Source organism: Quercus lobata, chromosome 11 (genome assembly GCF_001633185.2).
Source record: "Quercus lobata isolate SW786 chromosome 11, ValleyOak3.0 Primary Assembly, whole genome shotgun sequence".
In the NCBI taxonomy this organism is placed as follows: Eukaryota; Viridiplantae; Streptophyta; class Magnoliopsida; order Fagales; family Fagaceae; genus Quercus; species Quercus lobata.
The window spans coordinates 14768103-14840191 of NC_044914.1; the positions used below are offsets into that span (position 1 = coordinate 14768103).

At 35.3% G+C, this 72089-nt stretch overlaps 2 protein-coding genes and 1 pseudogene across 4 annotated transcripts in view; 2 read left to right on the forward strand and 1 right to left on the reverse strand.

The window, feature by feature from the left end:
- Positions 1 to 5019: 5019 nt before the first annotated feature.
- LOC115967837 (ankyrin repeat-containing protein At5g02620-like) lies at positions 5020 to 23863 on the forward strand. 3 transcript variants are annotated; one of them, XM_031086989.1, is made up of 6 exons: positions 5020 to 5361; positions 9016 to 9244; positions 20239 to 20688; positions 21192 to 21341; positions 21995 to 22422; positions 23113 to 23863. In XM_031086989.1, exons 2-6 carry the CDS (start codon positions 9091 to 9093, stop codon positions 23746 to 23748), a joined length of 1818 nt encoding a protein of 605 aa, XP_030942849.1. In that variant the 5' UTR covers positions 5020 to 5361; positions 9016 to 9090; the 3' UTR covers positions 23749 to 23863. The 3 variants fall into 3 exon arrangements, with proteins under 3 accessions (XP_030942849.1, XP_030942847.1, XP_030942848.1); XM_031086987.1 differs by having other exon boundaries at positions 20191 to 20688; positions 23113 to 23862; XM_031086988.1 differs by having other exon boundaries at positions 9021 to 9244; positions 20191 to 20688; positions 23113 to 23862.
- A 9019-nt stretch (positions 23864 to 32882) lies between these two features.
- LOC115967840 lies at positions 32883 to 34331 on the reverse strand (annotated as a pseudogene).
- A 34432-nt stretch (positions 34332 to 68763) lies between these two features.
- LOC115966433 (ankyrin repeat-containing protein ITN1-like) overlaps positions 68764 to 72089 on the forward strand; it is a 5159-nt gene continuing 1833 nt past the window's right edge. The window contains exons 1-2 of the mRNA XM_031085669.1: positions 68764 to 69148; positions 69451 to 69600. Of these exons, the coding sequence (XP_030941529.1) occupies positions 68764 to 69148; positions 69451 to 69600 (535 nt within the window). The remainder of the gene's footprint in view (positions 69149 to 69450; positions 69601 to 72089) is intronic.

Genomic DNA, 72089 nt, shown 5'->3' on the forward strand with positions numbered 1-72089 from the left:
GTGACAGAGTTCACTGTGAGAGCGAGACGGTGAGTGAGAGCATGAGACGATGAGTGAGAGTCTGTCTACTCTTTGTAAGAGAGGTTGAGTGAGAGTGGAGAGTGATTTGTGTGAGAGAGGGTGAGTAAGGCCTTATTTTTTAAAAATAGCCTATTTGAAACCGAGTCTTTTCCTTGTCTGCCACGTGTGTTATTAATCACCACAATTTGAAACCAAGTTTCTGAGACTCGGTTTCACTTTTAGCAAATCGAGTCTCTGAGGCTCGAGATCCATGTTGCCAAATCCCACGTGGCGTGTCCATGTGGAACTCAAGTCTTAGAGACTCGAGTTCCATGTGGACACGCCACATAGGATTTGGCCACATTAGAATACAAAAGCCAAGCCTTAAAGACTCGATTTTGAGGCCCAAAATCGAGTCTTTGAGACTCGAGATGCTAGTAAATTATAATGTTTGCAAACCGGGTCTACTAACTATATACTTAGGATTTTATGGCCATTTGGCCATTTTGGCCACCAAAAATTAATAAATTCATGTTTGGTTTCAAAGAAGTGATTGGAAAAGGAAATAGGAAAGCGACTTAAAAACTTAAAATCAATCCAAAATGAAAATTTTCCGATACCATAGGTTGTTGGCGATGAGGGGAGATAACATTTAGAGGATTTTGAGAGGGTCAGGGAAAATGATTGGAATTCAGAGAGAAGTCAGGGAGTACAGCATAGAAAATGGTGTCATCTAGGAGCCTCGAGTTCTACTGAGAGGATATGTCAAAGAATGGGAGGTTGGATTCAGAAGCTCCAGCCATGGTCTCCAACTCACCGAGTTCTTTCTATTCAGTAAATACATTTGAGAATGGGAGATTGCTATTATCTTCTTTTGTTGCCTTAGTGAATAGCTGCTCTTCTTTTTAAAGTAAAGGTCTAGATCTGTGAATTTTCTTTCCATTTAGCGTTAATTTTCTAAGAATATCATTAGTTGTCATGTTGTAAAACTTGAGATGCAAGATCTGATGTATTCCACTTAGAACTTGAATCTTAAAACTCGAGTTCCACCATTTTCTGTTCTTTCAGTGGAACTCAAATCATATGATGTTTTTCGGTGGATTTCTTCTTCTTCCCCTGTTCTTTCAATGGATCTCAAACGATCTGATGTTCCTCTATTTTGTTTCTGATGTTCTTCAGTGGATCTAAAACTAGATTCTTCCTCTGTTTCCAGATTCTTGCTCCTAATGTGCTTCCAAATTACAAATCGAGTATATAAAACTCGAGTTGCTAGTTTACAACATCCTTTCAAATATTCGTCAACTAATTATATTGTTTTCCCTCACTATGCTAGGCCGCAAATATCCCCCTAGATCTGTCATTTATAAATTTGAAAGTTGAGTTTTAACTTTTAAGACTATAATAAGCTTGTTTCGAAGCTCAATGGTAATGCAAGTATACAACAGAATTTTTAAGGCGGTATTGCAGGATCTTTCCACTACTTTTCCTCACTAATGAACAAAGGCAAATGTGGTGGGTGCCAAACATTGGCTATAAAAGAATTGCGTTTTTGTTATTTTTTGATTGATTCGTTACAATTTGCAATGAAAACATAGAGATGATTTTCATTTGGATTGATTTCAAAGTTTTTCTCATGCTTTTTATTTCTTTCTCCTAAAGTTTCTCAGCAACCAAACTGGAATTTGTTAATTTTTGGTTGATGCGGAAGATTTGGCGGGGTTGAAGTTTTGTTTGTTCAAAATGAATCCTAATTGTTAACTTAAACTATTTTTTTTTTAAATAATAATAATAATAATAATTATTATTATTATTATTATTATTATTATTGGGTTACTGCACCACATGGATCCAGCTCACATTTTAGCTCAGCTCATTAAATGAGCTTGTTGGACAAGTTGCTGAGAAGTTAGCAAATTTAAAGGGCAAGGATCTGAAGAATGGTGGATGTGTCAACATACGAAAAAGACACTTGTCAAGTGCAAATTTAATGAAAACTTTTTTTAACCCTAACATTAACCTTCTCTCTCTCTCTCTCTCTCTCTCTCTCTCTCTCCGGCCAAAACCAAAATCAAAAAGGCAAATTGACTTGCATTTATTATGAATTGATGTCAAGCGTGAGGAAGGAAGAAAAGAAGAAGAAAATATAAAGAAATAAAAGAAGCAGAAAGTGCTCAAAAGCCATTGATATAGGAAATTTTTTTACGAAATGTTTTTGGAAAAATGTAAAAATAATTAATTTTTTTGACGGATTTTTATATTTTATATTAAAGTGGTATCAAAATTTTTTTTTAAATGGTTTATTAACAATTGCTCTAAGGACATATAATACAATCCATAAAAGAAATGTCATTTGACCATTTGGTGAAGTGAGAAGTCCCTAAGAGAGTGAGGACACTACAATTTTGAAGAATTGCGTGAGTGAGAGGAAGTAGAAGAGAAAAGAAAAACACAGAGAGTAAGAGAAATTGTGAGATATACACAATAAAGAAGAAAGCAGTGAGTGAAAAGAAAAAGAGAGTTATTTCATTACTTAAATAGTATCTCTAAGTGTTGTAATCTCTATTTAATATTGTGAAATTATTCGAAATTTGTTTCGTGGTTTTTCCCTTCAAGAATAAATGATTTTCCTCGTAAATCTTTCAATTCTTATGTAGTTGTGCTTCCATTATTCTTTCAAAAATTTATTGCCACTTATATTGAATTTTTCCTAGCAATACATGTATCATATGATGTGTTATAAAATAGTTTTTATTTTGGTCATTAGTCACATCAGTATTTTATATTCATCATTTGACCATTTTGACCAAATATCAAAATGTTAAGAACTAAATTGGCAAATTTAAAAGGGCAAACGAAACTTAAAATTAGGGATGTAGTTTACCTTAATTGCTACTTAAATTGATATGGATTGAAAATTTTAGAAGAATATAATGGAATACAACTTTTTATATTATAACTTTGATCATAATGAAAAAGTGATAGGTCTTTGTGAAAATAATAAAAAATCAATTACAATCTTTCAATTGTAACAAACAATTGGTATGCAAAACTTGTGGTCCTAGAATCAAATTCTTAGGGCGTGTTTGGATACTGCTTATTGTTGAAAACTGAAAATACTGTAGCAAAATAATTTTTAAATATGTGAATAGTGCTGTGAGATCTATTTTTAATATTTATTTTGCTGAAAAAAGAGATTTGTGGGTCCTGTGAACAATGCACGGGACCCACAAAAAAAAAAGTGCTGTTAGGAAGCGCAAAACACGCTTCCCAAAGACACACTTAAGAATTGATTAGATACCGCTTATTGTTGAAAATTGAAAACTAAAAATACTGTAGCAAAATAATTTATAAATATATAAATAGTACCGTGGAACCCATTTTTAATGAAAGTTTTGCTTAAAAAGGAGGTTTGTGGGTCCCGTGAACAGTGCACGGGACTCACACAAAATGCCAAATGCCAGCTTCAACGCAGACGCTGGCGTATCCAAATGCTCACTTAGACTCTGTTTGGATACTGTTTATTTGGCTGAAAATTGAAAACAGAAAACAAAACACTATAGTAAAATAATTTTTAAATATATGAATAGTGCCGTGAAATCCATTTTTGATGAAAAGGTTTATAAAAAAAGAGGTTTGTGGGTCCCATAAACAATGCACAGGACCCACTGATATGACACATTTTAGTACAAAATTTGAACATTCAAAAGAGGCCGTGGGTCTCGTGCATAGTAGACGAGACCCACTGGCAGGTCTATGTCCCACGTTCACGTGCTTCTCAATAAAAAGAAAAAAAGAAAAAAAGAAAAAAAAGGCAAATGCAGTGCACGGAAACGCAATCTAAATGCCACCTTAGTCGTTAGGGTAGACCAATAATTGAACCAATCCAGCCTGGTTTCCACAATCCAAATGCTCATTTAAGGTCCATTTGTATACCGCTTATTTTACTAAAAATTAAAAACAGAAAACAGAAAACAGAAAATACTGTAACAAAATAATTTTTAAATATGTAAATAGTACCATGAAACCCATTTTTAATGAAAAATTTATAAAAAAAAAAGATTTGTAGGTCTCATAAATAATGCACGAAGACCTACTAATATGACACATTTTATTACAAAATTTGAACATTCAAAAGAGGCATAGTACACGGGATTCACTAGCACGTCTGTGTCCCACGTTCATGTGCTTCTCAATTAAAAAAAAAAAAAAAAACCAACGCAAATGCAGTACACGGAAACGCAATCCAAATGCCACCTAAGTCGTTAGGGCCGACTAATAATTGAACCAATCCAGCCTGTTTTCCACTCTCATTTTGGTCCCATCAAGGCAACATCAACCCATGACAGGCATAACACGTGTTGTGAGTGTCTATTAAGAATTTAAGATGGAGTTCAACATGTTTGATCAGATCGGAGTTAACCAGTTTTCTCAAAAAAAAAAGATTGGAGTTAACCATGTTTTATAAGCTCGTACACAAGCATTCTTGCCACAATTACAATTTTTCGTATTAAAATTGTGAAAAAAAGTTACGCAAAATTTGTGGTCCTAATCAAACTCTTGGTCGTTGTGTTTGTTCTTTTCGGGATTCGGATGAAGAAAATAAAGGATAGAAAGTGAGAAATAAGATAAGGCATTTGGGTGGTTCAAAAAAACCTTAGGGCAGAACAATACTCTCATTTTGGTCCCATCAAGGCAACATCAACCCATGACAGGCACAACACGTGTTTTGAGTGTCTATTAAGAATTTAAGATGGAGTTCACCATGTTTGATCGGATTGGAGTTAACCATGTTTTATAAGCTCGTACACAAGCATTCTTTGAAGTCCAAGCGCGTCAGGGGTGGTTTAAAATTCGTTTATTTTGTTAAAATTAAAATTTTTTTGTTAAAAATATTATACGTAAAAATAAAAATTAATTAAAATCATTAAAATAGTACAATGAAATTTATTTTTTTTACCAAAAATTGAACCAATCCAGCCTGTTTTCCACTCTCATTTTGGTCCATCAAGGCAACATCAACCCATGACAGGCACAACACGTGTTGTGAGTGTCTATTAAGAATTTAAGATGGAGTTCACCATGTTTGATCGGATTGGAGTTAACCATGTTTTATAAGCTCGTACACAAGCATTCTTTGAAGTCCAAGCTTGCTCAGTGAGCCAGCAACTCAAAGTCACAACTACTCCAACAACAGCGACGACATACACTAACATTTATTTCGTAACAAAACGTTCAATCCCAATGCTATCTATTGAAACATCTAAAGGCTTTTGAGGTTAAAAGCAGATAATGTTGAGAAAGTCTGGATCTAGAATAGAGGGATTTTCTCTCAGATCTTTGTCTCCTTAGAAAGCCCACGAGGTAATTTTTCAATATTTATTGTTTGTTTCAATTTACCGCTTTGCATTGTTTGGTGACTTAGGTCGCTAAGAAAGTTTAAGAAAAGAAAGCTTGAAGCTTTTATACACAAAATGGAAGTGAATTTTTGTCTGGGGTAGGTTTATGTTCTTTCTTACGTTTACATGATTACGCAACAACCAGATGGAGCATTGAATAGAAAAGAACCATGTTTTGTAAAACTCATCTGCTTAAGTTGAGATCTTATTTTAACCCCAAATTTTGACAACTAAATCTAAGAAAATGCATAAATTTCTATAAAATTTTTCATATTTTTCTCGGAATTAGTCGGTTGTGTCTCTGAAAGCTCCGGCATAATTTCAATGATAAATTTTTGTATATTCTCAAGTGGCTCTTTCCGTCGGTGTCTGGTGGAACTGCCCAGGAGTTTGCCAAAAGAGTTGGGTTTTGGAAATTGAGAAATAAGTGGCTAGTCGTATTAAATATTTAGGGTAAATTACAGAAAACTACCTTTGGTTTGAGGAAATACCAAACACATCTACAACATGTTAAAAATGGCCAATTTAGTCCTTCCACAAAAACGGTGTTAACATCCACCGTTAATAACAAATTCTCAGAACTTGCTACACATGTTTAAACACTGAAAATTAACCACAAACCAAACACTCCCTTACTTTCTCACCTCTTTTCTTTTTCTCAGTCTCATAGTACTCTCTCTCTCTCAAAATTTTTTTTTTTTTCCAATTCTGACTTTCTTTTTCTTTTCCTTTTCACAATCTCATCTAAAACTCTCTCTCTCAACTTTCTTTGCCTTTGGTTGTCTAAATCTTACACTCTTTCGTTCGCAACTTTCTTTGCCTTTGGTTGTCTAATCTTACTGATGATGGATCCGCTTCCTTTCTTATTTCTCTATTTCGGTGTGGAGATCTTGAGGTGGTGGGACTGGATTTGGGTTTGGCTGACGTGGATTTCAACAATTTTGATGTTTGCTTGGTGGTTGATGTTTCCTTTCTCATCTCTCTATTTCGGTCTGGAGATCTTGCAGTGGTGGGACTAAATTTGGGTTTGGCTGACATGGGTATCAACAGTTTTGATTTTTTCTTGGTGGTTGATGGCAATTTTGTGGTGGATTTAGGAGCTTAGATGGTGTTATCGGATTGGGTTTTCTTGGGTTTCTTTGTGGAGGAGAAAAGGGCTTGTTTTTTAAGGAGCTTTTTCTTTTTCTTTTTGTTTTCTCGCCTTCCAAACACTGCAGGGAGGAGATGAGGCTTTTTCTGTGGATATTCCTTTGATTTTCTAAGCATTTCTCTTTGATTTTCTCGGCTACCAAACAGAAAGTAGCAAAGTAATCACCTTTTTTGTTAATTTTTTTTTTTGGGAAGACAAAAGAACAAAAAAAAAAAGAATTTCCGTGTTGTTTATTTTAAGAAGAAAAAGGGAGAAAATTTCAGAGAATGATTTGGATAAAGGAAAAGAAAGTTGAGGAAGACTGATATTAGGAAATAGAAACGAAGAGAGAGAGAGTTAGATCTGAGTTTTTTTTTTTTTTTTTTAAGAAAAGTTTGTTATTAACGGAGGATGTTTTTTTTTTTTTTTGAGAGGATGTTAATACTATTTATATTGAAGGATTAAATTGAGCATTTTTAATAAGCTGTGGATGGGTTTGATATTTCTTCATACTCTCAGAGTTTTTTGTAATTTATCCAAATATTTATCTCGCGTCTTTAATAATTAATAAGAGGAAATTGGAAAATTTTTAATGGAAAAGGAGCTGGACCCATTGTAATTAATCTAATTTTTTTTTTATTCAAAAATTGAGATTAAAAACACTTTTAATACCAATCCTTCAAAGTTGAAAGTAACATCGCTAGTGATAATTTGACAGCAATAACAGTACCGCTAATCATGAGGAACAATTCTAAAACAACAATTATCTTTATAATTTTTGCCACATGTGGTAAGTCATAAGTAGTAAAAAAAAATGATAGATTTGTATGAGTTTATATTTTTACTATTCACAACTTGCTCCCTTATAAATTGTGTCAAAAATTATGTAAATAATAGTAAACCTAGCATTTTTCAAGCATGACCAAATCAATGACGCCAACCTACAACGATTTCATAAGTGACATCAACTTGCCACAAAAGCATTACTTGTAATTTTCTTCAATTAACCATTTGTGTTGATCACCGCGTAACAGTGGACGTTGTTATAAAAATTAGCACTGATACCGGTAAAAAAAATTTTACAAAATTTTTCATAACAATTGAGTTTATAAAATTTTATTGGCTTTTACCTGAATTTATTATTTATATTATTTTTTTACCTATGACTAATAATTTGTCACATCAATTAGGTGTGAAAATATTTTGACAAATTTTTTTATCTATAGACTTTTTCTATATAAATATGAGTAATGCTATAGCTCAACATTTTTGCAAATAAATTTTAGGTAAAAATGCAAAATACATTTTTGAAATTTTACTATAATTTATTTTAAATTTTTAACTTTACTTTTGTTCAATTAAGTTCTCTATGTTTCAAAATTGTTCAATCAAGACCTCCGATTAACCTCATTACATTGTAAAATCAAATATATATATATATATATATTTATTTGACTTACTTTTAAATGTTTTGGGTCAATAATGTTCGTGCTTTTTTTAAACATTTTTATTATTGTTTTGAAATAGTAATATGGTATAGTGCAAATGATTTATTTAACTCAACCAATCAAGTAATGGGTTAAGTGAGTTATATGCATTGCACGTAATAGCATAAATGTCATCTTTAGTTTGAACCAAACCTTTTCCTTATTATATAAATCTAGTCATCTTGGTAGCCAATAGCTCCTGCAAGGTTAAGTATCTAAACTCTATTTCCATTGGCTGCTCAACAGGCTCTGAATTTTACTTTCTAATCTGCTAGAGTTCATGAAGTAAGTATTATCAAGCACCCGTAATAAATCATTAGCATAATAGTTGTTGTCGTTGCTCTTAGATTTTTTTCCCCCCGAAATCCATAAGCTTGACATTTCTGTCCTAGTAATTCATACTAATTTACTAGGGTACTTTGCATTGTCGGTAGAAGAAAAAGTTGAATAAAATTCAAATTAGAAAAGTACTGACAAATTTGTTCAATAGCCATGGTTTAGTTCAATTTGACTGTCTTATTAAAATTGGCCCTGAAATTACCGTCAATATAACATGCTACTAACCTACAACTTGGGTCTCTATAATATCAGTTTCCATCATTTAAGTTCGTGGAAGGAAACTTGTGAGGAATACCCAAAAAAAAATTGAAAATTGAAAAAGTCACACACAATGCCTTTATTCAAAATTTATTCGTCTCTCTGTTTAACGTATCTCATTCTGTTCATATGTATGTCAGTATCTCTGATATTTTGTCATTGAAAATTTCTCTCTTATTTTACTAAGTTATCTTCAGTGGGAGGTCTTTGTTATTTGAAAACAAAATCATTACCCATATATACTTTAACTATTTTGACATGGATTTTATAGATGAAAATAGGCGATACTTTTTGTTGTCAGTTACTCTTCATCTATTAATTCAATTGGTATTCCTTAGACTCGCATAATATTATATAATATACTGATTCATTTATTTTACCTCTAATTTTATTTTTTACATTGAAGAAAAGATAGAAGAGAGTGCTGTCAACTTGCCTCGACAAAGGTGAAGATTAGAAGGGCAGAGAGACATTTCTAGGAATGAGTCATTCCCAAACGGTTTCTGCTGGAGAAGATATGGTTATGGAACGAAAAGGATCCCCCAATGAGCCAGGTGAAGTAGAGGAGACAGATGAAGTAGAAGAGACAAATAGGCATTGTGCAAGTGAAACTCAAAATCAACGTCAGACTAAGAGTAAGTGCTCTCTCCTTTTCTCTCTTTGGCTGCAGTCAATACTAACACGTACCGGACTTGCAAATGAGTTTTCAAATATCTTATGTGTCCGATCATTCTAACTTGCAAATATTGCATTTGTGAAGTTAGCTAAAATGTAACACGCAGAATTCACATTTTTACTTTTCTTCTTCTTTTTATTTTATATTTTTTGTCTTTCTTTTTGTTGGTTTTCAAACTCAACTCTCTCATATTCCTCTCTATTTTTTTTTTCTTCTTATTGTTGGTTTTCAAACTCAACCCTCTCATATTCCTCACCCCACGTTTTTACTTTACTTTACCTTTTTTTTTTTTTTTTTTTCCTTTATCAATATTTTTATTTTATTTTTATTTTTATTTTTATACGTGTGTGTATCTTTATTTTATACAAGTTTACCAAAATAAGCATAGCATAAAATCAAAAGAAATAAAAAAATTAAAAAATCCCTCCAAACGTTCCTGGAGTCATTATAATTTATTCCCTTGATCTTATTTTTCTCTTCTCTTTAAGAACCCATAAATAATATATCAGCGAATTATGCTACAATAAGATCATTTTGGATATGAGTATTTGTTTTTAATTAATTAAATTAAACTAGCAAAGCCAACTTCAAGATCATGCTTCAACAAGTGTTATACTAAGGTACCTACTAACTAACGAACATCAGGTATCTCCGTATTTCAATTGACACGGTCCTGTTAGGAACATGCAAGTCTGTTTTTGGTTTATGTTCTAAAAAACTGCAAAAAAAAAGTATGAAGATGGTGGAGCATAGAGAATTAGAGATATTAGAATCTTGATGAAGTTAATGGGCATAATTTGGTAAATGGTACATTTTTCGGAAAAAATTCAGTGATTAGCATCCGTTTGAACTTATTTAGTTAGTTGGACTGTTTTTGGAACTCGAATTTGACCTAAAATCGAGTTTCCCAAACTCGATTTACTTTGGATAACACCTGACATGGATTGAAAAAAAAAACACATGGAACTCGAGTTCCATGCTTTTAATAAATTTAAAAAAAAAAAAAAAAAAAAAACTCAAATGGAACTCGAGTGTAGGAAACATGAGTTCCTTTATTTTTTAAAAATGGAACTCGAGTTCCACGTTTTTTTTATTTTTATTTTATTTTTTTAAATCCATGTCAGGTGTTATCCAAGAGTAAATCGAGTTTGGGAAACTCGATTTTGGGTTTAGAACTTGAGTTTGACAAACTCAAGTTCCAAAAAAAATCCAACTTATTAAATACTTTCAGCCACATGCTATCTATCTAATATTTTTCTTAAAAGATGTTGAGCAAATTTTGCCAAGTTAATGTATTTCCTCAGTTAATTTAAAATTAGTAAAAACTCAATAGAACTTGGTGAGGAGCTCACAAAAATCTTAATTTAAGGGGTTGATATATAATATAAGAAATTTAGTATTTGTAAGTTGCTGAGGAAAATGAGAAGAAAATGGTAAGAGGGTAAGTACTGATTTCCGAATGATGGTATCATAAATGATAAAATGCTAAAGAGAATGAGTACTGATTGTAGAGTGGTATCATAAATCATAAAATGTCGTTTTCCTCTTAGATACACCACACTACACCCTACTTGATTAATCTGAGTTGCAACAGCTTGCAAACATACATGCAGGTTGTGGACAAAGGGTCCCATAATCTCAATATTTCTCTTAGAATTTATGAAAAGTAGTTTTTAGTTATAAAAAGTAAGCTTTGCTTTCGGAAAATGTAGAAACTTCAAATGATGATAAATGAAAATTGATTATAACATTAATAGAATTGCCAAATACGAGTGATAATTATGGAATATTAGCCTCTGAATACATGCTCACACGCATACTCAAAGATTCTTCTATTTTTTTTTGAAAAGGTTCAATGGTAGCTCTAGGAATTTTTCTCAGGATGGTCGTTAAGAAGCTTAAATTAAATAAGATTAAATAAAATCTTGTTGTAGCCAAAGTGTGCATTTGAATAAGGACAAAGTTTGGCTACAAACTACAACTTCTCTCAATATTTGGTATTTATCAATGTATGATCCTAAGAGCACTTGCATCAACCCATATAAAATGGGTTAAATGCAAAATTTTGGCCAAAAAACCCAAAAAATAACCCTCAAATCATCTAAAATTTTGCATTTCTTTCCACAGTTACAATATCAGTATAAATTTACACGAATATTGTTCATGTGTAAAATTTTATTCATTTCTTAGTTTTTATCTTTTCGATTAGTATGTTGAGTGATGTGGATTTTTTTGAAAAATTGATTATGTAAAAAAGATATTAGGTCTATATACTAAAAATAAAAAAATAGAAATGTTTACATGAGCTATAAAATTAAAGTGTCCAATTTAAAGGGGAAAAAAATGATATGTCCACAATATTTTTATAATAATTATAAATGCAAGCTATAATTAGTTGGCAAAAATAACTTACCAGAAAAATTTGTTATAAAAATATTAGAAATATAGCATTACTTAAATAAATAAAGGAACACGTGGTGTTTCATCAATTCACCTTACTTCACCCAACAATGAAGAGACTACTCTCTTTTGTAATGAACTTTAAATTCAAGTTTCATGTAGCTAACTTTACTACTTTCACACAATGAAGATACTTATAGCTGTCGTCCACATTGTGTAGCTCATTTCATTTTCATCCCATTATTATCCTCACCGTCAGGCAAATCACAAGTCCAAATCCTTCTACCCAACATCTTGGCCACACTAGACTTTCTGTTACAACAATTCTTCACAATTCGTTGCAGTTTGCGGAGAAGCTGATGAGGGGTACCAAGAGTTTTAGTGTATAATTTTGTCTTTAGCCACTTGTTTGAGAGTATTTTGAGGAATTGACCGCCTAAATTGGGTTAATGAAAACATGATATTTGCCTCAAATTGGCGCCAATTTGGAGAGGGATATTATATTATATTGTTTTTTGTTAAATTGTTTGCGCTAATTTGTGTGTGTGTGTGTGTGTTTTTTTTTTTATCATTTGGACTGATTTGTATTTATTAGGGAAATTTTTTGTTTAACCTTTAACGTGCCAAGATTTTGTAGGGGTCAAATTTTACTTGTAGTGGACTCCAATATTTTTTAGGGTGGTCCACAACCCATGTAAATTTAAAATTATTTTTTTAGGGTATAGAAATACATATATTTTTTCCAATTCAAGGTGGTCATGTGACCACCCTAACCAACAAGTAGCACCGCCCCCTGAAAAGGTTAATAGTTTTTATTCATCATAATTTAGGATTATTATATTTTTCAATCACAAAAATATTTAAGGATATGATGAATTTTTATATGAAAAATTTATTTACCTATAAACACATAATACTCATCACACCCCTTAGGTATTTTTGTGATAGGAAAATGTAGTAATCTTGAATTATGATGAATGAAAATTATTAACCTGTTCAAAAAAAAAAAAAAAAAATAGAAGAGCCTCACTCAGGGACTATTATATGTATATAGGGAAAAATTTAGGTACAATATTTAGGTGTTATTTCTTAGGTTCTTCTCTTAAGATTAAGCCATGTGACAGCAGTTAACTAAAAATACAGTTTCATCCCTTGAGAACAAGGTTTTCAGAATTGGATCGGACCGGGAGGTCAGATCGTGAAAACTGGGAACCGGGATGAAAATCGGTTTTTTAAGCCTAAAGAACCATATTTTTTGTTAATTCCGTGAACTCCTAAAACCGGGGTTGGACCGCACGAACCGGTGAGAACCGTGCGGTCCAACTCCTTAGCAATCTAAAAAAAAAAACAACTTAACACAATTTTATTATACTTAATTAAATTATCCATCTCTTACAAGGAATAAAAAAAAAATTATAATTAAAATCCTTCAAATATATTCAACTTTACTTCAAAAATTAATCATAAATTTTAATGTTTTCATGGTTATTATTTTATTTTATTAACTTTCTTATTTAATTATTAAATATATGCTTGAAAATCATTAAATTTCCCTCACATATATAGATATATTGTCAATTTTGCTAGTTTTATAAATTTAATATCTATATTTAGGCTTTAATTAATTATGATGTCATCATGGTTCGACATCGGTTTGACCTCGATTCGACCTCAAAAATCTTGAACCTCTCCATTTTATGGTTCAATGAACGGTTCAGGTCTGAAAACCTTGCTTGAAAAAAAAGCCACATGGCCGAATTTTGAAAGCTATTTAAAAAATAGCACCTAAGTACTATACTTAAATTTTTTCCATGTATAAATATATGGGTTATGTCAACATTCTTGAAATTAATATGGTTTATATAACTCTTAAAGTTACACATTTTCTACACTATCATATTTAATGGTTAAGAGTCAATTTATGGTCAAGTCAACATTTTAGAAATTAATAATTTAAGAGCATTAACTTTCTCCACCTTTATTTTCTTCTTCCCATCTCTCACTCTCTCATAAATGGCTTCCCCTTACTTAGGGCATTGGTACCCAGCCTTCTATATAGTATAATATGCTATATTTTGGCATCAAAGCACAAAAAAAGCCCATTATCCAGTTTTACAATTCTAAAAAATTTTATAATTGTGCTACAACTTATGATGGTATTATAGCAACGTTCTAAAAATAAATATTTTATTTTTTTTCAAAAATGTCTGCTTTTTTTTTTTTTTTTTTCTAAGTCTCTCATCTTCTCTCTCTCTTTCATTCTCTTCGTCTCTCTTCCTTCTCTCTCTCTTGTTTTGTACTCTCCTCTCTTTAAAATCACCATGGCTAGACCACCATCACCAAGTAGGTCGGATCGTTGCTCTCTTTTTGTCGCGAGTCACGACAACCACTCACGGTGGTGGTTTGGTTGTTCTCTCAACCCCTAAACTCTCTCTCCTCCCTTTAAAGCCATCATGGCTGGACCCACAATCACCAAGCCAGGCCAGAGTCACTCATCATTCCTCGACTCAAGTCCACAAAATCTTAAACAAAATCCGCTTCCTTTGAATCAATCTTCCCAACAGCAAATTAGGTATTGAGGATGGGGTTTTGCTTAACTGGCATGCAAATTTTGGCTCCACTCTTGACAATTGCGTCATTCTTGGCTCTAGAACGGTTCTCCGCTCCGCTGTCAGTGTCACTAATTTTGGGTATTTGTTGTTTTTGTGGGTGAAGATTGCGTGGCTTCATAGTGGGCAAGGGTGGCAATTAAATCCACTAATAACCACTAAAACCATCTAAAATTTAAAATTAAATAAACCCTTAACCATCTAACATTAAACCATCTAAAATCAGAAAAAAAAAATCTTTTCATTGCCTCATTTACCCACACAAGAATTTTCACTGATAAATACAAAAATTTCAGGTTTTTAACAAAACTAACAAACCCTCAAATCAAATATTCAAATTTCCCATCAACCAAACAAAACGTAAATTATCAAAAGAAAAAAGAAAAAAGAAAACATACCATCCAAGCACAGGACCAAAAATCAATTGGCCTATAGAGATCAAATTGGGCACATTGACAAAGCTATCCAAAAACCCATCATCAACTGACTCTCTTCTCGACCCTATAGTCCAACAAAGCCAAGCCAAACTTAGTGGGAAAAGCAATGGTAGTTCTGAGCAAGTTAAGATTAAAAGCCTACACCTTACGGCGGAAAACGACAGCGTTGCCGCAGAGGTAAAGAGGAGTGGTAGATTGAGAGAGTTTCCATGGAGGAAAAGAAAGAAAAAGTGGACCACGAAATGAGGTTGTGACCCATTTTAGAAAGTGGGGTTGAAGGCAAACGAAAGAGAGGCTAAGAGAGAGGGAAGTATTGGAGTGTGATCACGGGGTGGCTTGTGGTTGTGGCGGTGAGAGAGGTGAGGAAAGACCTTGATCTTTGTGGGTTTTTGACAAGGGTTTTGAGAGACCTGAACAACACCATTATTGTTGTTGTAGTAATAACAACAATAATTATAATTATAATTTCAGAAAACTTGTATACTAGTTAATATAATTATAATTTCAGGTGTCTTACTAGGCATGGGCAATTTCATCAATCCAATGATTTTTCTAAAAGTTCAGGTTTTTCTAAAAGCTCAGATTTATCATTCTAGGGGTATTTTGGTAATTTTGGATGTCCAAGGGTATATTGGTAATTTTGAAAGTGTGGGGGGTATTTGATTCATTTTGGTTATTTAAGGGTATTTTGATAATTTTGGAAGTGGTATTCAACTAGTTTTAGAGGTATTTGGGTCATATTGGGTTAAATGGACGGGTCACTAATTAAATGGGTTGGGTGGGTAATGGATGATTAATTTATATATAAACGGATCATAAATAAATAAATAAATGGTAATTACACACCCAACCCATTTATGACCCAACTCGCCCATTTGCCACCCCTAGACTGGATTAGAGGTGGAGATCGGTGGGTTTGCAGTGGTTTAATCGGTTGTATTCTTTTTTTCCCTATGGGTTTGATTCTTGTATGTGTTTTGGTTCAGTGTGGTAGGTGTTTGGCTTAGTGACAGTGGGTTTGTGGTGGAGATTGTGGTGAGGTTGAAGATCGGTGGTGGAGATTACAGTGGGTTTGATCTGTTATAAATTTTTTTTTTCTATGGATTTGATTCTTGGATTGGTTTTGGTCTTGTGTGGTAGGGGTTGTGATTTTGCATGTGGTGGTGGGTTTTTGTCCCAATGTGGTAGGTGTTTGGCTTGGTAGCAGCGGGTGGGGTTGTGTTTGGATGGGTGATGGTGGTAGTGGGTTATGTGTGGGTAATTTGCTAGGTTGATTTGGGTGATTTTGGTATGGATTTGTTGTGAGTTTGCTGGATTTTTTTTTAATTATTTTTTTTTTCAAGTGATTTTGGTATGGGTTTGTTGTGATTTGTTGGGTTGATTTGGGTGGTGCAACAGTGGTGAGGTGGTGGGTTTGGGTGGTGGTTATATTGTTGATGATGGTGGTGGTAGGTGATGGTGGTGTTGTTGATGATTGGCAGGTGGTGGGGTGGTTGGGTTTGAAGGGTGGTTGTGTTGGGTTTTGGGTTTGTTTCAGAGAGAGAGAGAGAGAGAGAGATGGTTTTGGGTTATATATTTTATTGTGAAGATATATTATTTTAATGTGTTTTATAGGAAAATAAAAGTTGAGATATTGGGTGTATTAATTGTAAATTGGTATGGTATAACAAATAAAGTAGTTTTTTTTTTAGAAGAAAATAAATAGTTTTTGAGATGGTAAAATAAGATATTTTGTAGAAACTGGATTTACTTTTACCTTTTGCTCCCAAAAAAAAAATAATAATATTGCTTCCCTTATTTGTTATACATATTACCGCACCTACCAAGCAGCGAATTGTGAAAGCTTATTATATTTCCTAATTCCTCTCACTGTTTTTTTTTTTTTTCCCTTTTTCTTTTTTCTCATCTCTTGTTTTTGTTTTAGGTCCATTTGTAGTGATACTCTGTTATGTAATTTATTATAAGTATGTTTAAAAAACTCTATATATTAGTTTCGTGTTTGTGTGTTCTATTAAGTATTACAGTTCTTTAAAAAAAAAATCTCTTGTTTTGTCAAATGGTGAAAGATTACTTCGAAATTAAATAGGTTCAGAGTTATATTTTAAAGTATGCTAACGTGTAGAGTAATTTCAATGATTAGCAATTGTGTAAAAAAGGAAAGGACTTAAACTTGCACATTTAAAAAAAAAAAAAAAAAACTATAAATCGAATAAATAAAAACAAGGATAGATAGGTTCAGCGTGAATATATAGGACTAGAACTTAACCTCAATTTTAAAGCACATCCAATAATGCAAGTCAATTTCTCTCTTACTCAAGTCTCAGTTGATGAAGAAAGGAAAATGAAGTAAAAAAAAACTTATGTCCCCAGATCTCAAACAGATTGATCTGGGAAATGTGGTTTTAAGAAAGAAAAGGAGATAAGAGAGGGAAGGGTATCTGTGTGTGGATAAAGAAGGCTTAAGAGAGAAAATCTGAGGAATTTAGGGATAAGTGAGAGAACTTGGAATTTCGGGGAAATAAAGAAGATTTATGACATAATTGTTGCTTTCAATTTTAACATTTAGATATAATTAAATCCAATGGTGTAGAAAATATGTAATTTTTTTAGTGAAACTTTAAGTAATTTTGCACCACTTAATATTTTTTAATTAAATGCAAATTTTGACAAATACACTCTTGGATTACATTAATTTTATATATTCTCCATTCTTACAAGATTTTAAGGCAATCAAAAATTAATAGTTATACCATCAATCAATTATTTAAATTTAAGTTTTTATAGTTGAAAATAATAAATAAAATATTAGTTTATGAATTGAATGGTAAATAACATCTTTGGGTAGTTAGTGAGTGAGTTTTTAGTTTAGAAGCTTGGCTAGTACTTATAAAGATTAGATTATTTTTTAAATGCTAGTGTTGTAAGTCTTGTCTTTCCATTTTCTCATTCTCCATTCTCTGTGTTTTTTGTTTATATATATATATATATTAAAAGAATAGTAAATCACATCTAATTAACATGAAAATTGATGTGCATGTTAAGAATATATAAAACATGTAATCCAATAATGGATTTTAGACTCGGACCGTTTAAAAAACCATAAAAGGGAGAGATTCATGGTTTTTGAGGTTGGATCAAGGTTGAACTGAGGTCAAACCGTGATGACGTCATAACTAAAATAATATTTATTTTAAATATAAACAAATATATCAAATTAGTAAAATTTGACTAAAATAGTCCAAATAAATACAAAAATCTCTCTTGCAAATGTATTTTTCATATCATAAACAAAAAAAAAAAAAAAAAATTTAAACAAACATAATTAAATATTGAGTTTTTATTTAAGAAAAAAGTATGATAGTCTTAAAATTTTAACCCATTATTATATTTTGTTCTCATAGCCAAAGAGTCTCAAGTTTAAAAAATGTGTTGGCAGCATATCCTCCGCGCAAAGTGCTTCAAAGTTGACCTTTTTAAGATAAAAATAGTTCAAAACTTCTCTTCACTTTCTTTCTTTGAAAGTTTCAGATGCAATGCTTGTGAGCTTTTGTTCTTCTCTTCACTTGAGCTTCCTTCGCTGTGCTTGTGAATTTTTGTTCTTTTCTTCCTTCTTTCCTTTTTTTTCGTCAACAACTTCTTTCATGTTTTCTATCTCATTTTGCTCTCTCCTGTCTATCATTTGAAAAAAAAAAAAAAAACAAAACAAAAATCCAAACTTTACGGAGAGAGACACAAAATGGAAGATTTGAGAGTGGAAAGAGAGAGAATGTAAAGACAAAAAGAGAGATGCAAGAAAGAGGAGGTTCTGCAAATTTTTTTTTTAAGCTCTAATTTGAACTGTGAGAATCGTCCACGGTTTTATACTTTTTATGCATAGAACGATTCCTAGGGTTAAAAGAATCATATTGATGAGAGGTTCATGGTTAACTGGGTTGGATTATTTGGTCTGGTTCATGTCAGAAAACCATGAATCTAACAGTGAGATTTTCAAAATATGAATTCAATAATAAGTCATTAGGTGATGTAAATTTGTTAGAGTTATACTAGGTATAATTTGAATTCATATATTTATTTATTTATACATTGATAGTTGGGGTTGGGGGATTTTAACCTTAGATATTTTCGTTGAAAACACCATGAGATGCAATTTGAACTACGAAGCTCTTGGCAAGAGACATATTGAGAGTTTGTTTAGTTAGGGGATGAAAAAGTGAGAAAATAAAATAAGAAATGGGAGTGGAAAAGTGGGAGTATAAAAGAAATTTTAGTTTTCTCTTATGTATTTGGCGTTGTTTTCAGGCTTGAACCGTTCTATGAACTAGAAAAGGAAGATGTTTAAGGCTCTTAAAGTCAAACCGAGGTTGAACCAAGATCAAACTGTGATGATGTCATAATTAATTTAATAATTACGAGGGAGTTTGAGCCCACATGTAAGGAGGAATATTAGAATTATGTTAAATAATTAAATTTATCATTTCCTAACCACATAACTTTTTTAGGGTATGTTTGGTTGAGGTGAAAAGTGGGAGGATAGAAAATAAAGTAGAGAAGAGTGGGGAAAAAAAAAAATGATATAAGTGACTATTTGGTTGAGGAGAGAAAATGAAAGTGATTTTAGTGGGGTCCAAGAGTTTTCTCTCCCGACCTACCAAAACATAATTTGCCCAAATTTAAGAGAAAAAAAAAAGGAGAGAAAAGGAAACCAAATTTTTGAAAAAAGAAGGTCCTGTTAAACACATTTCTTTGTTCTTTTTATTTTCATCATTTTCCTGTTTTTGTCTTTTACTTATCAATCTTTTTATTTTTTTCATCCTTTTTTTTCTTATATGTTTTGGGTAAGTGTGTTCATCTCTTTTTTATTTTCTAATTTTTTTTTTTTAATGAAGTGCTCATTAATAATGTGTTTTTTTTTTAAAAAAAAAAATCTAATTAATTGAAGCATTTGAGTAAATTTATACAAAGTATATTTTCTATCCTCTCATTTTTTTCTCAATTAAACAAAAATGTTTCCATCTTTTCACTTTTCTATCCCTCCAATTAAATACAAGAGAGGCAAATTCATATCTCTTCTTTTCTCCTACTTTTTCACCCATTCTCAATTTTCTATTTTCCCACATTTCTTTTTTTTTAACCGAACGGACCTTATTTTCCTACTTTTCTATTTTTTTAACCAAACGGACTCTTAAAAAATCAGTAATTTAACACTTCGCAGGAAGAATGGTTTTGGTCTCCACGAGTTTCCTTCTTCGCTAGTTATTTCCTTTTTTCCGTATAATTAATACGTACAAAAATGTTATATGATACTGATATGTAAAGTTTATAGTTAGAAGAATTCTTATAAGACGTTTTAGTTCTTAAAGCTTCTTAGCATATAAATGGGCTCTTCTAAAAAAAAAGGGGGTATGATTTATCACCAAAACATTCTCATTAATCCATATGCTGCTTCAAAAAAATTCCAGGGCAAAAACGATTTCAATACCTTAACTCGTGTGTCCTCCTATATCAAGCTTCTTTTAAAGGTAATTGGCAAGCGGCTAAGGATCTACTTCGTCTATATCCTGGTATGGTTCGAGATCCCATAACAGAAGGGGGAGACACAGCTCTTCACATTGCAGCTGCTGCGAATCACCCCAATTTCGTAAAAGAACTGCTGAAATTGATGAAAAAGGAAGAATTAGAAATTACAAACAAATATGGACAAACAGCGCTTTACTTTGCTGCGGCATCAGGAAATGTGATAATTGCAGAGGAGATGGTGGAAAAGAATGATAAACTAACTTTGATCCGCATAAAATCAAGAGAAAAAAAATTTACACCACTTTACGTGGCAGCTTTGCTGGGACGTAGAGAAATGGTGTCGTTTCTATTCGATAAGACTCCTTTTAAAGATTTGTCTTGTGGCCGTCGTGGCGAACGCTTTGATCTCCTTGTTGCTACTATTTCCAATGATTGGTATGGTAAGCCCCATTTCTCAATGATTGTGAGTTTAAGCCAATTAATTTACAATGCCATTACATCGTTTGAAGTCCTCAGAGAAATTTTGATAGGGCATGAATATAATATAAATTTCACAAGACTGATCAATAATTTTATATTGTGGCAGAACTATAATTTAACAATTTTAGATTGGGCATGAATAATATATAGTAGAAATTTCACAAGACTGATCAATAATTTTATAATTTACTTCCAACAATAACATTGGATTTTTTTTTTGGGGGGGGGGGGGTGGGGGGTGTTGTGGGGGATTGGGCATGAATGATATATAATATAAATTTCACAAGACTGATCGATAATTTTATATTGTGGCAGAACTTTAATTTAACAATTATGGCTTTACGCAGTCAGATAAGTTGCGTAGAACTACCATCTATTTCGCAATATTAGTAATCAAATTAGGAATTTTTTTTTTTTTTTTAACCAGCCTTGACAATGATTAGATGTGCTGTTTTTATGGCAGATATAGCATTGAGAATTATGCAAAAGGATAAACGATTAGCAACCGCCAAGCATATAAATGGAAAGACTGCATTGTATGAATTGGCCAGGAAATCATTTGCAATTGGCAGCAAAAGTCAGCTATCGCTTCCAAAACGATGCTTAGACTCCTGTAAGCTTTCCAACCCTAACTTTGGTGTTTTTTTTTTTTTTTTACCTTGCTTTTTTTGCTTTTGTTTTTGGTTTTTTGGAATAGTTTTGGTGTGTTGGGACTTGGGTAGCAGTCCGGACAACACATACTGAGTCTTAAAGTACCATTATAAGACACTTTTGCTCGTTCTTTGCCAATCTAAACAATTAAACATAACAGTTATTTTTGGTTTTTTGATTTTTTGCTAAGTTTATCATTGAATTATATGGTATCTTCATACTTCAATATTTTTAAAATATAAACATGATTATATATATATATATATTGTAATTATTGTTTCTAGAAAATAATTTTAATTTCAAATTTTTATATTTTAAAACTATATACAAAACATAGGTTGTATGAATAGCATATTAAATCATTTATGATTAACAATAAATGTGACACGCTTGTTAAGAATAAGAGAAAGCGTAACTCAACCATAAGATTCCAAGATATTAATCTAAAAAAAAAAAATATTTCTTTTAAAAGTTATGTAATATTAATAAAAAGTTATACAATATTGAACTCAATTTGAAGTATAACTCTAACTATATATCCCCTCAAAAAAAAAAAAAAAAACTCTTATATATGTATTAACATTTTAAATGAATATTTTATTTTCTTAATCATAGGGTTCAAAGGGATTTATAAAAAAGATCTGATGAAGACGTTAGCTCGTCAATTAGTTGAAGACCTTTGGAGAGAGGTTCGACTATTGCATGGAAAACAATTTTCAGATCATGTTAAGACTTTTCTTTTTGAAGCTGCCAAAATGGGGAATGCTGAACTTTTAATTATTGCTATTCGCTCTTATCCTGATCTCATATGGAGAAAAGACGCAGAAGGCCGAAGTATATTTCATATTGCTGTTTTGTATCGGCAAGAGACTGTATTTAATCTAATTTATGAGATAGGCGTTATCAAGGATATGATTTTAACCTACATTGATGGCGAAAACCAGAACATCCTGCACTTAGCTGGAAAATTGGCTCCTCCAAGTCGACTAAATATGGTATCAGGAGCAGCCCTTCAAATGCAACGAGAGTTGTTGTGGTTTGAGGTTAGTGTTGGTGCTTTTATTTCAATTTGATATAACTCTATTAGCATGCGGGCCATCACGATACAGTTTAAAGCTTAAGACAATTTAAATAATTTCTTTATATTAATTAAATATATTTCTTTTAACTTTCTATATTCTTCATACTTTTTTTATATAAAAAATTAATAGTACTAATTAAGCTTTTGTATTTAGGATTGCTAATGCTAACATGTCCTTTTGAACTGAAAATCACTTATTCAGTTAATCTTCTGGTGACATTATCGATTATGAGATCTTTTTCAATATTTCTTTGGGTATTAACAATTTTAGGTTTCAATTGAGCTCAATTTCTATCAGCGCAATATTTTAGCTGCCTTCCTAGAAATGAAGGAAATAGTACCTAACTCACCTATATTTATTATCAATAAGTTTTTAGGCACAAAATTATTTACACATCTTTTCTGAAATGGCATGTTGTAAATGGCGTAAATAAAAGTGGTGTCGCGCTAAACGGCCCACATGAAAGTTATGCCACTTCAATCACCCTTCAAATGGAGGAGTTATGACTTAGAGCTTCCTTAATGCAATGTTATGTCATTTCATAACTTTTCAATGAAAGAGTATTTGGATTAATCAATTATTACATTATATTTTTTTTCTTATACTCTCTTTGCCAGCAACATTTATCAATTTACATATGTAAAATTGTAGGAGGTAGAAAAGATTGTGCTACCTTCAACTGTGGAGATGAAAGACGAAGAAGGCAAAATGCCTTGGGATTTATTTACAGAAACACATAATGATTTGAAGACACGTGGTGAAAGGTGGATGAAGGACACAGCAAACTATTGCATGGTTGTGGCAACACTGATTGCCACTGTAGTTTTCGCTGCTGCCTTCACTGTACCAGGTGGTAACAAGGGGGACACTGGAATTCCTGTTTTCTCGAAAAGTAAATGGTTTGTGGTATTTTTCATATCAGATGCAGTAGCACTGTTATGCTCTTCGACTTCCATATTAATGTTCTTGTCGATTCTCACGTCCCGTTTTGCCGAAAAAGATTTCCTCTATGCACCTGGAAAGTTGGTGTTTGGACTTACAGCACTCTTCATGTCTATAGGAGGCATGGTGGCAGCCTTCAGTGCAACCTGCATTCTGGTCTATGAACGCGAAATTTCATGGCTTCCTCTTGTTATAATAGCTTCGGCTGGTTTCCCTGTTGCTTTGTTTATTTTGCTACATCGTCAACTTGTGGTTGATGCAATCTACTCATGCTGGTCTGGGTTACTTCTTGGACCAAGTAAAAGTAAATTCTTTTTTTTCGGAAGAAAACGTAGGCTCTTTTAGTTGATGATGCTAACTGGTCAATTGTTTGTGGTTGTGAAAGACTCAAAATAACTCTGACGCCGAGTTTCGGCTTTGATGTTTCTAGTTTTTATTTTTATTTTTTTTAATTTGCTTTTAATATTTCAAGAGTACCATACTTTAGTATTGTTGAGGTCCAAAATATCATAATGTTGTGTCAAAGCCCAAAACAACACAAAGGATTGAAATCTAGAAAACATTTGGGCTTTTAATAAAAAAGGAAAGGCCCAAATCCATTAAGGGTCTATAGGGAGGGATCCAAGCCCATGAATGGACAAGCTTTTTTGGACTTCACGAAACAAAGGAAGGAAGAAGTCTAGCCCAACCCTTAAAGGTAAGAAAATCGTTGAGGAGCTTGGAGAGAAAACTGGACCAGGACACCTGGGGATTCTCAAGAGCCTGGGATCCTTGGGATGTGTAGCAAGACTAGGTTGGGACTAAGACAGTTTAAGGAAGCACGCCTAGAAACACGAAGAATGAGGGTAGATGTGTCCCATCCGCCACCCAATGATGTAGAAAAAATGATTAAAAGGCTTGGGAACCAATAACCCATGAATAAAGAGCTGGTACCTCGAGGAACCCAGGAAGATAGACCATGAAGGAAGGTGGTTGGGGATCTTTTAGCTTGATGGAAAAGAATCAGCCCATTTGGGAAAAAAATAACAAAGGGGAAAGCAGCCAAAAGGTGGGTCTAAAAAGGTGGAATCTAGAAGTCTTGGAAAAAGAAAGATCAAATATCAGCCCTCTAGGACCCCCCAGAATGGGAAAATCAGCTAAGGGATTTTGAAGAGGGAACCTTAAAAGAGGAAAATAGCGAAGAATGAGGAAGGAACCAGCCTCCAATATTGCTGACATAACATAGGTTCTGGTACTGAGATGATCAAATGGAGGAAATCAATGGTACCCCAAAAACCCTAGGACGACACTATAAAAGGAGGGGTAGCTAACAATGAAGTGCATGTAGGAATAGTGAATTAGAGGGAAAAATCCTTGAGAAAGCTTTGTTAGAATTCAAAAAAGAGAAAAGAGGGAAAACATTGTCTGGGATCCTCAAACAGCTAGTAGAGAATACACTTGGATTCAAAAAGATTCAAACTTTGAAAGTTTTAGAGGTCTAAAGAACCATTTAAGTCTGTGATTTTTGAATTTATTTAGACCTTGTAACATGTCCTAGTGAATATAATATATTACAAAATTAAGAAAATAATGAAATATCCCATATTATCTTAAGGATCCCTAACGTTTTATTTTACTTTTCATTTTCATTATTTCGTTCTTTACTGTTCCTTGCTATTCAATGCGTATATATTTTTCTGTATGTTAGTGTGTATGTGTTGTAGGATCTGCGCTTTGTGCACCACTTGGTTCGAAATTAGCCTAATTTAGTTGTGGTGAACCAAGCCCAATCCCTTAAAACAATAAGCATTGGGCCTAGGATCCCTGTCTGGCTACTTGGGCTTGTGTGTTGTTTAACAAAAAAAAAAAAAAAAACCCACACATTAAGGCGACTCCACTGGGGATTGGGTAAAGGAGAGGGAAGAATCCCTTCACAAAGTATGGCTCCAAGACCAAGGAACAGCAAGGGTACTAACGTGCCACCCGCAGCATCTGAGCTGGTGGGAGAGAATGAGGTAGCTTCCAGATAGAGGAACGAAGTACCTCTAGTGGAGCATGAGGTTGTCTCAGGATAAAGGCGTGAGATGATGAACCGGATGGCAGATATGATGAAGTACCTTCAGTAGGAGATTTGTCTCCTCAAAGAGGGAAGAACCCAAGAAATCAGGGATAATACTCCTCCTATGGTTAGCTAAGAGAGGGTCCAGCCAAAGGGAGAGTCAGCAATAGGAGGGGGAGCCAACCCCCAATATCTCACATTGGCGGATGTCAATTCCATTCTTGAACAAGAAAGAGAAAAGCTCTCAAGGATTCCCAAACAATTCTCTCGGGATCCCCCATTCCCACTAGAACTTGGCAAGCCCTACCCCAAGGGATATGAACCTCCAAAGTTCCACCCTTTTGATAGAAGGAACGGAAGTGCTGTGGAACATGTCAGTAGATTCATTTATACCATGAGCCCTTATGCAGGAGACAAGGAGTTATGTCTAAAGGAGTTTGCTAAGTCCCTAGTGGATAGAGCATACATATGGTACACCGCCTTGAGGCTTAAGTCCATCAAGACCTGGGATGAGATGATGGAGAGATTCTGCGTAAAGTGTTATTCAAGTAAAGATAAAGTCGCTTTCCAAAGCCTTCAGATGGTAAATCAAAGGCCTGGAGAGGATCCTGTCCAGTTCATCAAAAGATTTAAGGATGTTTCTCTGGATTGTTATGGAGATTACGAAGAAAAAGAGCTCGTAGAGACCTGCATATCCAACATGCTTTTTTATTACAGGCTTAATCTCAAAAATCTATACATAACCCAGTTTGCTGACTTACTACAAAGGACTAGGAGGACAACGTTAACCATGATAACAAAGAGGGTACCAGTATCTCAGACCATGACAGCTTCAGTAGGAGAAAAGAGAAAGAGACCTGAAGGAAAAGTGACCGAGGAACCACCTGTGATCCTATGTACTGCAGAAGAACTGAATCATGTACTAGATAAATGGATTGGAGATGGAATTATTAGGCTATTTACTGTATCCAGACCACCTACTGAGGAAGAAAGAAAGAACCCCTTGTTTTATAGGATTCATAATTATGTTAAGCACTCTATTAAGGATTATTGGACCCTCTAAAGGCTTTTTTACAAAATGTTTAAGGAAGAGACCCTAGAGCTCACCCAACGAAAGCTTGAGGTGCAGAGGAACCATTTACCCAACCACAAAGGGAAATGAGTGGTGGCTGTGGTGATCCATGGGAACCCGGCAGAAGTAGAAAAATTTGAAGGATCCTTCTATCCAAGTAAAGTTAGGACCCTTCAAAAGTGCCTCAAGTTCAGATCACTATTCAACTAACTGGGATTTGGGCCAGAAGCAAGAAGATTGCTACAAAATCCCTCATAAGTATAGTAGCAGATCCAGGGGTAGAGTGTTTCACGGCAGAATCCCATGCTAGCCGAGTTTACTTGGAGATAACCAATGCAATAACCTTCACAGATGAAGATATGAAAATTGAAAATTTAGACCATTGCAGACCCCTTTATTTAAAGGCTACCATAAACGGTGTTTAGATTAGGAGAGCAATGGTAGATATAGGGGCGTCATTTAACCTTATTGCCTTAAGTACCTTGGAGGCTGTGGGCATGACTGGCAGGAGGATCCTAGGGGCTCTTGTGGAGATAACAGGATTTGGAGGGGTAGTAGAATCAACTGAAGGATATGTGCAGCTGGCCTTAAGGGTAGGCTCAATAATAGCCATAACCAGATTTCATGTGATCAACTTAGAAGTTTCCTACCATGTTCTGTTAGGATGTCCCTGGCTCCATAAGCACCGCCTCATTCCTTCCACATACCATTAATGTGTCAAAGAGAGACTGAATGGGACGCCCATAAGAATCCCTGCCAATCTAAACCCTTTAAACCAAGGAGAAGTAAACTCTGTAGAAACAATGTTTTATGATGAGTTGGGGTCGGATGACGAGAGTCCTTCACTAGGGACACTAGGACCACCTGTCTTAGAAGATGAGGTATCCATGATCTAAGGAGCCTCCTGGACAGAAAAAGGTAAAAGAAGGAGACCAACTCCTTAGGATCTCAAGAGTGCGTAGTAGTCTGGGAACCCGGAGAAAGGTTAATATATCGCTTATGAAGGTGCACGGGACTCGAATGCGTTGTGCAGGAAGGTCCTGGACTACCACATTGTATGATGGCTCAAAAAAAGATCCTGGACCTAGACAAGGAAGCATAAATCCAACCCGAAGAGGAATTGGAAGAAGTAAACTTGAGGGCTGGCTTGGTATCCCTAAAGCCTATTTTTATTAGTAGTTAGTTAACAGCACAAGAAAAAGAGCGGTTAGTAGCATTACTCAATAGATATGTGGATGTATTTGCATGGACATATGATGAGAGTCAAACTGGTAGTTCAACCAGCCAGGGTCTTCCTCACCGAGGTAGAGCATCAAATAACTCAGGAAGTCAGGAAATTACTAGCAGTTGGGTTCATTAAGCCAATCCAGCATCTCAGATGGCTCTTCAACATAGTACTTGTGAATAAAAAGAATAGCCAAATCCGATGTTGTGTGGATTTTCACAATCTAAACGAAGCATGTCCAAAGGATGAGTTCCCCCTACCCAATGTTGATCTCCTTGTAGATTCAGCTGCGAGAAACTCTACATTTTCATTTATGGATGGATATAGTAGGTATAACCAAATTTGGATGGTTGCTAAAGATGCAGAAAAGACGGCGTTCAGGACCCCGATTGGAAACTTTTATTACACTGTGATGCACTTTGGCCTTAAAAATGCAAGGGCCACGTACCAGCGAACCATGACAGCTGTCTTCCATGATATGATGTATAAGGAAATGGAAGATTATGTAGACGACATCGTGGTAAAATCAAAAACTAGGGCAGGACACTTCGAGGTACTTGTATGAGTCTTTTAGAGGTGCAGGATGTACAAATTACACATGAACCCCATGAAGTGTGCCTTCAGAGTATCTGTTAGAAAATTTCTTAGGTTCCTAGTACATCACAGAGGCATAAGTATGGATCCAACTAAGACCACAACCATCGCAACAATGAAAAGGCCTATAATGGTTAAAAAGCTTAAAAATTCCCTAGGAAGGGTATCCTACATCAGGAGGTTTGTGCTAGGATTAGCTTTGGTCACAAGTGAATTATCCAAATTGTTGATAAAGGGCACTGAGTTCATTTGGGGAACTGAACAGTAAGAAGCCTTTCAGAAGATCCAGCAAATCATGAATCATTTGCCTACCCTACAAGCACTAGTACGTGGGCGACCTTTGTTGTTGTATTTAGCATTAAATTCCCAGGCTATAGAAGCCCTACCAGCACAAGAAGATGATGAAGCGAATGAGCAAACCATTTATTATATGAGCAGGATACTAAAAGATACAGAGACCAGGTACCCCAAGATAGAAAGAGCGTGTCTAGTGGTTATCTATGCATCCTAAAGGCTAAAACGATACTTCCCATAAAGGCACTCCTCCATCAGCCTCTCCTGACGAGAAGAATAGCATAGTGGCTGGTCTTACTCTCTCAATATGACATCGGTTTGAGGACCTCCAAGGCGGTCAAAAGCCAAGCCATAATGGACCTACTAGCCCAGTTTCTAGGGGAAGAAGAATGTTCATTAAGTGAGGAGATCTTAGGAGAAGTAGCAGTGGCAGAGCTCTCAGGAAAGAAGTGGATTATGAGGTTTGATGGGTCAGCAACGACAACTTTAAATGGCCTAAGAATATGCTGAGTTGTGAAGATGGGGATGTTGAGTTGCGAAGATGGGGATACTGTGCCATTATCCTTCAAGCTCGAGTTTCCCTGCTCAAATAATGCTGTTGAATATGAGGCATACCTGATTGGTCTAGCCATAACACTCAGCATGGGAGTAAAACATATGAGGGCTTTGGAAGATTCCAACCTCGTGGTTTCCCAAGTAAAGGGGGATTTCGCATTAAAGGAGTAGAGTTTGGTAGCTTATAGAACTTGGGCACTAAAGGTAGAACAGAAACTCTAGGCTTTTAGTGTGGAGTACGCCCAAAGGAGTGAAAACAGATTTGTTTACGCATTAGCCACCTTGGGATCCCAAATATCGTTTAAAGGAAAGAGCACCTTGATAAGGGTAAGTAAGTAGGAAAATTCCATCATAGGGACTCTCAAAAGGATGTTTCTTGAAGAATCAGAATAGAAAGATTGGAGAGATGAGATAAAAGGGAATATAGGAAAGTTGGAGCACAGAGGAAGTAGTAAAGAATTAAAAGATTACACCTTGATAGAAGGAGAACTATACAAGAGGCTATCTAAGGGGATCCTGTCCAGATGTATTAGTGAGAAAGAAGGGAAGCTGAGGTTAGAAGAATTACACAATAGGCCTAGGGGATCACAGAGAAGATTAGCCTATACAAAAGAATGTAGCACATGGGGTACTACTGGCCAGATATGAATAGAGATGCTACAACTGTACAAGAAGAATGTCAAAAGTGTCAGCTTTCGGTGGACAAAGAAGAAAGTTATGCTGTTTCGTAACAGAAGATTGGAGGACCCCATTTATGGAATACCTGGCTCAAGGGATACTACCAAATGACAGGATGCTACCAAATGACAGGATGCTAGCCCATCAGCTCAGGAAGCTTACTGTTCAATACTTTCTGTAGAATGGGATCTCGTTCAAAAAGGGGTACAGTTGAGATCCCTTAAGATGCCTGGGGTCTAGGAGAGCTAGAGAAGTAGTAAGAGAAGTCCACTCCGGTGATTGTGGAAGCCATCTAGGGAAGAGGAGGCTTTACAAGCAGCTACTGCAGTTGGGGTATTATTGGCCTACAAGGAAAAGGACTCCGAGGAGTTTGTATTTACTTCAGTTTCGTTTTCTTCTAGTTGTAAATATGTGGGGTACACTTACCAATTTGCAACTCCAAAAATGTAGGAGGTAGAAAGTATTGTGTTGCCTTCGTACCGGAAGATGAAGAATAAGGTCAACCTAACACCATGGGATCTATTTACGGAGAAGCATGAACATCTACGAGCAGATGGTGAAAAGTGGATGAAAGAGGCGGTAAACTTTTACACTGTTGTAGCAACACTGATTAGCGCTGTGGTTTTCGCTGCAGTTATCACTGTACCGGGTGGCAGCAATCAAGAAACAGGCACCCCTATTCTTTTGAAAAGTATTTGGTTTAGGGTGTTTTTCATATCGAATGCAATAGCACTGTTATCTTCTTCGGCTTCAATATTAATATACGTGTCAATTCTCACGTCTCGTTTCACGGAATTTGATTTCCTGGTGTCATTACCATTAAAGTGGGTGTTGGGAGTCATCACACTAATCATCTCTATAGTAGGCATGGTTGTAGCCTTCAGCGCAACCTGCTTTCTGGTCTTGAGAAGTGAACTGAGATGGCTTCCGATTGTTATAATTGTTTTAACTGGTGTCATAATTATTTCGTTTGTTTCACAACATTCTCAGCTTTGGTTTGGTATCATCCACTCAGCATCTTTGTCTAATATTCATTTTCGGCGACGTCAAAACAGGCTCTTTTAGCGGATGATCAATTATGCCAACTGAACAATTGTTTGTGTCTCGAAGTGTCAACTTTTAATATTTCAAGAGTACCATAGTTTGGTACATGACTATAAATTTGTGTCTTTAGATTGTGTTCTAATAATCTTAATCAAATTTCTCTCGTCTTTTTTATTATTATTCATCTTCATCAAATTTCATTTGTATTATATATATATATATATTCCCTAATCTTTTCAGTTGCAGTAAGTGAAATTAAAGGATTTTAGCATTGTGTGATTGTGTTTCAGCAACAGAGGCTCATCTAAACAGAATTTATCTGAGATCTTTGTCTTCAAAGTACATTCATTGTGTTGGTCCTTCATATGGTTAAACATGCATATGTTGGTGGTCATAGTTTTTGGGATTATGCAATCAATTGCGAAGTCTCGAGCTCAGAGGACAACTGTATTCTGTGTTTTAACAGGTGTGAAGGATGATCGTGTCGTGATGGCATTTTCTTACTTGCCGTGGGAGAGTCTTCAGCAAGAGAGAAGTAGAAAAGCAAGTTGTGAGTTTTGCAGCCATGTGACAAATATAAGATAGGTCTCGTTTTGCAGCCACAAAAGTGACTCGACTCGGCATGCGCCCCCTCCTCTTCCCCTCCCATCCCATGCCCTCAATCCCTATCTCATGAAAACCACTATCAAGTAATAGGATGGCTGGACGCTTTTGGGTGTACCATATACGTTAGAGAGACAGATGGTTTAAGTTGTCTTTGGATGAATGGGTGTTTGTGTCAAGGTGTAAATAAGCCAAATCCAGATTTGCCGCTGGTAGAATGTGATGAACCGACCAAGTCGAGCACCATTTGGACTTTTGGTAGCAGTAGTGGGGGGTGTAGTGGTTTGTGTGAGGGGGAAGAGGCTATTGGATTGGGTTAAAATAAATTGGCCGAATATTTTCCTTTTACCATTATTGAAACTTCAATTTGTTTAAATTTTTTTCATTCACGAGGAACTATTCTGTGTTTTTGTGATTTCAAGAACAAAAGAGTAGAGAACAATTGAAAACACCTTTCAGGAGTTTTCAAAAAACCTGTTTTGAGTTGCAGGTTTCAGAACGTCGAGAACAGAAAACAAACAACCAAACAAAAGAAAGATTTAATTTCAAAGTCCAAACTTACTCTTCAAAATGTGCACCAGTGTTCAAATATTGTATTTTTTCTTAATTTGGACTTCTTAAAATTTCAAATTGACCTTAAAATCTTCAAAATTTCAGCTTACACATCAGACACTTCCCTCACTCACCAATTCAAAATCTTCATTTTATTTTATTTTTTTCAAATCTCATTTGTGGAATGCCTAGATTAACAAAGAAAATGGGATTTAGAGGTATCAAAGAGGGATAAAATGAAAAGAGAATCAATGGGTTTGAAGGAAGGGTGTTTTACCTCTAAACAATTCCACAGAGGCTCAAACATGATGGTCAATAATTGTTTATTTGTTGGTTAACCACCAAAGTAACTCAAATGACCAATTTAGAATCAACCCCAAACTTTAGAGGGGTTGTAAAATACATTTTAGCCTAATTTGTTTCATACTCAAACATGTTTGGACTTTGGAGCCAAACTTCATCCTTGCTCAAATCTACCGTTTCTATTATTACTATTTTGGCAAGTGAGAGAGATCCAAGTCCTAAGACCTCTAGCATTATATGAATCTCAATTATTCCGAAAGAGTTTAAAGACTCGTGCAAATTTTAATGGAGAACTCTTTTTAAGACTTTTCTCTATTAAATTTGTCTAAAATACGCATAAGATCCAGCAAGAGGCTTCCTTACAATATCTTACTCACATGTTCCTTACAATATTTTCGCTTGAACAGATACCACGTAATTGACAAAAGAAAAATATGACTATTAAAATGTTTACCCCATTATGACTTCTCCAACATGAAAAACTAGGATCTAATAATCTAATTAAATGACTGAGAGCACACCTAAATGTCAGCCAAGTTGGAACATACAGATTCTACCAATGAGTTCCATACAGAAAGTTCTAGCTTCATACCCTGGTTAATCATCTCCTCCAACCACAAAACAGCTTCAGATTATATACCCATGGAGGAAAGATCCTGACAATTATATTATGAGTATCAACACAAGGCCAATATGATTTGATTAACATCTCCTACAACACTTGACTTGCTTCAATTGGAAGATATCTAATTCGCGACATAACCCATCAATGAAAATGTTGTAAGTTTCCTTGTCTGCTTTGCAATCCAACCTCTCAGCAAGCACTGATTTCCACTATTGTATGCCCTAACATTTGGTACACAATTTGTTGGCCTAAATCCTCTTTCTTGCATTTGAATGAGAACTTTGTTAGCCTCACTAATCTTACCTTCATTCTAAAGATCAATAGCAATGGCACTATAACCAACCAAACTCACCTCTGATCAAAGCTTCATTAATCAAACGCTTGGTGCCTTCTATATCCTCACCAGTACTACACTGAGTGAGATAAAGATGGTGTAAACATCGCTTAGGAGCCTTCAGCCCCTTCCTTAAAATTTACCAAGAATTTCCACAGCCCTTTCAACTTGCTAATTATCACATAAAGCATATAACAAGGCTCTATAGACTACAATATCCATACCGCTACCCTTCTGAGAGATCCTCCTAAACATTGAATACAACAAATGGGTGGCCTCATTCAACCTCCCATTTTTGGACAAGCCTTTCATTTGAATCCAATAGCTTTCCTTCTTTGGGTAGCAAAATTGATAATTAATCTCTAGGAAAAATTGCAATGCAAGATCAGAACAACCCCTCTGGCACAGAGCATCCATGAGCAAGTTCAAGAACCGAATCTTAGACTTCACTTCCTACGCATAAGAGCTCTGTAAGAACAAAGGTTGAGCAGCTTCAAGCTCAGATTCATTGACCAATATCTGCAACAGGATATTGAAAGATTCTGTCCAATTCACGCGGTTGAACTGAGGAATGCTTTTAAAAGAGAGACTGCTTCATCTAGCAGTTCAGCTACCGCATAGGTTTTGATAGCAGCATTAACAAAGACTGAATCTTTGCATTCACACTAATCTTCTTTCATCCAATCAATCACCTCTTTCATCTCACAAATCCATCCTGCATTTCCTAGGATGCCAATAATGGTGGCATAGACTGGACCATTATGACTGTGATTGGGTTACTTATATTTGGCTTCCTTGAATATTTGGAGTGCTGTTAATGAGTTTTTCTGGTTCTGCATAATTTGAGAAAGGTGTGTCGGTGTCAAAAGCCTTGGCCATCTCACAATCATGGTGTTTTAATATCTAGTCAATCATACCTCCCACATCTGCTACATCACTGAAACAATAAGTCCTGAAAGATAAGCAAATAAGTCAGCACTGAACAGCATATTTATTAATCTGCATGAACACATGATATATAAAAAATCCAAAACTCAAAGTGAATGTTGGCCATGTATTGTGTGCAGGCTTATGACCGCATTCTTTGTGAAAACAAATAATAAGAATTCCTTGCATGAGTTCAATCATGTTGAATTTTTATCTTAGCCCAGCTCTTTCTTTGGCATAATATAGAAACATTAACGTGCAGAGCCTTTGCATCTTTATATATAGGACCGTCGGGTATTCTCTCACTCCTACAATATGGTGCAATCTTATGCATTTGTTCACGGTTCACAAATTAGTGTGTTCATGGCATGAAGTTCTCAAGTGGGGTATTGATAATTTACTGAGGGAAAATTTCAGATCCTCTTTGTTTTAAGTAATGTTTTACAAGTTTCACTCTGTTACATCACAAAATAAAATAAAATAAAAAGATATTGACAACTTAATCTAAAGCGAAATAAAAACTAAAAAGAGCCAATTATAAGCTACACAATCAAAAGTACTGCTCATTTCGTAAAGCGTTAATAAATCAACTAGAAGGTCTTAGACTTATAATTCTTTATAGCTTAGCTATTGCTAAAACTCAAATTTGAAATTTCTAGAAGGGTTTGGCCCTAACTATGCCCAATTATACCAGCACTCTTCAAGTTAAATTTAACACAACTGTTTAAATATTTGTCCTTTTCATGAAATGAAGATGAGGAATCAAACTCAACAATTTAACAAGATATCAATTTCGTCATGTTTTCAATAGCCGAACCTATAATGTCGGCTTTTCAAATTCCTCTACCTGGGCCAAAATAAGGTGGCGAATGAAGTCTTAGTTTTTATAAACAGTTGGGTCTAAGAATCCACTGTTCTTTCCACATCCTCCAAACTACATTGTGATTAATGTTCATCAAAAGATCAGAATTAAGCTTACATTTCATCAAGCAAGCAAGTAGCAATGCCCCACACTGATGGACCAGACTCAAATTTTCTCCATTGTCTCCACTGTGACGGCATAACCCATACGGGTACAAATGCGTTGAATAAACACCTAGCAAATTTTTTTTACTTAATTTTTTTTATTCTGGATACAGTGGCGACACATCTTGAACACTAGAGTAAGAAAAGCGAGAAAGAGGGAAAGAAAGAAAACAAGGAATCTTCGAATTCGGTAAGCACTCTACCGTTGACTGTGACCTCCATGCCGGTAGTCCTCTTTAGTTTGCATTGCGGCTCTTCTCCGATTTGGTCTTTTTTTTCTTTTTCTTTTTCTTTTTCTTTTTCTTTTTTTTACAAAGTTTGCCTACAAATTTTTAATAAAAAAATTAATAAAACTACATACTATAAAAACTTAATATATTTTAAACTAAAGAATATACTAAATTGTATACTCTTTATATTAAAATGTTCTTTATATTTTTAATGTAATTTATTATTTAATCTATATAGACTCATTTTTTATGCATAATTTACGACTACAAAAACTTAAAATTTAAAACATTTAATTGATGAGATAATTATTAATTGTAAGGACGCGATTCGTGGCGGACCGTAACAGTGTCGGGTTCGCACGTGAAAAGGCCCTAACAATATCATTTGTAGAGCGTGGGTTTGGAAGGCTAGGCCTTGATCTACAGGCGGTGGGTTTTTCGTGGTGTTCGTGCAAGTTTAAGTTTTCCTTCACCCCTGGAGTCTTTCTCCTGGAGGTGGGCTGGGAGGCTCTGGTTTTTGGCCATTTTTCCCAACCTCCTTCTTTAGGTTACTTATTTTTCCTTTTATATTTGCCTGCGTTCATTGTCCTTCGTCCACGTATAGGGTCAACCTTTCCAAGATTGATACTTGTCCCATCAGCCCATATTCAAAGTCGTTGGGGGTGGTTGTAAAAGCCAAAGAATGTGGCTCTGTCAGGTTCAGAGCATTGAATGGCAGTAAGGGCAGCTTTCCCTGGATATTTTAGATCTTTCTTCCAAGTTTCAGTCCTATACCGTTTTTACCCTTTTTTCTTTTTGGGGGGACTTTGGGTCTGCCGAGGACTGAGCTGTCCTCGGCGGTATCCAAAGGCTATCTTGTCGAGTTTGGGCCACAGCCCTCCTCGGCTTGGGCCTTTGGATTCTCCCCGGGTAGATGGGCCTGGCCCATAAATCATTTGGGCCCCACAATAGCCCCTCAAAACCCGGCTGTCCAACCTCTTGGTTGGAAAGGGGGGTTTTGGTGATGCCGAACCTCTTCCTATGGCCCAATCAATTTGGCCTATTAATAATGCTGGCGGCTCTTCATCTGTCCAAGAAATGCACCGGTCTATGAGACAGTTTTTTGATTTCGCGCTTGATGCGTTCTTATCGTTTGGGTATCCAAAACGCGCTTTTAATGACCACTATTTACGAGACTACTTTAATTCGGCGGTTTGTTTTGATGGGGTGGAGAAACGGAACCGGCATGTTTGTGTTGGCAGATTCCTTTGGAGATCTGAATCTATTAAATGTCTCCCGCTCCACCCTCTGTATAAGAGAGAAGGGAGGAGATTATTGTTTTTGTAAAGAATCCTTTTTCATCCTTCTGAGATTTGAAATACTTGGCCTCCCCTAGGGTTCATTTTACCCACTGGTTTATACACTAAATCGTGATACACTTTACCATAACAACGAGTGATGCAGGAGCCAAACCCCTCCCATAAACGCCATGTTCCAATAAAGCTCATTATGGCTCGATCGGGACAGGGATGGCGAAGACTCAAAATCAACCTCACCCTTCTTTCAGTCCAAATCCGAAGCAGGGACTTGTCACGTCAAACTTTCGGCGTGACTGAGTCGAGAACACCCATCATCAGTACCAACCGCTCTCTTATGAGCATACCTAGTATGGCTCTAGTGTGTTGGGAGTCAGGATCGAGGCAGGGACTAAGTGTCTCTACTTCTTCCTCTCTTCCTTCACTGGTGCTATCCTCCGTCTCCCTTTCTTAGTCTTCCCAGCACCAGATCCATCCTGGTGCTTTCACTTCTCCCTCTTTTGCTCATTTTTCTTTCTTTTCATCTCTTCTCTCTTCTTCTCCTCCTTCTTTACTCATGTCCTCCATCTTCTTCATTCATCTCCTCCATCTTCTTCATTGATTTCTTCCTTACTATTTCCTTCTCCTTCATTTTTTCCCAAAGAAGGTTCTTATCGTAATATGAGCAGTATTGAGGCAGAGATTGGAGAGACTTTGAAGACGAGTTTAAAAGACGCCTGACAGTTTACTTATCTGTACTACGGATGTCATTGTTGCTTAGGCAGTTCACATTTTGTATAGGCTCGTTTGAGCCCCTCTTTGTACGTTGTAATAATTTTTCGTATTAATAAAAATTGTTGTTATTTTATTTCGCATGTTTTGTCTCTATGCCTTTTTTTTTAAATTTACAAACGCTGCTCGGCACCATAATATAGCATCTAAATCAATGACGACTAAGACCAAAATACTTGATAATAAAAAGATGTCGCCATAACTTTAATAGAAATGCTTGGCACAATAAGGCCGACCAGTGAAAAGTAATACTTACCCCATGCTAGCCGAGGAGAAAAACAAAGGTTTGATGCCGTGTGAGGAATAACCATTTGAAGATATATCACCCACCAAATGAACAGCCTTCTTATACGACTAAATACTGGGGCGTTCCACCACCTTCCTTACACCTTTATTGGCCTTAACCTTTTATGGTGTTTAAGCCGTGGATGAAGTGACCTGACATTTTTATCAAGTAACCCATTTTACGAAATTCAAACCTTTTCTTATCCAAGTATTTGGTTTCCCCATTGGCTTGGGTCCGAGGACCATACAAGGCCTTGGTTCTGTCCAAAACTTGTAATAATTATAATTTTTTGTACTTGGTTTCCCCATAGGCTTGGGTCCGAGGACCATGCAAGGTCTTGGTTCTGTCCAAAACTTGTAATTTTTTATGTACTTGGTTTCCCCATAGGCTTGAGTCCGAGGACCATGCAAGGCCTTGGTTCTGTCCCTGGGCTCCTATGCTGAACGGGCCTGGGCCGCGAATTTACTGGGCCCGCAAATTAAGAGGTATTTCCGTAGTCTTTGATCACGCGGTACTTTTTGGCGTCCCAGTGTTCGAGGTGCGCCTTCTCGAGACTCCTTTAGCCTCAGGGTTGCAGACGACGTTGGAAATCGAGCCAGAGACGTTTTGTCTGTAGCGTTCCTTGGGACGCTGCGTGAATTAAATGCCACCGGTTTACTTCTGGGTATAAATGGGATAGGGGATCACTTCACTTGCACATGAACTCTCCTGTTCCCTTCAGAACCATATTTCTTCCATATCCGCGATCTCTCTTTCTAGTGCCACTGCCTCAAAGCAAGATGTTTGAGGCGTGGATGGGGATGAAAGGTCTCCGCACGCTTCAGAGGCACTGAATCCTCAAGGTGATATGGTATGGACAAGGATGGCACAGATTCAAGCCAGTCCTCCGTCTTGACAGGAGGAAGATGGTATTCCTCCTTCTTTTAGTCAAAATCCGAAGCAGGTTCTGGTCATGCCAGATTTTTGGTATGTCAGAAGAAGGAATTTCCGCCATCAGCGCCGTCTGCCTTGTAGCAGGCAAATTTTTGCGGGGGCTCCCCAACTTCCGGCTCCCTGCACCTTTTCTGTAGATGGTGTTAGCCTGAGGTCAGGTTCCCTGCACCTTTTCTTCACCGATGCAGGCCCCAAGTTGGGTTCTTTGGCTGCCTGAGTTATGGGCATGTAGAAGCGTCAAGGAATAGTTTCCTTAGACGACATCTTGGAACAGTAGCCAATCTCTTATCTGCGCCTTTTTTCTTCGGCTTTTCTTCATTCTCTTGTATTTTTCTTTACTTGCGTAGTTAGCTTTAATGTAAGCTTGTTTCAGTTTTTCGTTGTACACTGTACTGTTCCTTTGTCTTAATAAAAGATGTGTTTATTTCTTTTTACATACTTTCCTTCTCTGCAACAACTACTTGGTGCATGAATATTAAATGTAAGCTCGCCTTTAATGATACTCCAGGCAGAAAAATGCCTTAACACAGAGTCCTACTGGTTTAAACTCACAAATATTATCAAGTATAACAAGGTTAATCCTCAATAAATTAAACTCTTGGAACTAACCGGGATAATCGCTGAGTGCTGCGCAATGCATGCTAGACCAATGTCCGAGAACGATAAACTCTAAATAATTCGTCCGAGAGGGTAGCCGAGTAGCGAGGGACTTTGATTGTGCTTTTGGGTAATATATTACACCGTACCGCATCAACTCCTTTAGTACTGGGGATCCGAGGGTAGACCGGGGAATCCGTGCAATTGAGGGATTAACCCATCTGTTAACGAAGAGTTTTCTTCCCATGGATTTTGAGGTTTATGTGCCATAGTTTTTTTTTAAAATAGTTGGTTCCTCATCCAAGTAGTTGGTTTCTCCATAGGCTTGAGTCCGAGGACCATGCAATGCCCTGGTTCTGTCCAAAACTTAGTTTTCCTCATCCAGGGAGTTGGTTTCCCCATAGGCTTGAGTCCGAGGACTATGCAATGCCTTGGTTCTGTCCAAAACCTAGTTTTCCTCATCCAGGTAGTTGGTTTCCCCATAGGCTTGAGTCCGAGGACTATGCAATGCCTTGGTTCTGTCTAGCCAGGTACCTATGGCAATGCCCTGTGGTCATCCAGGTAGTTGGTTTCCCCATAGGCTTGAGTCCGTGGACCATGCAATGCCTTGGTTCTGTCCTAGTTTTCCTCATCCAGGTAGTTGGTTTTCCCATAGGCTTGAGTCCGAGGACTATGCAATGCCTTGGTTCTGTCCAAAACCTAGTTTTCCTCATCCAGGTAGTTGGTTTTCCCATAGGCTTGAGTCCGAGGACTATGCAATGCCTTGGTTCTGTCCAAAACCTAGTTTCCCTCATCCAGGTAGTTGGTTTTCCCATAGGCTTGAGTCCGAGGACCTATGCAATGCCTTGGTTCTGTCCAAAACCTAGTTTTCCTCATCCAGGTAGTTGGTTTTCCCATAGGCTTGAGTCCGTGGACCATGCAATGCCTTGGTTCTGTCCAAAACCTAGTTTTCCTCATCCAGGTAGTTGGTTTCCCCATAGGCTTGAGTCCGAGGACTATGCAATGCCTTGGTTCTGTCCAAAACCTAGTTTTCCTCATCCAGGTAGTTGGTTTCCCCATAGGCTTGAGTCCGTGGACCATGCAATGCCTTGGTTCTGTCCAAAACCTAGTTTTCTCTTTGTGTGGGATCTTGGCTTTAGGGGAGTTAGCTCCTCAACCAAGCCCCTAGAGTTTATCCATACGATTAACGCTATCAAGTGCCTAGTTTGCTTTTTACGGGGGACCTTGGCTTTAAGGGAGTTAGCTCCTCAGCCCAGCCCCTAGTCAAGAAACGTAGCCCCTAGCAGAACTTTATACTAGAACTCTATAACCAACGGTTAGAAATAACAAAGAAACTCTATCGACCCACATCCTATACCAACACACAAGCCTTTCCCACAGACGGCGCCAATTGTAAGGACGCGATTCGTGGCGGACCGTAACAGTGTCGGGTTCGCACGTGAAAAGGCCCTAATAATATCATTTGTAGAGCGTGGGTTTGGAAGGCTAGGCCTTGATCTACAGGCGGTGGATTTTTCGTGGTGTTCGTGCAAGTTTAAGTTTTCCTTCACCCCTGGAGTCTTTCTCCTGGAGGTGGGCTGGGAGGCTCTGGTTTTTGGCCATTTTTCCCAACCTCCTTCTTTAGGTTACTTATTTTTCCTTTTATATTTGCCTGCGTTCATTGTCTTTCGTCCACGTATAGGGTCAACCTTTCCAAGATTGATACTTGTCCCATCAGCCCATATTCAAAGTCGTTGGGGGTGGTTGTAAAAGTCAAAGAATGCGGCTCTGTCAGGTTCAGAGCATTGAATGGCAGTAAGGGCAGCTTTCCCTGGATATTTTAGATCTTTCTTCCAAGTTTCAGTCCTATACCGTTTTTACCCTTTTTTCTTTTTGGGGGGACTTTGGGTCTGCCGAGGACTGAGCTGTCCTCGGCGGTATCCAAAGGCTATCTTGTCGAGTTTGGGCCACAGCCCTCCTCGGCTTGGGCCTTTGGATTTTCCCCGGGTAGATGGGCCTGGCCCATAAATCATTTGGGCCCCACATTAATATTTTTTAATATTCTTAAAATTTTACAAATATAGAAAATATAATTAAACGATAAAATGCAAGTTTGTAACCATTGCCACAAACTTTGATTTTTTTTTTTTGGGTGTTCACATTGAGTCCAAATCTTCTGTTCCACTTTTCCTACTCCATCTTATACTCTAACAATAAAAACTTACCACATGTTCACCTAATTAATTAATTAATTAATTACTACCATTAATTAATAATAGTAGTATTAATAATTCAATAATGGTAGTATTTAATTAGTTAATAAGTCAATAATTGTAATATTTAATTAGTTAAGTGAATTTGTGGAAAGTTTTTATTGATAAAGTATAGAGTAAAGCAGAAAAAGTGGGACAAAAGATTTGAACTCGTTCACATTCCTTCCGAACATACACATGCATATCATATCACAGATAAGAACTGTTGGTAGGTGGGGTGGATGAGATATTTAATAAGAATTGGTCACACGTCTTTTACTTATTTAATACAGTTTTTTTTTTTTTTTAATGTATTTAATCAACGCACTATTACATGGCCATACAATTAATTGCAACACAAACATATTGATCCAAAAAAAAATTACTACACGTACACTTAATGTACAAACCTATTATTGTACATAACATTTATTAGATTTATGTTATATATTTTATTATTCTAAAAAATAATTTTATAGATGTTTTCAAACATATTATTATTGTCATTTATTTTTTAAACCTAAAATAAACATAAATTTCTTCAAAAATATTTAAAATATACTTAAAAATAGATATTAATTATTCAATTAATTGTTGTATCCCTGAAATGTGGTGGGGTGAGGGTTGGGGTTCAAGTCTCCAGGAGTGAGCTTCACACACATATACACTTAGATTATACTAGAATAGAAATTCTATCTTGTATTAAAAAAAATGTTGTATTACTATATTCATAAATGTATCTAGGGGCAAAATCGAAATTTTTGGTTTTGGGGGGCCGAGACTGAGCCATCAAATTTATTTGAAATTATAAACAAATCAAAGTTAATATGTGTGTGTGGAGTAATACTTAGAGACTCCTGATACTCCTAGAGCATCATTTTGGGCTCTAGGAATATGAGAGGAGGGAGCACTATTTATCCATACTTCCGGAGTACCTAAGAATTTTTCGTATGTGTGTGTGCAGTTGTTCATACATTAATTTTTAAAATTTATAATCTTTACTCCAAATTAAGTCATAAGTCATAAATATGTTGTATACAAAAGTTATATACATGTCTATAAAATTACATTATATGAGAATTTTAGATCTTTCTAAATTTTATTGATTATACTAAAGTTTTTTAATTTTCTATAGATATTCAAAAATGACTTAGCATCTTCCTTGAAAGTTATGTTTGACGATGATTTTTCATAAAATACAGTTCATGTGGTAGTGAAAATATTAGCAAATTCTTTTCTTTTACTTTTCTTTTTCATGGAGAAGAAATTTGTTTTGGACAAAGGTCACTTTAGTCTCCATTGAGAAGGTTTGGAGAAGGAAAAGGGTGAATGGTGGTTGTTCTATGTGATAAAAGAGAAAAAATTTATAAAAAAAATCATTAAACATTAATGTTTTAATGTAATGTAATATAAAATAGATAATGTGATGCAAGCTATTTTGAAAAGTGAGTATATAAAATAGAAAAATTAAAGTAAGTTCTTATGATAAATAGAAAAAATTTATTACACTAGCTAATGTGAATACTATGGTAAAACCAATACTCTAATTGACATGAAAGATTGAGTATCAATAGTGAAAAACTATGGAAAAACCAAGTCAATGGATTAAAAAATGACTAGATGGTATGGCTTCAAATTTGCAAAGTAATCTTAGATTACTTAATGAGAGCAAGGAGATGGGCCAAAAAAGGTTTCTCGGGGACCGGCACTTAAAAAAATGGTCAGGAGTTTCTAGTTTTTTTTTTTGATACGGGAGTTTCTAGTTTTATAACAATTAACTTGATAAGTTTTTACAATGACAACTTGCCCTATTAGGATGCCAATACTGATGGGGCATCCCAAGGAAATCCTGGGAAGGCAGGGGGCGGTGGAATCATTAGAAATAGCCATGGGTTGTGGATTAAAGGGTATTCAAGGTCAATAGGTTATACTACCAGTGTTGTTGCTGAATGGTGGGCTTTAAGGGATGGTCTTACTTTAGCTATCCAGTTAGGATGCCAGCATTTGGAGGTTGAATTAGATGCCAAGGTGATTGTGGAGCTTTTGAAGTCTAACAGTACTCCTAATAGAAACTATTCTCCTCTTTTGCATGATTGCAGGATGTTGCTAGACCAACTACAGCAAGTCAGAGTAGTGCATGTTTTTAGAGAGGCCAACATGTGTGCAGATTTTCTGGCTAGATGGGGCTGCTGTATGCAAGATGATTTTGTCATTTTTGATCAGCCTCCTACTGTAGAATTGCTTCCTATTTTGTATGCAGATATGTATGGTGTGTCATGTTGTAGGCTGACAAGCCCATCCTTTGTGGCTGTAAACAATTAGTTGATTATAATATAACCCTTTTAACCAAAAAAAAAAAAAAAAAAAAAACTTGCCCTATCAGTAGTTGTGTATTCTAGACTTATTGATTTACTAATTCACTATTATCCCTTTTTCCATTAAAAAGGGTTGTCGAGTGTGGACACAATTTTCGTTATATCAATGAAACTCGTAAAGTCAATTTATGATTGAACTTGTGAACGCATGACAAAACGTGCATGAGTAGGCATACTGCATTAATTTCTCCCTCCGTCCAAATGGATTAATTGTTGATGGCCCCAGGACCTTAACTTTTCCTCTGTACTAAAATCACCATTTTCCATGAGTAGGTATACTGCATTTTCCATCACCTACTTTTCAACCCATCTTTAATCGGATTGGTCTCGTTATCTCTCTATGCTCGTACACGTGTATATTCTATTAAGTCGAAGCTCATCAGCCTCTCTAAACTCGCAACTCCAACATTGGTTATTTTTATAAGCTCGCTCGTACACGTGCTTCTTTGAAGTTCAAGCTCAGTCCCTCAAAGTCTCGAAGTCACAACTCCAACAACAACAGCAGCAAAGACTGCATCAAAAGCACCGCAGCCTGCAGGTATCTCCAAAACCCTTCCACAGTTCCACCACTTTTTCCTATTTCTTTCGTCACTTGTACAAACATGCAACTTACTTTACACCTTGATCACGTCCCACTATTAGGGTTGTCAAAATCGAGATCTTACGTAAAATCGTAGAAGGTAGGTGAAATTATGGATTGTAGAATTGGATTGTGGATAGTAAGGTTTTACATTATTTGAGAAAAAAACAAAAAATATACATTGGTATGTTAAATAATCACATAAATTATATATTTATTGATATAATTATCATACATTACTATATCCATTTGTAAGCATCATTTAAAGAGGCCAAAAATATCAAAATGTGACACTCTATTAAGATATTTTTTATTTGGGTTTAACTGACATTCTCTCTACATTAGAGTGGAAAAACTTAGTCTATTGTGATTTTATTTTTCATTTGGGTTCAACTAAACCTTTTGTTAAGTTAAAGAAGATTACAAGAAACCAAAGTCTTTTGGGATCATTAGAATTGTACGATCTTACCAATCTTGAATGATCACAAAAATCCTTGAAAGATCCGGATCGTTTTGAGCAAGTGGGATCGTAAAATCGTAGGATTGTAGGATCCAAATCGGGATTTTGACAACCATGCCCACAACCAAATGTATATGCCAACCCCTCCAATCAACTCCCCATAGCTAGATCCATTGTTAATAATAAGGACATTTGGGGTGTTAGGAAAAAAAAATATATCTATATATATATATTATTTAAACTCTTTTACCTTGTTTTAGATATAAAATTACTAATTGACCATGAAGATTTTTTTTTCCTTAGAAAACTTATGGCACAAAAAATTTGACAAACTTTTCACTTTTGTTGACATGGCAGTTTGATAATGGTAAGTTGAAAGGTGATGTTAGTAATGGACATAGATAGGAACTAATAAAATTTTTTGTAAAAGTTTGTCAATTCAATTGTTGTAAAAAATTAACTTTTTTGTTTGCTCATTTTTTTTAGAAGTACTACATTCACAATATTTTTACAACAAGTCATAGGTGTTAAGTTGTTACTAGTTCTTATTTGAATCTACTACTTAAATTACTTTTTTGTCTCACTAATAATAAAGAGTAACAACCTGACACTTAAAGTTTGTTGTGAACATAACATTTTTTTTAATAAAAAAAATATTATTATATTTATTAGCTAATATTTAGGTTTAATTAAAATAAACCCTAATAATTAAAATTTAGAGACCTTATTAGAGAGTCTTCTTTTACTTGAGGGCTTTAGTTTTTTTTTTTTTTGGATGGGCTTGGGGGATTTAGTTAAATGTCCCATTTGCCCAACGCATAGAACCGCCCAGTTAATAAGCTCTTTCATCAAACCCAACATACACCGCAAGCTCCTACCAAAAAGAAAGCCTGAACTACTCCAACATTATGGCTCCCAAATCTCAATAAAAATAAAAATAAAATACAAAAAGAAGAAGAAAAAGCGCGGCCTCACTGATAAAAATAAAACCAACAAAACACAAAAATAAAGGAATGATATAAAAGAAAACTAGAGAGAAAGTCGAATAGAAAAAAAAGAAGAAAAAGAACGTTTGAAACTGACCCACTTTTCGCCCAAGTCGACGACTTCAGTAGTCAACAACGGGTATCAATCCTCAGAAACCAATTACGACAGGTCAAATTACGGGTTTCCTACTTTAAAACCCGAACCACCAAACTCGATCGACAAGCACTTCAAAGAAGGCTGACTCTATCCAAATCCAGCGATGATTAGCCTCTTCTTTGCTCAGATCTGGCCACGTTTGTCCCTCCTTCGCATAGATCTGACAACATTTGGCTCTCCTTCACTTAGATCGGACAATGTTTGGCTCTCGTCAGCCCAAATCTGGTGAGATTTTTATCTCCTCCACTTAGATCCAACCAGGTCTCTGCCCACCGTTGCTTGTTCATTGGTTTCAATTGCACCAACTGTTGTATGGCTAAGCCTGATCAGACTTAACCGATGAGGATTGGTGGTCAACGACAAGTTTCTTCTTCTTCCACTCAACATGAGTGGGTTGGGTCAAATTTGAGCCCAAAATCAACCTGAAACGACCCGTTGACAACACTAAATTTGAACCAATACTTTGATTTTAGTAGTTACTTAGAGTGTTTGAGCATATGACCCGTTCAGAGTCAATCAAATTTGGTGGGTTCTTTGTAACACATTTGACTTGGATAGGTTCTTAAAACCATTCAAGAATTTTCATGTACTTCAAACAGTTTATTTATCTAATTTTCAAAAGTTATTCTTATTTATTTTTATGATTTTCTTTTCGAAAAAGAAGAAGGCTATTTTAAAGAAAGAAATCAACGAATACAATATCATTCAGGATTCTTAATTTTAATTTCCAAAATGTATGATTTTAACTTATATAAAGTTCTTATGTATAAATGTATATACTTGAAAATGGTTTAAATTATTTTTGTTTCAATATTTAAATAAAAAAATTCTTAATATTTTTCTCTGAAGGAGTCATTCCTACATATATATCTGATGACATTTTAAAAATATAGATGTTTAATTAAATTAATTTTGCTTTCATAATTGTATCTTTTAATTACATATTTCTTTAATAAGTTAGACTCACTAATCACTATGCTTTTGTAACTTTACATTTCTAATTTTGTATATTGTTTTGAGTGTTGACATTATCTATTTGTATTATGTAAGTCTGTAAGTTTCGTTAAAAAATTTGTTGAGATTTACGAGATATATATATATATATATATCTCTCTCTCTCGTTGAGCTCTTAATTTTTTTTTTTCCTCTCAAAAAAAAAAAAAAAAAAAAAAAAAAACACTTACACAGAGTGTTCAATAATTAATATTGCATTATTTATGTATATACATACTTATATATTTTATCATGAATATTATATTATATATTGTTGTTGTATTTCTAAAAAATTAATAGATCAATTTTTAAGTTTTAGATTTTTGTAAAATATTTTTGTTAGGTTCTAAAGATTTAGATTTAAATATTTGGAATCACATTTATATTGTGTTGGCAAACTGAGAACAAAACATGTCTAGTCTAGGTTTTTAGACAATGCTTAAAAGTGGTTATTTCAAGGTTCAAGTCCACCTAATTGCAGAAAAAGGAGTGTGGTTCTGCTTTACTCAACCGATCGAGAATTAGGCTCAACCAATTGAAAATCGCAGGTCCAGTTTTTTTCTGCAGAATTTTTAAACAGACCCAAACCCGCGAAAATATTTAGGGTTTCATCTAAACTTCTCCACTTATAAAAGGGAAACTCTAGCCACGTTTTGAAAACTTTTTAGAAAACTTGTGTGTTAATTACTCTTTGTGAGAAAGGTTTTGTACCTTTTAACTACACAAGAATCTACCGGAGCCAAAACTACAAACAAGTGTTAGTAGAACATAGTTGCTGCATCAAGATTATTACTGAAGGTGATCTGAAACCTTTGAATGGGATCTCAAAGTCACAAGCAAGGCGGCTTGCGTTGGTGTAAATCCAAGAAGAGAAGTTTGTGGATTCGAAACTTACACGTGGTCGTGTCAGTAAGTTATTATATGAGATAGCAATAGATTTAAGATTAAATCTAATTGTTTTCAATTCTCTTATAGTGGATTTACTTTACCTTAAGGATAGTTAAGTCAAATCTTCCACAGGTTTTTACCTTGAAACGGTTAGTTTCATTGGTTTTCTTAGGTCATCATATTGTGGCGTTATTTACTTTTCCACATCTTTGCATGATATGATTTATTTGTGTTTAACCTAGATCTGAAAATTAAACTAAGTAATCACTTTATTAATATATTAGGTCAAACAATCTGATTTAAGGGGTCTAAACGAACAAACAATTTTATATTTTATTTAAATTTTAATTAAACCTGTAGCTAAGTCAATAACCTATTAGTCAAACCAATATGATTCAATGTCCTAAAAGTCTATACCATGTCAAGTCTGTTTCAATCCAATTATAATAACCATGCTTAAAGCATTTACAATGTGCTCTTCAAAGCTAATTTCCTCTCTATTTTGGAGAATAAACCCGCAACTTTGGAATCCAACAAAGAGCAAACTATTTATTTAGCTGAAATTTTTTTAAGAGCTAAAATGACTCTCTAGATATAATGAGCCACCGCAACTTTGTAAACCCTTGTTATTTTTTTCAACACCGACAAACAATCCCAAACTACTAAATACAACCCCAACAAAAATCCTTTACATTTGCTTGGTGTTAAGGGCCTTTGCTGAGTGAATTGATGGATGAGCAAAATGGAATGAGGCCAGAACCGCGGAGATGATGAGAAAGGACTAGAACTAGCGGTGGAAGGGATAATCACAACTGCTAAAGCACAGTAGTGGCAGAGGAGGCTTTGTGATCTTGCGATCTAGAGACGATAGAGACGGGATGATAGCAGATATGGGGGGTTTGGGTATGACTCCTCCACTGAGGGGTGGAAGGAAAATGATAAGAATGAGTGAGAGGAAGAAATTATTAAAAATAAAAAAGGTATTATGTTATTAAAATAGAGAAAAAATAGAGAGGTTGTGGGAAGGTGTGTTTGAATAGTGAATTTGTAAAATAGAAAAGAATAATTTTTTCTTCTTCAAAATTGGTTGAAAATATAAATCCTATTGGTTTATTTAGACCCATGTACACTCAAATTGTTTAATCTAATTAATTAACTAACTTGAAACTTAGGTTTATTATTCAGATCTATATTAAACACAAACAATCATATCACTAAGTGTGGAAATGTAAAGAAGACAAGTGATATGATGACCTAGGAAAACTAATGAAACCATTCAGTTTCAAGGTAAAAAAACCTAGGGAGGATGTAATCTAAATTATCCTCAAGGCAACAAATTCACTAAATAGAATGAAAGTGTTACAATAGATTTTTCCCTAAATCTAAAGTTACCTCTGGTAGTACTTACTCACGTGATCATACACAGCTCCGAATCCACAGACTTTTTTAATCTAAATTTGTTGAACACAAACACCTACATTTGTGACTTTGAGATCCCACTCAAAGTTTTAGACCATCAGCAGTAGTTGATCTTGTATGCAGCAATTTCTACAATATCGGATCTTGAGTTTCTTCAAAAAATAACACCAGTAGAAGATTTGAGAGAGTTTTGGGGTGCAAAAACCTTAGATCTACAATAGGAGGCAAAATATGCACTCTTCTCTCACTAAAAACCACACCTAGGGTTAGCTTATAATGTCATTTATATACTGCAACAAGCAGATCACAATTTGGGTTTCAACGAACACGTTTCGGCTAATGGGCTGAACCTAAAATTCTACAGAACCACATCTCAATCGGTAAAACTTAGCATGTTTCGAATTTCCTGAACCTTCAGCTTCTTTTTTCTTGTATTCTGGCTTGCAGTACCTTGAGCATTATCTAATATATCCTATAGACTCTAAGATCTATATCTAAACAAGCTTGTGTTCACGGTTTTCTAATTGTTCTAAACTTTTAGAACTTAACAAATCCATATACCAAACTAACAAGGGCCTAGACCTACCCAAAAATGTCCATTAATATGTTGGATTAATTTTACTACAAATCTTGTGCTTTTTATTTTGCCCCCAAAACTGAAATTTTGACTCATCCCTAATCGACCGTAGATCATTTTCTAGCGAGACTCCCGCTTCCTCCTCACCCTAGTGAGTTTCGAATCCAAGCTAGCTCAATAGATAACCAAGAAGGGGCAGGCATTTCATAATCTATGAATGCTTAGACTTTGCAATAGCTAGCTTTCAGACTTTATTGAGTTCTTTGGTAAAGTTAATTTTAGATGTTAGTGTACAACACTTATTAATGCTTAGACTTAAGCCACTTGAAGCACTACAGCTAGCTTTCATACTTTATTGGCATAAATGCACTTTTAGTCCCTACATTTTGCATCTTTTCCATTTTGGTCCCTACATTTTCATTTCACCACTTTTAGTCCCTAAATCAACTAACGCGTTCCATTTTGGTCCTTACCGTTACTCACTTAACAGAAATTGCTGATGTGGTAAACGGAGTGCACTGTTGGTACATTAAATGCTGACGTGACCAATAAAATAATATTAAAAATGCCACATCAGCATAAAATAATGATTAAAAAAGACACATAAGCATCCACATCAACTTTTGATTTTGAAAATTAATTTATCTATTTTAACAAAATAAAAAATCAAAAAAACAAAATTAGAACCTAAAATACACATGAATTCAGATCTGGTCTCATCTTAAACATGAACAAGAAAGAACACAAAACCAAAATATTCAATCACATGAACACAAACCCAGAAAAAACTTCAACCCAAAACTTCCTTATCAAAAACCGATTCCCCCACCCCTTCTAAAACAATCTCCAAGCTTCCTTTCTCTCTTCCAAAAAACGGAGATCTCTCTCTTCCAAAACACGTTCATGGCCAAAAGCTTCGAGTTCTACCTCCTTGCTCATCACCACCGCCACCACCATAACTGGTTGTGGTGCTTTTGTTTCTTTCTCTGACTAACCCATTCTTTTTATCTCTTGATTTTGCTCAAACCTAAACCTAAACCCAAATGCCTTAAGTTCCTCGCTCAGATCGGTGCTTTGCTCTCTCTCTGTGGCTCAGATCAATGTCTTTCTCTCTCAATGGGTCTCTTTGTCTTAGATTGGTGTCTTTCCTTACCCAATTCCCTTTTCTGCTTGCCCCTCCTTATTTCCTTACTTCTCCACAACCTTCCATAGTTTTGATTTGGGTTTAGAGAGAGGCTGAGATCAGTGTGGTGGTAATTGTGAAACAAAAATCGGTGGTGGTGGTCAATGGTTGTAAAGCAGTGGTCGATTGGGTCTGGTGGTGGGTCAAAGGGTGGGTTTGTTGTTGGAGTGGGTCGTGGGGTGTGTTTGTTGATCAATGATTGCTAGGTTTGAGATGTTTTGGTGTTCTTGTTGGAGATCAATTTGTGTTTGTGTTTGGTTGACAAGAAAGGGTAAGAAAATCCTAGAAAATCTGAGTTTGTGTTCTTATGTTTAATCTGGGTTTGAGCTTTGTGTTGGTATGGTTGAGCTAGGTTTGTGTTGGTATATGTGGATTGATTTTGTTTTGGATTATTTGGTTTATGTATATATACATAAATGGATTGATTTTGTTTGTACAATATTCATTTATGATTTTTCTGGGTTTGATTTTCTTGTGTTCTTATGTTTGATTTTCTAGGTTTGTATGATTTTTTTGGGGTTTGTGTTCTTCTGTCTTTTTGATGAAGAGAATGGTAGATCTGAATTCATATGTATTTTAGGTTCTAATTTTGTTTTTTACATTTTTTATTTTGTTAAAATAGATAAATTAATTTTCAAAATCAAAATTTGATGTGAATGCTTATGTGTCTTTTTTAATCATTATTTTATGCTGACGTGGCATTTTTAATATTATTTTATTAGCCACGTCAACATTTAATGTGCCAACAGTGCACTCCGTTTGCCACATTAGCAATTTCTATTAAGTGAGTAACAGTAAGGACCAAAATGGAATGCGCTAATTGATTTAGGGACTAAAAGTAGCGAAATAAAAATGTAGAGACCAAAATGGAAAAGATGCAAAATGTAGGGACTAAAAGTGCATTTAAGCCTACTTTATTTCAGTTTTGTGATGATTTATTCATACTTTATAATTTAAGGTGCACACTATGTGATGATTTTTTTATATCTTTAAGCTAAGACGTCAGTTAGTTTTTGGTATATGAGGGATATAAACTCTAAATCTCTTATTTTGCAATAAAAAATTTTACTAGTTAGTTTAATTATAACCCTCAAAATTCTATGTTTAGATTTTTTTTTTTTTTGATAAGTCATATGGTTAGATTAATCTTATATTTCAGTGGACAACATGTACATTACGAAATACTAGACAATAATGTCATGCATAATGTGCAAATACTTTACAACTATAATATCATTTGTAATAATTGTTTTTTTGAAGACCTATATATAATACTTATTTTGTTGTAAAAATATTCATGTTTTTCCACAATATTGTCGAATGCTTTAAAACTCGATCTTTTTAATTCATATTTTAAAAATTAAAAAAAAAAGTCCTAAAATTAGTTTCCAAATATTAAGTGTAATTTTCCTATATCTGTTTTATTTTATCTTTGGATTTTAACTTAATATTAGAGTCACTTTTCTGTGGACAATAAATACCTATTTTTAGTGGGCAAAAAGTACATTTTTCTATAGATTAAGAATAATATTAGATATGCTTTTTTTCAATAAACATTCTTTCCCACCAAAAAAAAAAAAAAAAAAAAAAAAAAACCAACCCAAATCAAAATAAATTAGGGATTTCAAATTTGAGACAACTACGGGACGAAAATTCCGGGCTGTAGTCTTTTTTGTATTCGGGTATGAAATGATGAAAAGAAAAGATGAGAAAGGGAAAGAAATAAAGATAAGGCATTTGGGTGGTTCAAAATAACCTTATAGTACACGAATAGTCGAACTCATGAAAGCACGTGTTGTGAGTGTCTAATAATAATTTTAAGATATATACATTATTGGCTATATATTATTGGATTGATCTCGTTATCCTATCTTTATAGATCTTGTACAATGCATTATTGACCATGTATTATTGGATTGGTTCTCGTTATCTTATCTTTGTAAATCTCGTACTTGTGCTTCTTTGAAGTCGAAGCTCAGGGAGCCACTGAAAGTCACAACGACTCCAATAACAGCAACAACTACATCAACAGCATAGCCAGGTATCTCCAAAATCCTTCCACCTTCTATTTCTATTTCTCTCATCATACGAACTGTCACACATATCAACACTTAAGACCAAAAACGGACCATAACCACCGCAATACACCACCGTACACAGTGGCTCAATCACCACCCAATTTTGAGCCTATACCCTCGAACCATCATTCCTGCACAACAAGCTCCTGCCCGAATGGAAAATCACCCCAACAATCAACATTATGGCTCCCAAAACAGGAAGAAACAAAATAGCACCCTCACTGAACCATGGTAAAACTAACTAAACATAAAAATAAAATGGGAGGCACGGCTGCGGCAATCTGGTTGCCGCACCCGTGTCGGACTCTCAGGGACACCGCGTGCAGCGTGCGACGCGGCTGCACGCGCGTCCCCACGAATTTGAATATATATATATATATATATATATATATATTTACAGCAGTTTCTCCCTTCTTCTCTCCTTTTGCTGGGTCAAAACTCACAAACAGCCCTTCTCATTCTTTGATATATCGCTCTAGCACAGAGGAGGTGAAAAAATAAAAAGAAGAAAGAAGAAGATTATGATGAGAATAACAGGAGAAGAGATCACTAAGACTCATTTATATCATTTTTTTATCTATCATTAATAATTTGTCACATCAATTAGGTGTGAAAATATTTTGACAAAATTTTTTATCTATTGACTTTTTTTATATAAATATGAGTAATGCTATAACTCAACATTTTTGCAAATAAATTTTAGGCAAAAATGCAAAAACACATCTTCGAAATTTGACTATTAACTTTTCTTTTGTTCAATTAAATCTTCTAAGTTTCAAAATTGTTCAATCAAAACCCCCAATTAACCTCATTATGCTGTAAAATCAATATATATATATATATATATATATATATTTTTTTTTTTTCACTTGACTTACTTTTAAATGTTTTGGGTCAATAATGTTTGTACTTTTTTTAACATTATTATTATTGTTTTGAAATATTAATAATAATAAAAGGGATGAATCAAGTGAGTTATATACATTTCATATGACATGATATATGTCATCTTTAGTTTGAACCAAACCTTTTCCTTATTATATAAATCTAGTCATCTTGGAAGCCAATAGCTCCTGCAAGGTTAAGTATCAAAACTCTATTTCCATTGGCTGCTCAACAGGCTCTGAATCTTACTTTCTAATCGGCTAGAGTTCATGAAGTAAGTATTATCAGGCACCCGTAATAAATCATTAGCATAACAGTTGTTGTTGTTGCTCTTAGATTTTTTTTTTTCGCCGAAATCCTTAAGCTTGATATTTCTGTGCTGGTAATTCATACTAATTTACTAGGGTACTTTGCATTGTCGGTAGAAGAAAAAGTTGAATAAAATTCAAATTAGAAAAGTACTTACAAATTTGTTCAATAGCCATGGTTTAGTTCAATTTGACTGTCTTATTAAAATTGGACCTCAAATACCGTCAATATAACATGCTACTAACCTACAACTTGGGTCTCTATAATATCAGTTTCCATCACTTAAGTTCATGGAAGGAAGCTTGTGAGGAACACCCAAAAAAAAAAATTTGCAAATTGAAAAAGTCACACACAATGCCTTTATTCAAAATTTATTCGTCTCTCTGTTTAACGAATCTCATTCTGTTCATATGTATGTCAGTTTCCCTAATATTTTATCATTGAAAATTTCCCTCTTATTTTACTGAGTAACCTTCAGTGGGAGGTCCTTGTTATTTGGAAACAAAATCATTACCCATATATACTTTAACTATTTTGAAATGGATTTTATATATGAAAATTGGTAATACTTTTTGTTGTTAGTTACTCTTCATCTATTAATTCAATTGGTATTCCTTAGACTCACATAATATTATATAATATACTGATTCATTTATGTAAGGTTGAATTTAATCAACCATGTGTTGGCTTTATTCCATGACAAATTTGCTTGTAATATAGCACTTAGAAACCTTGTATTTAGGTGGGAATCATGTAAGAGTAGTGTGTGAGAGAGTGTGAAGAAATGCTCAAGACAGTGCAGTGAAGCAGAGACTCGCGGCTAGGACTCGCGGGTGGCTCGCGGCTTGCAAGCCGCCAAAAGTTGCTCTCGTGCAGAGCATGCAGGGGAGCTGAACAGTCACGCCACCTGGAGCACTACACGACAAAAATCCAGACTGGCCATTAAGTTAGCTCGCGACTTGAACTCGCGACTCAGTCAAGTCGCGAGGTCAAGTCGCCAGCCAGCCCTGTTTTTGGAAAAACTGACTCTTCGTATTCCATTCTCACACCAGTATAAATACCCCTCGTTCCCACAATATATGGGTGGCTATTCAGAAAGAAAAACCCTAAGAGAGGTTTCTTCAAAACACCCACCCAATTAGAGAGAGCTACTCATTCTTAGAGAGAAATCTTTGTAGTCTCTTCTCATTCCCTCTCTCATTGTCATACCCATTGAGAGGAGATTTCTATCCAAACACTACCCACACCCATTTAGAGTGTTGAGTGTTCTTGGAGTTTTGGGAAGCATTGGAAGATGCCAAGGATGGCGGATGCTATGGTTTAGTAGCGGAATCCGGAAGCTAGAAAAGAAAAAGGTTCGGCGCAACCTCGTTGGAGCAAGAAGCTTGGAGGGCTTAGGTGCACTGGGTAGATTAGGCTTGGAGGGTCTATTGCTGTTCATGTATCCCAACTACATTTTCTAGTGGATTATTGACCGCTTGGAGGGCGGCGGAGAGGTTTTACGCCGAGGGCTTCGGTTTCCTCTTCGATAACACATCGTGTGTTGTCCTTGTGTTTGCATCTCTCTTCCCTTTATCTTTGCCTTTTATTTTCTGCTGTGGATGTGATTTATAATTGGCTTAGATTGTTTTCCAATTCTGTTTATAGCTTATGTTCATTTTCCGCACACTAGTTGTTTGTCATAAAGCTTGAATTGGTTATTTTGTATTTGGGGGTCTAAACGTTCAAGGGTGTTTTTACACGTTTTTGAACTTTCAATTTATTTTACCTCTAATTTTATTTTTTACATTGAAGAAAAAAATAGAAGAGAGTGCTGTCAACTTGCCTCGACAAAGGTGGAGATTAGAAGGGCAGAGAGACATTTCCAGGAATGAGTCATTCCCAAACGGTTTCTGCTGGAGAAGATATGGTTATGGAACAAAAAGGATCCCCCAAGGAACAAGTTGAAGTAGTGGAGATAGATAAAGTAGAGGAGACAGGTCCTGATAAGAGTGATGGCACGCAGAATTCAAATTCTGATGAGAGTAAGAGTAAGTGCTCTCTCTTTTTCTCTCTTTGGCTGCAGTCATACTGACACCGGACTTGCAAATGAGTTTTCAAATATCTTATGTGTCTGACATTCTAACTTGCCAATATTGCTGAAATTTCAAATAGTGTAAAAAACACCCTTGAACGTTTAGACCCCCAATTTACAAATTAACAAATTCAAGCTTTATGTCAAACAACTAGCGTGCGGAAAATGAACAAAAGTTATAATATAGAATTAGAAAAACTATCTAAGCCAAATTAAAACCACAACCCATAGCAGATAATAAAAGGTAAAGATAAAAGGGAAGGAAGATGCAAACACAAAGACAACACGCGATGTGTTATCGAAGAGGAAACCGAAGCTCTCAACGTAAAACCTCTCTGCCGCCCTCCAAGTGGTAAACAATCCACTAGAAAATGTAGTTGGGATACATGGACAGTAATAGACCCTCCAAGCCTAATCTACCAAGTGCACCTAAGCTCTCTAAGCTTCTTACTCCAACAAGGTTGCGCCGAACCTTTTTCTTTTCTAACTTCCCGGATTCCACTACTTGACCATAGCATCAACCAATGTAGATTGGTTCCTTCCTAACTACTTCCCAGAACACCAAACAGCCCTCTCACAGTAATGAATATGGTGAGAACAAGGTTTTGGTAAAATGCCTCTCAAGGGTTTGACAATGGAGAGGAAGAGAGTTGAGGAATTTGAAGAGACTCTAATGTATAGATTGTAGGTGAATCAATCTTGTTTTACTCTAGGGTTTTTCTCTCAAAATTCTCTCTGGAAGCTCTCTTTCATTTGTGGGTATAAGGGGTATTTATACTAAGGTGAGAGGAGAATGTGAAACGTCAGGTTTTTCAAGATAGGGGTGGCTCGCGATTTGACTGAGTTGCGAGATCTAGTCGCGAGATAACCGTATGACCAATTGTTCTGTTTTGTCCTGTAGTGCTCTAGCTAGCATGACTGTTCACCTTCTGGTATGCTTGGCACGTGTGCTGCATCTGGCGGCTTGCAGCTGTGAGTCACCCGCGAGATCAAGCTGCGAGTCTCTGTTTTCTTGCACACTCTTGAGCAATCAACACTCTATCTCACTCACTACCCTTACAACAAAACCCACCTAAATACAGGGTTACTAAATGTCAAAATACAAGTAAATTTGGCACGGAATAAAACCAATAAGATGGTTGATTAAATTCAAACTTACAATCTCCCCCTTTGGCTATTCCGTGACAAAACCCTAAAACAGACTCTAGACTTAACATGTAAGTTGGGAACAGTTGAGTAAAACTCACTCACACCTAACTCTAGAAGCTGTGAAGCACTTGAATCATAAGAATATGAAACTCCTGAAACACAACAATACACCATGATCATTGTATGCAGAAAAGCATGAAATGCATATGAAACAGGCTTAAAGTGATCAAGCAAAGATGAAGAGAAGAACCAACTCATGGCTTGATCAAACAGATAACTACTACAAGGTAGTGATCACAGTGCTCATTCACACTTGGAATGAACACTTGAACATACAGGTTAACAAGAACAATGCAAGTTACTTGTATGCTCAACACTCAACCAATGCATAATACACTAAGTATATGCATCTAGGAACAATCCTACAAGGGCACAAGAGTGACAGTACATAAAAGAAAATGCAAGACATTTAGATAGAAGTACTGATTTAAACAAAGCATAAAACGCTGCATAAAGTATGGTACAAACCATAAAGCCTACAAATATGCATAGAACATAACTCTAAAAGCTTACATAAGCAACATGGGTACAAAATACAATATATGCTGAAACACATCAACAATATATATAGAGAGTAAACCAAGTTTATAAGTTATGAGTTAGAAACAAAAATACACCAAAACCACAGTGTATCAAACCCATAGTAACACTAAATATCCAAAAACATAAACTTATAAATTTAAAGGATAAGTCTTAAAACAAAAATATGTGTGTAGTCCCCGTATTACTATGCATACTTCCCTTTGAGCTTTCTCCCCCTTACTGAATGCTCTCCCCCATTTTGGCACGAATAGCTAAAGGCTGTTGTCCAACTTCTGTTGAATAGCTTCTAGCTGATTCTCCATGGTCTCGAGTCGCATTTGAACGTGGTTGTTGGTGGAGTAGAGAAGTGTCACCATCTCATCAATTTGTTTCTGAATATTTGCAAGCAAACTACCCACTTTATCAGTTTGAGGATCAATTTGTGCTTGCGGGATGCTAGCTTATAGAACTTCAGGGATGACATGTGAAGTAGGTGTGGTATGTACAGGTATCTCTGACTCAGGAGTAGATGGAGTAACTGGAGAGATGTGTGCACTTTTTGGTGTTTTAGAGGAGTGACTTCTGCTGGCTTGAAGAGTGTACATGGAAATTGGACGCTGACGGGTCAACATTTTTCCATCCGAGGGAGGAACAATGCCTTCACGAAGAATGAACTTCATGATGAGATTGTAAAATGGAATACATCCTCGAGCTGCAGTTCGAGCCACGGTCTTCCTCATGGTTTGAAAGATGTGAGCACAGATATCAATGGGGGCTCCTGTAATAAGATCACAAAGGAATTGAGCTCTCCCAAGATTTATGAAGGTAGTGTTGGACAGTGGGTAGAGATTAGAGAACATGATCAACTTTAGTGTGGTCAGCTCTGGTGCAAATTTTGCAGTGTTGATGGATGTGCCTGTATTGGATACTTCATGATCAGATCCTAGAACTTGTAGAATGTCTTGAATCTCTGGAGTTTGATCATCGTACGGAGTTAGATCCACATTCTGAGGTCTAGTGATGCAGAGAATATCGGCGATGGAGTTTGGGGAAATGCCAAATTCCTTTCCTCTGACCCAGAAAATTAGTTCAACTCCAAGATCACTTGCATTAGAGTAGCATTCCTTAACCAGTTCATCCATTGGATCGACAAAATTCCCAAATAAGTTTGCCCAATCTCGTGGTTCAAAAATTCGAGGGATAAAAGTGGTCCCTAAGGTGTCAAACTCAACCACCCATTCCACTATAGGAGTTGACTTGTCAAAGATGTTTGAGTAGATGTGTGAGGTAAGCGGGTTTCTGAACCTCTCCAAATTGGAGTCTTGAGATGACTGAGATGAGAGTCGAGTCCTTTTAGCAACTGGGGTTGCTAGATCGTCAGCAACAATGTCTTTGCCCTTAGAGGATCGACGAGACATCTACAAGAGAATAGGCACACAGCAAAGAACCAAAAACAACACCACACAAGATAAAGATCAACATGGTTAGATGCAAATAAGAGTGTAAACCAGAGATTTTATACACAAATACAAACTTAAGATAGGTCAGACCCAAACAAAATCGCAATCAATACTAAAGTGCACAATGAGTCAGGTGCAACAAAATGGTGAAAGTGCAATAGAGCATAGAGAAACACAAATTTAGAAATAACTGTCAATGAGACAGTCTACCATGACCATGATATGCACAGATTAACAACATTCGAACATTAAGAACGGATAGCATAAATAAGACCACGTAAGATAGGAATAGGCATAAAATATCAAAATGAAAGATCAGAACACCCAAAATAGAGCACATGGTAGTGAGACATAACATTCAAAAAATGAAGTGTTTTAAAGAGATACTTTCAAGATGCAATCACACACATGTTATGTCATCATAAAAACACAGTAATATGAGATAAGTAGTCCAATGCCGCAAGCATACTTCAACACACACACAAATGAATGGAGCAAGTCACAAAAAGTACCAAACCCATTTATCAAAAGAGTTTGAAAATCAACAACAGGCAAATAACAGAACAAAGAAAAAGCACAGTGTGACCAACAATATGAAAACGGATGAAAGCAACAACAAACACAACCAGCCATACCCAACAAACAAAGAGAAGAATGTTTTGAATATAGTATCTACTCAAATGGCAAGAAAAACATTCATTAAACAGAGAATATGAGATGAGGAAAATAAGACCCATATCTTTTCTTGATGATTTTAAGAAGAAATGAAGCAACAATGGAGTTGGAAGAGGGTAACACGGTGTGTTTGAGAAGTTTCAGAAAGAAAAGACAATGAACAGTCATAATAAGTTCGAGGGAAAACTGAAAAAGATTTAAAAACTGCCCCTATTTTTGCCAAACACACGTTTTTCGCGACTGAAGTGAGTCGCCAACAAGTCGCCAGGTCAAGCCGCCAAAACACTCAAAGACAACATTTTGAAAAAATTTCTAAGTGTTTTTCGCGACTAAAAGATCTACCCACGAGGGAGTCGCGAGTTGAGCCGTGAAATTTTTTGTGTAACCCTCGCGACTGGACCTTCCACTCGCGAATAAGGCGCCAAAATTGACTCGCGAGCTCGCGACTGTGGCATGCGACTGGACTTACCCGCGACTGAGTCGCCAAAATAGGGCAAATGTGATTTTTGAAATTTTTGAGTTTTAAAGACCAAAATACTTTCCAAAAACACTTAAAACACTTAAAAATCTTTTTGTGCTTGAATAAACAAAGATTGAGCATGTGAAAACACATTTTATCAAGTACAATTACACAAATGAATATGGCATTTATTAAACATAGACTTGTATGTTGTGTGTGGATATCAACAATGAGATAGTCCCTAGTCTAATGTGAAGTTTCAATGATCAATTCAACCAAGGCATACACAATTAGCACTAGATCATGTGACCCATCTCAATTATAGAAATACGCATATATGACCTCTCACAAAACTTGATAACATAACTTGGAGCTTTATATTTGACTCCACTTTCAATCATAACATTTGATCTTTTTGATATTTTTGAGACAATCGTCTCTCATTGTGAGAGTGATGTTTGATATTTCACTTTGATGAGATAGCCTTTGGCTTTTTGAATAAACATTCACTTTAATCTTTGGTGCTTTTCCTTTTTCCTAATCGAATACTAGTATGTGCGACAGGCTTTTGCAGCTCAATATCTCTTTTCATTTGGAGATTTACATTTGGTGAGCTCTTTTTAGCGAAAACAAAAATAAAGAGTGGGAAGATATATAGACACAAGTCTATGCATGTCTCAAGATCAACATAACCATTCACTAATCATTCATGACAAGTTTGAAGATCTATTTACAACAATTACATAGATATCAAGATTTCTCCCACAGTGATAAGAGTGCAAAGAAACAAGCTATGCTCGAAAATGCACAAAGCCATTAGCACAAAGGTACAAGGCAAAACAAGTTTTGAGACAAAACTCAACAATGTCAATCAGTTTTTTTGATTTTCTAAATTTTTATGTGATTTTTGGATTTTTGACACAGAAGAAGAAAAAGATTGATCAAAAATAAAAAGAAAGCCAAAAATATGCACAAATAGATAAACAAGCAACCATTAACATAAACAATAAGTAAACACTCAAACACCGTCACAAAGCATAGAAAGAATTAATGCATGGACATGTTGTAATACTTATGCGTGAGTACCCTTTTTCACCCATACGTCACTTGCGTTTGGGGTGATTTCCTTATAGGATTGGGTACGGGAGTTAGGGCTTTCAAACCTTCGTGTGAAGCTTTCCAAGCAGTTGGTGAATGCACCAATCATCTTCATCACGTTCATCATTCCGGGATTACCGTTTTGATCTCTTGATGGTTCACCAGCTCAATTTCTTCTATCATTTCTAGGTCCTTGTGACCTTTGAGGAGTTGCACTATTCTTTACTCTCAGCTTTTGACAATTTGGTCGAGTATGCCCTTGAAGTCCGCAATGATGACACATATAATTTAATCTAGGACCTCTTTGTGGTCGTGGACGAGACTTGGTTCGGGATTCAGACCTACCCACAAATTGATTACGTGAATTCAACAACCGTTCATTCCCCACATTTCTCTTCTCCTCTATCTTGGGCTTTTCAGCAGTAGGACCAACATCAGCTGATTCTTTGGCCTTTATAAACTTCACTTCTTTAGTGACATTTCCAGATGAGCTACTTCCTCCGGTATATCCCAATCCGGATTTGTCTGAAAAGCTCTTTTGAGATGAAATAACATCATCTAGCTTCTTGGTGGTGACCCTCTCTATTTTAGCATTTGCTTGCACAACCTCTTGCTCAAGAAATCTCACGTGTAAGCTTCTGACAGCTCACCGTTCAGTGTTTCTATCTCACATTTGGCTTCCCTATATCGAATTAGGAGACTTTTATAGTCCTCCTTTGCCTTCTTCATTTTTCTCACAGCTGCCTTAGCCACCCTTGTGTACTCACCCGATTTCTTCAGGAGTGAGTTATAATTCTCTTGAAGATTGGCTGTGCTTTCATCTTCTTCAGCATCTGATTTTTTAACAACTCCCAGTGATTCTTCATCACTATGTTCTCCAAGGTCTCGTACAAGTAGATTCAACTCGTCTGAAGACTCAACATGGGCAATAGTCATAAAAGCTGAATAGTTCCCCTCTCCATCACAGCTTTCTTCAGAATCTGAGTCGGATGAATCCGAGTCACTCAATGTCGTGGCATACACTTTGCCTTTCGATTTCAAATAATTCGGACATTCTTTCTTAAAGTGTCCATGCCCGTTACATTCGAAACAAGTGACACCTTGTGTAGATTGGGATTCTTTTCCATCTTTCTTTTTGAATTCCCTTTTCTCCCTTCCTGAACTTTGTAATTTTCCTTTATCACCAAATTTGCCATTATTTTTGAATTTCAAGAATTTTCGGAAAATTTTTACAAGGTATGCAACATTTTTGTCAACCACATCTTCTCCCGATGAGTCATGGTCTTTCACCTTCTCATTAATGGTTTTAAGAGCAAGAGATTTACTCTTCCGTTGATTGGGCAGCGACATCTCATAAGTCTAAAGAGAACCAACCAGCTCCTAGACTTTGATGTCATCAAGGTTTTTGCTCTCTTCAATTGCTGTTACTTTAGCACGAAAACTTTCCGGCAATGATCGAAGGATCTTCCTTACAATTTTAGAATCCTCTGTTTTCTCTTCCATATTGAACTTGCTTACAATCACCTCATTCAGCTTGCTATAGAAAGAGTCAAAGGACTCATCCTCACTCATTTTTAACTCCTAAAACCTAGTGGTTAGCATCTGCAACTTGGTGTCTTTTACTTTCTTCGTGCCTTCGTAAGTGGTCTCCAATATCTCCCATGCTTCTTTAGCAACGGTAATGTGAGAGATCCTGTGAAATTCATCTGAAGACACACCACAGAAAATAGCATTGAGTGCTTTACTGTTAGCATTAGATGCAGCGAGTGATGCCTTATCCCATGTGGATTTGGCTTCCTCAGGCCTGGTCCAACCTATATCAACAGCATCCCAAACTGATTCATCAATGGAACATAGAAATGCTCTCATGCGAACCTTCCAAAAAGCATAATTACTACCATCAAAATATGGAGGTGCATTTAGATATTGAGACCGATCCATCTCAATAGGGAGTCAAGGATCACACTATGGTAATCAAACCACTAGAAGTGTACCCGCTCTGATACCAATTGAAAGTTCAAATAGTGTAAAAAACACCCTTGAACGTTTAGACCCCCAATTTACAAATTAACCAATTCAAGTTTTATGTCAAACAACTAGTGTGCGGAAAATGAACAAAAACTATAATATAGAATTGGAAAACAATCTATGCCAAATTAAAATCACAACCCACTGTAGATAATAAAAGACAAAGATAAAAGGGAAGGAAGATGCAAACACAAAGACAACACGTGATGTGTTATCGAAGAGGAAACCGAAGCCCTCGGCGTAAAACCTCTCCGCCGCCCTCTAAGCGGTAAACAATCCACTAGAAAATGTAGTTAGGATACATGGACAGCAATAGACCCTCCAAGCCTAATCTACCCGGTGCACCTAAGCCCTCCAAGCTTCTTGCTCCAACGAGGTTGCACCGAACCTTTTTCTTTTCTAGCTTCTCAGATTCCGCTACTTTACTATAGCATCAACCAATGTAAATTGGTTCCTTCCTAACTGCTTCCCAGAACACCAAACAGCCCTCTCACAGTAATGAATATGGTGAGAACAAGGTTTTGGTAAAATGCCTCTCAAGGGTTTGACAATAGAGAGGAAGAGAGTTGAGGAATTTGAAGAGACTCTAATGTATAAATTGTAGGTAAATCAATCTTGTTTTACTCTAGGGTTTCTCTCTCAAAATTCTCTCTGGAAGCTCTCTTTCATTTGTGGGTATAAGGGGTATTTATACTAAGATGAGAGGAGAATGTGAAACGTCAGGTTTTTCAAGACAGGGGTGGCTCGCGACTTGACTGAGTCGCGAGATCCAATCGCGAGATAACCGTATGGCCAGTTGTCCTGTTTTGTCCTGTAGTGCTCCAGCTAGCATGACTGTTCACCTTCTGGCATGCTTGGCACGTGTGCTACATCTGGCGGGTTGCAGCCAGATGTCACCCGTGAGATCAAGCCGCGAGTCTCTGTTTTCTTGCACACTCTTGAGCAATCAACACTCTATCTCACTCACTACCCTTACAACAAAACCCACCTAAATACAGGGTTACTAAATGCTGAAATACAAGCAAATTTAACACGGAATAAAGCCAATAAGATGGTTGAGAAAAAAAGGTGAATGATTACTTTGAAAAAAAAAAGGTTCAGAGTTCAATTTTAAAGTATGCTAACGTGTAGACTGTAGAGTAATTTGAATGATTAGTAATTGTGTAAAAAAGGAAAGGAGTTAAACTTGGCGCATTAAAAAAAAAAAAAAAAAACTAGAAATCAAATAAATAAAAACGAGGATAGATAGGTTCAGCGTGAATATATAGGACTAGAACTTAACCTCAATTTTAAAGCACATCCAATAATGCAAGTCAATTTCTCTCTTACTCAAGTCTCAGTTGATGAAGAAATGAAAAAGAAGTAAAAACAAAACTTATATCCTCAGATCTCAAACAGATTGAACTGGGAAATGTGGTTTTAAGAAAGAAAAGGAGATAAGAGAGGGTGTCTGTGTGTGGATAAAGAAGGCTTAAGAGAGAGAAAGTGAGGATTTAGGTATAAGTGAGAGCACTTGGAATTTCAGGGAAATAAAGAAGATTTATGACATAATTGTTGCTTTCATTTTTAACATTTAGATCTAATTAAATCCGATGGTGTAAAAATATGTAGTTTTTTTAGTGAAATTTTAAGTAATTTTGCACCACTCAATATTTTTTAATTATATGCAAATTTTGACAAATACACTCTTGAATTACATTAATTTTATATATTCTCCATTCTTACAAGATTTCAAGGCGATAAAAAATCAATAGTCATGCCATCAATCAATTGTTTAAATTTAAGTTTTTATAGTTGAAAATAATAAATAAAATATTAGTTTATGAATCAAATGGTAAATAACATCTTTGGTTAGTTAGTGAGTAAGTTTTTGGTTTAGAAGCCTTGCTAGTACTTACAAAGGTTAGGCTATTTTTTAAGTGCTAGTGTTGTAAGTCTTGTTTTCCCACTCCCTCCTTCCCCATTCCCTATGTTTTTTGTCTATATATAAATATATATATTTAAAAAGAATAGTAAATTACATCTAATTAACATGAAAATTAACATATATGTTAAGAACATATAAAACATGTAATCCAACAATAGTTTTTAGACTTGAACTGTTTAAAAAATTGCAAAAGAGAGAGGTTTAAGATTTTCGAGGTTGGATTGAGGTTGAACTGAGGTCAAACCGTGATAGCGTAATAATTAAAATAAAATTTCTTTTAAATATAAACAAATATATCAAATTAGTTAAAATTGAAAATTTGACTAATAGTCCAAATAAATATAAAAATCTCTCTTGCAAATGTATTTTTCATATCATAACTTTCATATCATAAACAAAAAAAATTTTAAATTTTAAACAAACAAAATTAAATATTGAGTTTTTATTTGAGAAAAAAGTATGATAGTCTTAAAATTTTAACTCATTATTATATTTTGTTCTCCTAGCTAGTATATTTGTTTCTAATCAAAGAGTCTCAAGTTTCAAAAATGTGTTGGCAGCATATCCTCCACGCAAAGTGCTTCAAAGTTGGCCTTTTTAAGATAAAAATAGTTCAAAACTTCTCTTCACTTTCTTTCTTTGAAAGTTTCAGATGCAATGCCTGTGAGCTTTTGTTCTTTTCTTCACTTGAGCATCCTCCGCCGTGCTTGTGAATTTTTGTTCTTTTCTTCCTTCTTCCCTTTTTTTTTTCAACAACTTCTTTCATGTTTTCTATCTCATTTTGCTCTCTCTTGTCTATCATTTGAAAAAAAAAAAAAAAAAAATCCAAAATTTACGGAGAGAGACACAAAATAGAAGATTTGAGAGAGGAAAGAGAAAGAATGAAAAGACTAAAAGAGAGATGCAAGAAAGAGGAGGTTCTGTAATTGTTTTTTTTTTTTTTTTTTTTTAGGCTCTAATTTGAACTGTGAGAACCGTCCACACTTTTATGCTTTTTATGCATAGAACGATTCCTAGGGTTAAAAGAATCATACTGATGAGAGATTCATGGTTAATTGGGTTGGATTATATGGTTTAGTCCAGTCTGAAAACCATGAATCCAACAGTGAGATTTTTAAAATATGAATTCAATAATAAGTTATTAAGTGATGTAAATTTGTTAGAGTTATACTAAGTGTAATTTGAACTCATATATTTATTTATTTATTTATTTATACATTGATAGTTGGGGGTAAGAGATTTTAACCTTAGATATTTTCGTTGAAAACACCATGAGATGTAATTTGAACTACAAAACTCTTGGCAAGAGACACACTGCAAATTTGTTTAGTTAGGGATGAAAAAGTGAGAAAATAAAATATGAAATGGGGGTGGAAAAGTGGGAGTATAAAAGAAATTTTAGTTTTCTCTTATGTATTTGGCATTGTTTTCAGGCCCGAACCATTCTATGAACCAGAAAAGGGAGATGTTCAAGGTTTTTAAGGTTGAACTGAGATTGAATCAAGGTCAAACTGTGACGATGTTATAATTAATTTAATAATTACAAGTGAGTTTGAGCCCACACATAAGGAGGAGTATTAGAATTATGTTGTTAAATAATTAAATTTACCATTTCTTAACCACAACTTTTTTAAGGTATGTTTGGTTGAGGTGAAAAGTGGGAGGATAGAAAATAAAATAGAGAAAAGTGGGGAAAAAAATAATAGAAGTGACTATTTGGTTGAGGAGGGAATATGGGAGTGATTTTAGCAAGGCCCAAGAGTTTTCTCTCCTGACCCACCAAAACATAACCTGCCCAAATTTAGGAGAAAAAAAAAAAAAAAAAGGAGGAGAAAAGGGAACCAAATCTTTGAAAAAAATAAAAAATAAAAAAAAAATCCTTTTAAACACATTTCTTTGTTCTTTTTATTTTCATCATTTCCCTGTTTTTGGTTTTTATTTTGGTCTGCTTCTTATGCTACTTTTTTTTTTTTTTCGTTCTTTTTGCTGTGTGTCCAGTGTGTTAATCCTTTTTCTGTTTTTGTCTTTTACTTATCATTCTTTTTTTTTTTTGTCATTCTTTTTTTTCTTATATGTTTTGGTTAGTGTGTTCATTTCTTTTTTATTTTTATTTTTTCAATGAAGTGCTCATTAATAATGTTTTTTTTTAAAAAAAAAAAAAAAAAATCTAATTGGAGTATTTGAGTAAATTTATTACAAAGCATATTTTCTATCGTCCCTTTTTTTTTTTTTTTTTTCAATTAAACATAAATGTTTTCCATCTTTTTGCTTTTCTACCCCTCCAATCAAACATAAATAAGGCAAATTAAAATCTCTTATTTCCTCCCACTTTTTCACCCATTCTTAATTTTCTATTTTCTCACTTTTCCATTTTTCTACCTAAATGGATCCCTTTAAAAATCAGTAATTTAACACTTTGCAGGAAGAATGATTTTGGTCTCCACAAGTTTCCTTCTTCACTAGTTATTTCCTTTTTTCCGTATAATTAATACATACAAAAATGTTATATGATACTGATATGTAAAGTTTATAGTTAGAAGAAATCTTATAAGACGTTTCTCAAAAAAAAAAAAAAATCTTATAAGACGTTTTAGTTCTTATAGCTTCTTAGCATATAAATGGGCTCTTCTATAAAAAAAGGGTATGATTTATCACCAAAACATTCTCATTAATCCATATGCTGCTTCAAAAAAATTCCAGGGCAAAAACGATTTCAATACCTTAACTCGTGTGTCCTCCTATATCAAGCTGCTTTTAAAGGTAATTGGAAAGAGGCTAAGGCTCCACTTGATCTATATCCTCATATGGTTCGAGATCCCATAACAGAAGGGGGAGACACAGCTCTGCACATTGCAGCTGCTACGAATCACCCCAACTTCGTAAGAGAACTGCTGAAATTGATGAAAAAGGAAGAATTAGAAATTAAAAACAAATATGGACAAACAGCGCTTTACTTGGCTGCGGCATCAGGAAATGTGATAATTGCAGAGGAGATGGTGGAAAAGAATAATAAACTAACTTTGACCCACATAGAATCAGGAAAAAGGAAATTTACACCACTTCACATAGCTGCTCTGCTGGGACATAGAGAAATGGTGTCGTTTCTATTCGCGGAGACTTCTTTTGAATATTTGTCTCCTGAAGAACGCATTGAGCTTCTTGTTGCTACTATTTCAAATGATTTGTTTGGTATGTCCCATCTCTCAATGATTGTGAGTTTAAGCCAATTAATTTACAATGCCATTGCATCGTTTGATGTCCTTAGAGAAATTTTGATTGGGCATGAATAATATATAATAGAAATTTCACAAGACTGATCAATAATTTTATAATATTGTGGCAGAACTTTAACAATTGTAGTTTTACGCAGTCAGACAAGTTGCGTAGAACTACCATCTATTTCGCAATTAATATTAGTAACCAAATTAGGATTTTTTTTTTTTTTTTAACCCGCCTTTGGCAATGATTAGATGTGCTCTTTTTATGGGCAGATATAGCATTGAGAATTATGAAAATGGATGTACAATTAGCAATCGCCAAGGATATATATGGAAAGACTGCATTGTATGAATTGGCTAGGAAACCATTTGCAATTGGCAGCAAAAGTCAGCTATCAGTTTCAAAACGATGCTTATACTCCTGTAAGTTTACTTCCAACAATAATTTTGGTTTTTTTCTTTTTCTTTTTTTTTTTTTTTTTTTTTTTTTTTTTTTTTTTTTTTTTTTTTTTTTTTGTTTTTTGTTTTTTTTGTTTTTTGAGATAGTTTTGGTGTGTTGGGACAAGGGAATATTGAATTGTTGTAATAAATTTTCACCCCAGTTGGGCCATCTAACCTGCGAAGAATCAAACTTAACTTTGATTAAGATTTAGACCCCACGTATTAATTATGGTTTAGTCAATTTTAGGCTATCAATCTAATTAGGTCCATTTGTTAATATGATTAACCAATTGACATCAGTATAGTCAGTTTTGTACCATAGCAGTCAATATGGCCGATATTTTCTGTACCGGTGGCTAGAACGGTACAAAAACGTCCTTACTCCATATCGGTTTAAATACCGATAGTACCGGAAGTGTTTTGACTGTATCGTCCGAAATACCGGATTTCGGCCAGAAAATGGATACTGGTCCGAAACAGAAACGCAAATTTCTTTGTAATTTTTCACTCACCTAAGATAATTTCTCTACAAATTTCATGATCTGATGCATCTTTTCACGTATCTCGATCTCTTTTCTGCTTAGCTTTCCACTTTTCTTCATGGTCCCTGCAACGTCTATGTACCTTTGATGTTCTTCTTCTTCGGTTTTTTTTTTTTTAATTTTATTTTTTATGTCTTTACTGTTTCTCAAATATTTTGAGTTTTGCTTTGGGTGCCCATGTGATGACTGACCAAAGGTAAGGAGATGACTTGATTTTTGAAATTTGAAATGAGATAAGACTCAGTGGAGGTAAACATGTGAAGGAGATAAAATCAAGATAAAAATAAAGAAATATAAATTGTAAAAGTAAAAGAGGATGAGTGGAGGTGAAAAAAAGGTGAGTTATTAACAATTTGTTGGCAGATGATAGTTGAAAATTGAGATACGTGTACCAAAACAAAAATAAAAATGTTATATTCACAATATTTTTACAACATTTTCACAACAGATTTTAAGTTTTAGGTTGTTATTATTTTCTAAAAAGTATTTAGTTTATATATATATATATATATATATATGAAATATATAAAATAGCGGTAAACCTGAAATGGTACATTAGTATTGACCAGTACCGAAATATATTGTTCCACTAGCCAAATCGGTACAACCTTCATTATGAGATTGACTTCCTTGATTGACATAAGTATGGATAACATAATAATATAAACAATCTCCCACACAATCAAGATACAACTACAATTAATACACCTGGGCAGCAGTCTGGACAACAACTTTTGACTCTTAATCTTAAGGCACTATTATAAGACACTTTTGCTCATGCTTTGCCAACCTAAAAAATTAAACATTACAGTTATTTTTGGTTTTTTTGCTAAGTTTGTCATTGAATTACATTGTATTTTCGTCTTTCAATATTTTGAAAATATAAAAATTATATATATATATATCTCGTAATTATCGTTTCTAGAAAATAATTTTAATTTCAAAAATTTTTTTTTAACTTTAAAACAATATACAAAAGATAGGTGTAAGGTTGAATTTAATCAGCCATCTTGTTAGTTTTATTCCGTGCCAAATTTGCTTGTATTTCAGCAATTAGTAACCCTGTATTTAGGTGGGATTGTTTTAAGGGTAGTGAGTGAGATAGTGTGATGAAATGCTTAAGAGCGTGCAAGAAAAACAAAAACTCGCGATTGGATCTCGCGAGTGACTTGCGGCTGCAAGCCGCCAAAAGATGCACACGTGCCAAGCATGCTAGAAGTTGAAGTGTCATGCTAGTTGGAGCACTACAGAACAAAATAGGACAATTGGCCATTCTGTTATCTTGCGGTTGGATCTCGCGACCCAGTTAAGCCGCGAGGCCAAGTCTCGAGCCAACCTTGTTTTGAAAAACCTGACTCTTCACATTCCATTCTCAACCCAGTATAAATACCCCTTATACCCATGAAAGAAAGAGGGCTTCCAGAGAGAATTTTGAGAGAGAAAGTTTAGAGTAAAACAAGATTGATTTATCCACAATCTTCACATAAGAGACTCTTCAAATTCCTCAACTTTCTTCCTCTCCATTGTTAAATCTTTAAGAGGCCTTTTACCAAAACATTTTCTCACCATATCCATTACTGTGAGAGAGTTGTTTGGTGTTCTGGGAAGTAGTTAGGAAGGAACCAATTTATATTGGTTGATGCTATGGTCAAGTAGCGGAATCCAAGAAGTTAGAAAAGAAATAGGTTCGGTGTACCTTGTTGGAGCAAGCAGCTTGAAGGGTTTAAGGTACACTGGGTAGATTAGGTTTGGAGGGTCTATTGCTGTTCATGTATCCCAACTACATTTTCTAGTGGATTACTAACCATTTGGAGGGCGGTGGAGAGGTTTTACGCTGAGGGCTTCGGTTTCCTCTTCGATAACACATCGTGTGTTGTCGTTGTGTTTGCATCTTCCTTCCCTTAATCTTTGCCTTTTATTTTCAGCTGT

Excerpts from the sequence above, each read along its gene's own strand:
- LOC115967837 (XM_031086987.1), top strand. The coding sequence starts at position 9,091 with ATGAGTCATTCCCAAACGGTTTCTGCTGGAGAAGATATGGTTATGGAA. Across the intron at positions 9,245-20,190 it reads AAATCAACGTCAGACTAAGA|GGCAAAAACGATTTCAATAC; the intron begins GTAAGTGCTCTC and ends AAAAAATTCCAG. Across the intron at positions 20,689-21,191 it reads TATTTCCAATGATTGGTATG|ATATAGCATTGAGAATTATG; the intron begins GTAAGCCCCATT and ends TTTTTATGGCAG.